Source organism: Salmo salar, chromosome 11 (genome assembly GCF_965601325.2).
Source record: "Salmo salar chromosome 11, fSalSal1, whole genome shotgun sequence".
Classification (NCBI taxonomy): Eukaryota; Metazoa; Chordata; class Actinopteri; order Salmoniformes; family Salmonidae; genus Salmo; species Salmo salar.
The window spans coordinates 92,736,773-92,808,861 of NC_138301.1; positions in this window are offsets into that span (position 1 = coordinate 92,736,773).

Consider the following 72,089-nt stretch of genomic DNA (forward strand, 5'->3'; position numbering starts at 1 on the left):
AATCCAATTTTATTGGTCACATACACATGGTTAGCAGATGTTAATGCGAGTGTAGCGAAATGCTTGTGCTTCTTGTTACAACAGTGCAATAATATCTAACAAGTAACGTCTAACAATTCCCAAGAACTACCTACTACACACAAATCTAACAAGCGATCTAACAATTCCCCACCAACTACCTAATACACACAAATCTAAAGGGGTGAATGAGAATATGAACATATAAATATATGTTCATATCGAGCGGCATAAATATATGTTCATATCGAGCGGCATAGGCAAGGTGCAGTAGATGGTATAAAATACAGTATATACAGGTGATATGAGTAAAGTAATGTATCATGTATTTCATGTACACTGTAACTCTTTCATGACTAATATATCCTATTAGTTCGATTGAGTAAATGCATTCCTCGTTTTACAGAGTAATTATTCGATTGACTATCGGTAAATATTATTTACACTACACATAGCCTATGCTTGGGTTCCACCTCGACATCCCTGATCTACTTGACTCAATAAATGAATGCTAGAACATTGGTCACCATAATAAGCTATTGTAACTAGCCTCTTAACACTTGCATAATGGTGCAATTTAAACACATGTTCATTATAGTCATACTGAGTGGTGATGCAAGGCTCGCCACCTTGACTAGATCCTTGCATTTATTCACATAACAATGGAGTCAGATTGATGAATGTAGTTTGCCGATTGATTTCACCCAGTATCAGTTTTTTTCATGACAACTTAGACTCAATGCCATACATACAGACACAGGTAATGGAATAATTATGTACTGTAACTTTGTAACTCTTGCACAAACCTAACACCGGATCAAAACTTTTCAATCTTTTTTATTTAGCATGCAAATAACCTTGTGGATTTGGTCATTACATTTGTCCTTTATTAATTATTATTGCAGGGGTCTGAGGGGATGAGGCATTGGGGTCATTATGCGGCAATTGCTTAAAGTTTAAGGTCTATTTCACAGTTGAGCGGCCCAGTGAACCCGGCTGTGCCTTCTTTGTTTGTGACTGGGGTGCCAAGTCTGGTGCCGGGAGAGGATTTGTAGAGGGTGAGTGACATGGTACAGTTCTGGGTCCGTTCACTAGGAGAGAAATTACAATGAGCCTGAACTAATAAACTGAAAATGTTGCGCTCAGTTGAGACAAAGTCTGGTGTTCATGGCCTCATTGGGCTGGGTGACTAACCATTATAGATACTGTACTTGCCTGAAGAGAACAATATGAATATCAACATTGTTAATTCAAAGACATTTTGTGGAGTGGAGAAAACCTCTCTCTTTTTGATCGCTTCCAAATGAGCTGAAATGAGTAGAAAGGGATGTAAGTGAATGGAACATGTAAAAGTGAATTAAGTGAAAAGACAAAAGACCACTAACCAAAGGTCATTATCAATTAGAGATCATTTGATGACATCCTGCATGAATGATTCTCTCACAGGCAGAGTGTAAATGGATTGAGTATGAATAGATGAAACAGGGCCTGTCACATTAACTCCTGTGGACAGACATGCTGCAAGCTTCAGCTGATAGCCGGTCATATCTGATAAAAAGCCTCACATCACAGCCAATTACACGCTACACTAACTTTGCTCCTCAACTCAACCTGCACATCGATACAGGTGTGTGTGTGTGATGGGACTCAAACATACCATGTATAACCCATTTAAAAATATATATGTTTTATCATCTCATACCAGATAGGTCAGTGCAGTGAAATGTTGTTTTACAGGGTCAGCCATACAGGAGTTATAGCCAAGGCAGCAGCTACTCTTCCTGGGGTCCAGCAAAATGAAGGCAGCTCATACAATTTTAAAAACATAACAATACATTCACAGATTTCACAACACACTGTGTGCCCTCAGGCCCCTGCTCCACCACATATCTACAGTACAAAATCCATCTGTGCGTGTGTGTATAGTGCGCATGTTATTGTGTGTGTGTGTGTGTGTCGCTTCACAGTCCCCGTTATTCCATAAGGTGTATTTTTATATATTTTTTTAATCAAATTTTACTGCTTGCATCAGTTACTTGATGTGGAATAGAGTTCCATGTAGTCATGGCTCTATGTGGTACTGTGCGCATCCCATAGTCTGTTCTGGACTTGGGGACTGTGAAGAGACCTCGTCTTGTCTTGTGGGGTATGCATGGGTTGTACACTATATATACACACTATATATTTTGGGGGTAAATATATATATATCCATATACATACACGCATGCATACATATACACATAAACATACCTATGTAGATATACATACTTTTTTAAGAATATACCTTTATTATTCCCCGCAAACCCTACCACCCTTCACCCCAATTGGAGTAAACTAATAACACTTAGGCTTCTACCTTCAGTTTATATATCTTATACACATTTTACAGACAATCTGTTTTACAATAGTTATATTTTGTTTGTTTTTAGTCCTTCCTGTATTTCTGATGTCCATCCAGTTTGATTTCTATTTGTAACTGTGCTATTTCACAAAAGTTCTGAACCTATATACATTTTACAGACCCTGTATGTTTTACATTGGTTATCTTGTTCTTAGTCCCACTGTAACGGTCGTCGTACGTAGTGGACCAAGGCACAGCAGGTTGAGTGCTCATAATGACTTTATTTAACACTGAACAAACAAAACAAGAAAACGATTCGAACGAACAGGATTGCAGGCTAAACACACAGCTATGCACAACAAATTCCCACAAAGGGACAGGTGAAACAGGCTACCTAAGTATGACTCTCAATCAGCAACAACGATGTACAGCTGTTCCTGATTGAGAGCCATACCAGGCCAACAAAGAAATACACAAAATAGACAGAGCACAGAAATACGAAATATAGAACATAACCCAAAAACCCGGAATACTCTAACCAAACACCCCTCTACATAAACACATATACTAACAAACCCCGAACCACATAAAACAAATACCCCCCTTCCACGTCCTGATCAAACTACAATAACAAATAACCCCTTTACTGGTCAGAACGTGACAGTACTCCCCCCCCCCCCCCCCCCCCCAAAAGGTGCAGACCCCGGAGGCACCTCACACAAAAAATAAACACAAATAAACCCCCCAAACTAAAGGGAGGGAAGGGAGGATGGCTGCCGTCACCAACGGTTCCCGTGCTACACCCCCCCTTCCCAATACTCCTACTGTGGAGGTGGCTCAGGCTCTGGCCTTAGTCCCCCACCTAACCTGTCCACCCCCACTGAATACCTCTGGCTGAGGCACGTTGCTGTAGACCTTGGGCTGAAGCGCTTCGCTGTAGACCTCGGGCAGAAGGACGACTCTGGGATCTCCGGACTGTAGGGCGACTCTGGGAACTCCGGACTGTAGGGCGACTCACTCGGCTCCGGAATGTAGGGCGACTCACTCGGCTCCGGACTGTAGGGCGACTCACTCGGCTCCGGACTGTAGGGCGACTCACTCGGCTCCGGACTGTAGGGCGACTCACTCGGCTCCGGACTGTAGGCCGTCTCACTCGGCTCCGGACTGTAGGGCGACTCACTCGGCTCCGGACTGTAGGCCGTCTCACTCGGCTCCGGACTGTAGGCCGTCTCACTCGGCTCCGGACTGTAGGCCGTCTCACTCGGCTCCGGACTGTAGGCCGTCTCACTTGGCTCCGGACTGTAGGCCGTCTCACTCGGTTCCGGACTGTAGGCCGTCTCACTCGGTTCCGGGCTGTGGGCCATCTCTAGACGGGGCATTGTCGCCGGACACTCTGCACGGGGCACTGTTGCCGGACACTCTGGACGGGGCATTGTTGCAGGAAGCTCTGGACGAGGCACTATTGCCGGAAGCTCTGGACGAGGCACTATTGCCGGAAGCTCTGGACAAGGCACTATTGCCGGAAGCTCTGGACGGGGTACTGTTCTCGGAAGCTCTGGACTGGGCTGACGCACTGGAAGCCTGATGCGTGGGGCTGGTAGTGGAGGTACCAGACTGGAGACACGCACCCCAAGGCTAGTGCGAGGAGCAGGAACAGGACGAGTTGGACTGGGCTGACGCACTGGAAGCCTGGTGCGTGGGACTGGCTTTGGATACGCCAGACTGGATACACGCACCTCAGGGCTAGTGTGAGGAGCAGGAACAGGACGAGTTGGACTGGGCTGACGCACTGGAGGCCTGGTGCGTGGGACTGGCTTTGGATATGCCAGACTGGATACACGCACCTCAGGGCTAGTGCGAGGAGCAGGAACAGGACGAGTTGAACTGGGCTGACGCACTGGAGGCCTCGTGCGTGGTGCTGGCTTTGATGTGCCAGACTGGAAACACGTACCTCAGGGCTAGTGCGAGGAGCAGGAACAAGATACACTGGGCCGTGAAGGCGCACTGGCGGTCTTGAGCGCAGTACTGGCACCACCCTTACTGGCTGGCAAATGTGTGGTGCCTGCACCGCGCACACCGGCCTGTGAAAGATATAATTTATTTAAAATATGTAGTTCCCAATGATAGGACAATAAATACATTTAATGTATAAATCATTTTAAAACTGTTCCACCATGATAGGACAATAAATAAATAAATAAGACGTATAATTCAATATAAAAGGTATATCCATCATCTGAACAACATTGAAAGCTCTCTCACACCCCCGCTCACAGCAATACATTGGTTCTGGGATATGCAACCATTTAATTTCTCACTCAACGCCACACTTTCCCAAACATAACAAATAAAATAAAAAATAAACACACACCACACCATCCACACATACTGTGCCTTCTGCTTACTGAGTTTTTATCTTTACCATGTTGAATTAGTGCCTGTATGTTCCAATTAGTTATATTAGAAGATATATAGAAAGCTATATTTTTTTATTGTATTGTTACAATCCATAACTGGGCTAAAATTATGTTTCATTTTTTTCCTTGTCTATGAGAACTTTGTAATTTTTCAAATAACCTGTCTGGGCTAGGGGGCAGTATTTTCACGGCCGGATGAAAAATGTACCCAATTTGAACAGGTTACTACTCTGGCCCAGAAACTAGAATATGCATAGTATTAGTAGATTTCGATAGAAAACACTCTGAAGTTTCAAAAACTGTTTGAATCGTGTCTGTAAGTATAACAGAACTCATATGGCAGGCAAAAACCTGAGGAACAATACAAGCAGGAAATTAAAATCTTGTGGCTGTACTATTTTCAAGTCATTGCCAATGGAACACACAGTGACTAAGGATTCATTTTGCACTTCCTAAGGCTTCCACTAGATGTCAACAGTCTTTAGAAAGTTGTTTGAGGCGTCTACGATGAACAGAGACCGAATGAGAAGGCAGGGAAGTTGGTCACCCAGGGAAGGACATCACTTCATTGGTGCGCATTCATGAGGGAGGATCCTCTGTTCCAAAACGTTTTTCAACCCATTGGTCTGACTCTGACAAAACGGCACAGCTCATTGACAAATCAATACTTGTTTTACAGTTTGAAATATTACTGAATCTTCAGGTTCTAAAGGCCCTAAAGATTGATGCTATACAACGTTTGACATGTTTGAACGAACGTAAATAGATTTTTTTTAACTTTTCGTCGTGACATTGTCCGCGCTTCCTACATTCGGAGTAGCTGAACTGAACGCGTAGCTGAACTGGACATAAATTATGAACTTTATCGAACAAAACAACATTTGTTGTGGACCTGGGATACCTGGAAGTGCCTTCTGATGAAGATTATTAAAGGTAAGAAAATGTTTCTAATGCTATTTATGCATTTAGATGACTCCAAAATGGCGGCTATCTGTATTGCGTAGTGTATTTTTCTGAGCACATTACTCAGATTATTTCAAAGTGGGCTTTCCCAGTAAAGCTTTTTTGAAATCTGTCAATGCAGTTGCATTCAGGAGATGTTAATCTATAATTCTTTGAATAACAGTTTAATATTTTATCAACGTTTATAATGAGTATTTTTGTATATTGTAGTGATGATTCACCGGCAGTTTTGGGGGAAATACATTTTCTGAACGTTACGCGCCAATGTAAAATGCTGTTTTTAGATATAAATATGAACTTGATAGAACCAAAAATGCATGTATTGTCTAACATAATGTCCTAGGAGTGTCATCTGATAAAGATTGTCAAAGGTTAGTGCATAATTTTAGCTGGTTTTCTGCTTTTGGTGACGTCTGTCCTTGCATTGAAAATGGCTGTGTGTAATTTTTTGTCTATGTACTCTCCTAACATAATCTAACTTCATGCTTTCGCCGTAAAGCCTTTTTCAAATCGGACAACGTGGTTGGATTAAGGAGATGTTTATCTTTCAAATGGTGTAAAATAGTTGATTGTTTGAGAAATTGAAATTATTAGATTTTTGCTATCTTGTCAAGCAATCCCGTTACCGGGATGAGAACGGGAAGGGGGTCCCCTAGAGGATAACCATGGAGTAGTCTTTGTGTCTCTGAACAACTGGTTATCAATATATAGTTTATCGATGACGAGAGCTACTCGTTTCCCTTTTAATCTATTTTCTTTGAAAATTGGATACAGAACTTTACGCCATTCTGCAATTTCCTTCGGGAACTGATCATTCATGCCAATTTTGGTCCCAGCAAGTCTTTTACCCAGGCCTTTAACCTCTCTAGGGTAGGTGGCACCAAATCGTCCCACCTACGTAACAGCCAGTGTAATCCCGTGGCGCGTTATTCAAAAACCTCAAAAATGCAAAAACTAATTATTTTTCAAACATATTACTATTTTACACCATTTTAAAGACAAGACTCTCATTAATCTAACCACACTGTCCGATTTCAAAAAGGCTTTACAACGAAAGCAAAACATTAGATTATGTCAGCAGAGTACCCAGCCAGAAATAATCAGACACCCATTTTTCAAGCTAGCATATAATGTCACATAAACCCAAACCACAGCTAAATGCAGCACTAACCTTTGATGATCTTCATCAGATGACAACCCTAGGACATTATGTTATACAATACATGCATGTTTTGTTCAATCAAGTTCATATTTATATCAAAAACCAGCTTTTTACATTAGCATGTGACTAGCATGTGACTAGCATTCCCACCGAACACTGCCGGTGAATTTACTAAATTACTCACGATAAACGTTCACAAAAAGCATAACAATTATTTTAAGAATTATAGATACAGAACTCCTCTATGCACTCGATATGTCCGATTTTAAAATAGCTTTTCGGTGAAAGCACATTTTGCAATATTCTCAGTAGATAGCCCGGCATCACAGGGCTAGCTATTTAGACACCCAGCAAATGTAGCACTCACCAAAGTCAGATTTACTATAAGAAAAATGTTATTACCTTTGCTGTCTTCGTCAGAATGCACTCCCAGGACTTCTACTTCAATAACAAATGTTGGTTTGGTTCAAAATAATCCATAGTTATATCCAAACAGCGGCGTTTTGTTCGTGCGTTCAAGACACTATCCGAAAGGGTAAATAAGGGTGACGAGCATGGCGCAATTAGTGACAAAAAAAATCTAAATATTCCATTACCGTACTTCGAAGCATGTCAACCGCTGTTTAAAATCAATTTTTATGCCATTTTTCTCATAAAAAAGCGATAATATTCCGACCGGGAATCTGCGTTTAGGTAAACAGACGAAAGAAAATAAAGCATTCGGTCGACTCAGGCACGCGCCTAAGCCCATAGTACTCTGATCGGCCACTTGCCAAAAGCGATAATGTGTTTAAGCCAGAGGCTGCCTCGATATCGTTCAGCTTTTTCCCGGGCTCTGAGAGCCTATGGGAGCCGTAGGAAGTGTCACGTTAGAGCAAAGATCCTCAGTCTTCAATAAAAAGAGCCAAGATGAAACACTTCTCAGACAGGCCACTTCCTGCATGGAATCTTCTCAGGTTTTGGCCTGCCATTTGAGTTCTGTTATACTCACAGACACCATTCAAACAGTTTTAGAACCTTTAGGGTGTTTTCTATCCAAAGCCAATAATTATATGCATATTCTAGTTACTGGGCAGGAGTAGTAACCAGATTAAATCGGGTACGTTTTTTATCCGGCCGTGTCAATACTGCCCCCTAGCCCTAACAGGTTAACCATTATTTTATCTTTAAAGGAAGCAAATTTGGCAACGATTGGGCATTCATATCTTTGCCCTCTCTGTCCGAAAAGGTGTACACGTTCGAGTTGGATTTTGTCGATAGCTTCTCGTGGAATCTGAAGCGCTGTAAGGAGGAACTCTCTAACTACAGATTCAGGAACTTCTCCTTCTTTCTCTTGGATACCTGTAAGTACCAGATTCTCTCTCATGGATCTAGTCTGTATGTCAAGTAAGCCTTCTCTCAGAACGGTGTTCTCCTTTTTAAGTCCATTCACTTCGGTTTCAATCTTATAGACTGTCCCTTTTAGCTTGTGTGTTTCCTTCTCCATTGTCACAGTTTTTTCATCACTCATCTCGAGGCTTGACTTCAACTCTTTTATATCCTTACTGACTAATTCAAGTATACCCAGTTTGTCATTTATTGATTTTAACAGATCGGTAACGACCTTTTCAATTCCCGGTGGTGAAAATATTAAATTGTCTGTGTCTGTAGAAGAGTCACGTTTTTGTTTAGAAAACAGTTCCCCTGTCTTACTCTCCGTCATGTTTGGTGTTGCTTGTTTTCGTAATATTTGTCGATAAATGTCTCTAGTCTTAAAATGAGTTTTGTGTTATTATCCAGATTGAAGGTTATCACCCACCAGATTGTGTAGTGCTAATATTTTGTCTAACTTGCCGATATTGAATATTACGTTTTTATCTTGAGGTGCTCTACATAACTTTGTTCAGTCTGCCATTACCTTTCTCAGTCCCGCCTCCTCCTTTCTACACATGATTAGCAGATGTTATTGCGGGTGTTTCGAAATGCTTTTGCTTCTAGCTTCGACAGTGCAGTAATATCTAACAAGTAATATCTAACAAATTACACAACATATACCCAATACACACAAATCTAAATAAGAACGAATTAACACTATATACACTACCGTTCAAAAGTTTGGGGTCACTTAAAAATGTCCTTGTTTTTGAAAGAAAATCCGATTTTTTGTCCATTAAAATAACATCAAATTGATCAGAAATACAGTGTAAACATTGTTAATGTTGTAAATGACTATTGCAAGAAACAGAAGATCTCGTACAATGCTGTGCACTACTCCCTTCACAGAACAGCGCAAACTGGCTCTAACCAGAATAGAAAGAGGAGTGGGAGACCCCAGTGCACAACTGAGCAAGAGGACAAGTACGTTAGAGTGTCTAGTTTGAGAAACAGACGCCTCACAAGTCCTCAACTGGCAGCTTCATTAAATAGTACCCGCAAAACACTAGTCTCAATGTCAATAGTGAAGAGTCGACTCCGGGATGCTGGCCATCTAGGCAGAGTTGCAAAGAAAAAACATATTTCAGACTGGCCAATAAAAAGAAAAGATTAAGATGGGCAAAAGAACACAGACTGGACAGAGGAACTCTGCCTAGAAGGCCAGCATCCCAGAGTCGCCTCTTCACTATTGACGTTGAGACTGGTGTTTTGCGGGTACTATTTAATGAAGCTGCCAGTTGTCATGGCCATCCCAATCTCCAGACCTTAACACCCTTGAAAACCTCTGGAATTTGATCAAGAGGAAGATGGATGGTCACAAGCCATCAAACAAAGCCGAGCTGCTTGAATTTCACAGTGGGTGCGAGACCTGGAGAGGCTTACAAGCCACAGTGTCTCGCACCCACTGTGAAATTTGATGGAGGATCGGTGATGATCTGGGGGTGCTTCAGCAAGGCTGGAATTGGGCAGATTTGTCTTTGTGAAGGATGCATGAATCAAGCCACGTACAAGGTTGTCCTTCTGCTCTGACAATGTTCCCCAACTCTGAGTATTGGTTTTTCCAGCAGGACAATGCTTCATGCCATATAGCCAGGTCAATCAAGGTGTGGATGGAGGACCACCAGATCAAGACACTGTCATGGCCATCCCAATCTCCAGACTTTAACACCCTTGAAAACCTCTGGAATTTGATCAAGAGGAAGATGGATGGTCACAAGCCATCAAACAAAGCCGAGCTGCTTGAATTTTTGCTCCAGGAGTGGCATAAAGTCACCCAACATCAATGTGAAAGACTGGTGGAGAGCATGCCAAGATGCATGAAAGTTGTGATTGAAAATCAGGGTTATTCCACCAAATATTGATTTCTGAGCTCTTCCTAAGTTATTCATTTTGAAACAACACAATACTAATGTTATATGAAGATATTTTCTTTGCATTATTCGAGGTCTGACAACACTGCATCTTTTTTTTGTTATTTTGACCAGTTGTCATTTTCTGCAAATAAATGCTCTTAATTACAATATTTTTATTTTGAAATTGGGAGAAATGTTGTCAGTAGTTTATAGAATAAAGAAAATGTTCATTTTACCCAAACACATACCTATAAATAGTAAAACCAGAGAGATCATTTTGCAGTGGTCTCTTAATTTTTTCCAGAGCTGTATATGGACGAATGATGTCAGCTTTATAAACCTATGATCCTTGAACAGCACATGATACAGAGAATATGTTGGTTTCTTTATACTCCTTATAGTGTGCTCTCAAATATGGAGTATGTTTAGATTCTGAAATACAATTTTTCACATTAATTTATTTAACATTAAAAATATTACTATTAATATCTCAAAAGTACACTTTTTGATTGTGTTTATTTTGTGACATATTGTTTGTAACAATATACTCTTCAAGCTCGTGGCTCTCTTTTAATGATATGACACACTTTATGCATAGAAGTTGACATTGTAGGTCATAAACCAATTACAGCACTCCTTCAGGATTGCACATTCAGCAATTCACCAGCAGAAGGAGTTCCCTTTTTCCCATTCACCGTCTTGGTGGTGCTCATAAAATTGATCTGAACTTCACAATTAGCAGCGAGCCCACCAGGAAATGTTATGTACTTGTAGAGAATATTGTTTTAAAAAAATTGTCACAAATTAACCTGTTAGGGCTAGGGGGCAGTATTTGCACGGCTGGATAAAAAAATGTACCCGATTTAATCTGGTTACTAATCCTACCCAGTAACTAGAATATGCATATACTTATTATATATGGATAGAAAACACCCTAAAGTTTCTAAAACTGTTTGAATGGTGTCTGTGAGTATAACAGAACTCATTTGGCAGGCAAAACCCTGAGACATTTTCTGACAGGAAGTGGATACCTGATGTGTTGTATTACCTTTAAACCTATGCCATTGAAAAACACAGGGGCTGAGGAATATTTTGGCACTTCCTATTGCTTCCACTAGATGTCACCAGCCTTTACAAAGTGTTTTGAGTCTTCTGGAGGGAGATCTGACCGAACAAGAGCCATGGAACGATGATGGCCCATTAGACACCTGGCGCGCGAGTTCATGTTGGGTACCCTCGTTCCAATACGTTATAAAAGAGAATGCATTCGTCCACCTTGAATATTATTCATGTTCTGGTTAAAAAAGGCCCTAATGATTTATGCTATACAACGTTTGACATGTTTGAACGAACGTAAATATATTTTTTCCCCTCGTTCATGAAGTGAAGTCCGGCGGGCTTAGATCATGTGCTAACAAGACGGAGATTTTTGGACATAAATGATGAGCTTTTTTGAACAAAACTACATTCGTTATGGACCTGTGATACCTGGAAGTGACATCTGATGAAGAGAATCAAAGGTAATGGATTATTTACATAGTATTTTGAATTGGCACAACATTACACACAACTCTTGTAAATGTACTGTCCTAACATACTCTAAATTTATGCTTTCGCCGTAAAACCTTTTTGAAATCGTAAAACGTGGTTAGATTAAGGAGATGTTTATCTTTCAAAGGGTGTAAAATAGTTGTATCTTTGAAAAATGTGAATTTTGACATTTATTTGGATTCAAATTTGCCGCTCTTGAAATGCACCTGCTGTTGATGGAGTGCACCACGGGTGGGACGCTTGCGTCCCACCTAGCCCATAGAGGTTAACAAAATCAAAAAGGGTACTTTTGAGATATTCATATAAATATGCTTATGTTGAATAGATGAATGTGAAAATGTGTATTTCTGAATCTAGACAAACTCCATACATGAAAGGACACTACAAGGAGTATAATGTCACCAAGATGTTGTCTGTGTCGTGAACGGTTCACAGATCATAGCGTATTACAGCATATACAGTAGGTTTAAACAGAGCATAGAATTATTTTTTTTTAAATGGTTTGTGATAGAAATGTAAAAAGCATGTCAAACATCCTTCCTCCCAATTAAGTTTTTATGTGAGAATTGCCAGAACAATCTGAGATACCAAAATTATTTTGGGGCTGCGCTGGCATGGAATCGCCCCGCTGTCATGTTGGCGTTCCATCATGAGAATTCTCTAACTGGTGAGAGATCAGAGCTCTACGCTACATCAAGTGTGGGATAACGAGAGAGAAAAGAGATGGTAGGATTCACTTCCATTCTGTACAATTTCTATTCAAAGTTCCAGTGATTGACTACTTAGGGCTCTGGTCAAAAGTGATGCACTTTATAGGGAATAGGGTGCCATTTGGGACTCAGCCTGTGTGAGGGGGGGATATCCACCTTAGGAGAGATGGGTACAATAACAGAGTAAGAGAAGCAAACATAGTATCAAGAATCCTGCCTCCAATACAATACAATTGTGTAAGCTTGCCTTGCAATGCAGCTGAAGGAAACACAGCTAGCTAACTATTTACTTGCTTATTGTGTAGTGGAGGATAAAAATAACTTTGTGCCTATGGATGTGTAGCTAGCTACAGTATGTAGCCGATCTGCGTATGGACCCTAAAACGTTAGGTTCTGAACTAATATTCATACCAATCTATGAAAATCAGCTATCATAGTTGTTGTCTCAACTTGAAGTCTAATGGCATTAATAAAGCCTATGGATAGAGTACAATATAACAACTTTATTGTGCCAAGGATGCAAGTCCTATATACACATGTACTGTAGTTATTACCATGCATGAGATTCCCTCATTGTAGCCTGTACATTGAATATATTCACTGATCATGTACTCTTCCTTGGCAAATAAAGGTGAGGTTCAGGTATGAATCTCTGAGACATTCTTTTTCATGCATATCAAACTCCATTATTTGAATGATGCTGTGTCTGCATGTTTGTAAGTATTACAATTATACACTTCAACAGTGTTTACCACTCCTGCTCCTGGGACATCAATGATTACACATTGTAACTATGCAATAGACCAGAAAGATGACTGATTTGTAGTTCATATATACAGAAAAAAATCTATGCATATCTAACTCCCTTTATCTGCATTATTCTGAGGGCACAGGATAATACTTCAATTAGATACATAATTTCAACCAGTGGAGAATGTGAAACGCTTTCTTGAAAAAAGTTCATTATCCAGGTGTTATAAATACATAAATGCATTACAATTGTGATAATTGTAATATTACAAATACATTTCTGTACTTCAATGCACATATGGTGTGCATTATAAAATGAGGAAGAAAGACGCGGTGGGGAGAGAGGTGTAGAAGACAGAAAGAGAAAGAGGTAAGAACAGCGGCAGACAGCATATGATTCATGAATTACAGTGCTACCCTAATATTCTCTCAGTTCATCACAATTGCGATGTCTCCTAACCAGCCTTGGGCCCCCAGTTGGCCCGAAGATTATTTTAAGAGCGGGTGAGGTGGCGATGACGGGACTGGCTTCCTCTTTCACATCAAAACATACCTGCAGACGAGTGACAGATGGATAGAGAGAGAGAGCATGATTAAGCTTTGTTTTTTTTTATTTAACACAGTCAGTTATCTTAAATCAGGAGGTGAAATTTAAAACTGAGCTTGGATCATTAACTCTGGGACTACTACATCTCTGTCTGTATTTAAATGCGAAGCATCTCTTTAATAATACTTCCTGTTGACCCGACCAAGTGACATCTCACCTATGATCATGCCCTGGCCCTTTGTGTCAGCCAAAACAGCTGATATGACCTCGCGCGAGCCCATAGCAAATTAATGGAGTCGAACATTCGCAGAGCCTGTTTTGACTGGAGTGATGCTTAGAATCCATTAAAAATGTATCCTTTTTTATTTTACCACTACAATCTGTTCGTCGGACAAACTGGAAAAAAACAACTTGTGTAGAAAGTAAACATCCGCACCTCGATGGTGTCAACTGTGCTTATGAAAACGTCTGACTTTTTCTGGTCTAGCGATCGAGACTGCCCAGACTCGCTGCCCAGACTTACATAATTACAAAGATGAGATTCTCCTGATTAAAATGGTGCCCGTGTAACAGTTTTGCTTCCATCCCTCTCCTCGCCCTTGCCTGGGCTCGAACCAGGTGCCCGCTGCACACATAGACAGCCACCCTCGAAGCATCATTACCCATCGCTCCACATTAGCCGCGGCCCTTGCAGAGTGAGGGGAACAACTACTTCAAGGTCTCAGAGCGAGTGACATCACAGATTGAAACGCTGTTAGCACACACCCCGCTAACTAGCTAGCCATTTCACACCGGTTACATCCGACTTGAAAAAAATCTAAATATACACATTGCGAGATATTTGCCGAAATAGACAGACATGCCTATATTTCCCCCATAGGAAACAATGGGAAGACCGCAGAGTTCCAATATTATTTTTGTTGTTTACATTTTAACTATAAAACAACATGAGCAGGTCTCAATGCCAACAATAGCGAAGCAGGCATTGTAACGTTGAACAATAAGCTGGGAATAGAACGTTCGGGAAAGCGAGTTGGCGTCACAGTGCTCAGTAGAACTAATAGGAGCTGGCAGGGTGAAAAATGCACTAAAATAAGGCCTGTTTTTTCGCAATTACTTCAAAACGACGGCAAGCAGCTAGGAAATATGGTCATATTATCGATCATGGCTCCACGGCGGATGCAATGAACTAGTTTTCATCAGAAAAGAATGTTGTTAAAAATGTAGTGTGTCCAGCCTACTATCTACATGGATTTCAGAGCACTCTCGTCTGAGTGTACCAGAGCGCAGAATAATTACTTTACGAGCGCTCAACACCCGTTGAATATGGCCAGTGTCAGTAAACGTTGGGAAAAAAGCATAATTAAATTGTTTCCAGCACCATATTTACCGTCACCAACGATCTGGTTAAAACGAAAACTGTCTTACTAGCTCTGCCAGGGTGAGTAAAATGATCAGTGTGGTCTCATGTGTGGCTGGAAGTAGCTAGCCAACATTAGCTTGGGAGCTTGACTGCCGTTGTAAGGCCAGAATGCTCAAATCAACCCTACTCCTCGGCCCGAACGTCCAGTGTGCGCTCCGAGAGCGAAACGGTCAGAATTTTCAAACTGACAATTTACCTCTGAATGGAAACTCCATAATATTAATCTAATTAATTAAGCCACATTTCTTCAAATCAATCCCATATACTATGTAATTTCAAAAAAGGTTTTAAATTCTCTAGTAATGCCAATACGGAATACTTTCAAATGCTTCTCAAGATGCCCTCTGGTGGTCAAACTAGCAATAACTTGAAGTAACAGAAGAAATGGTTGAGAATTAAATGATGTGCCACAGAATTCTGCAGCAGCACGCAGGGTGTGCCGCAGTATGACACAACTTTTAAAGGAGGAACCACTGTACTTGTCCACAGGTAGATCTACTACTAGATAGAGCAAAAATGTCTCTAATTTCTACGGAAAGAAGACACATCTTCATGACAAGAACAATAGATGGCTATGCTATGCTATGCCCATACAAGTATATTTGTTTGTAATGGCCACTTGGTTAACAATATCTAAACCGGACATGGCTAAGAGCAGGCCTAAAGGCATTTCTGTGTGGCTCGATAGAGTGACTCTTATGAATAGAGTTACTTACTCAATCACACCAAGAATGTCCAATTAAATCAAATGTCAAAAGAAGTCAAAACAACATATCAACTTAAAGCTCACCCTGCCTGAGGACACTCAACCATGAATTGAATTAGTGTTGCCTCATAACATTATTTATATTAGCAACCCACAGGACTGTCTGAAAGGATGAGTTTGATTAGGCATTTGTCCTCACCTTCATCACTTCTTAGTCGGCTAGTCAGAGGATGCATCCTAAATTGAACCATATTCCCTATATAGTGGACTACTTTAACCAAAGCTCTATGGGCCCTAGTCAAAAGTAGTGCACTATAAAGGGAATAGGGTGCCATTTAGGACAGAGCCAGAGTGTGTTCAACCATTTAGATGAATGCTGATTCAAGCCCTATAGCAGACTTTCTCTTGCTACATGCGCTCTCACACCATCCATCCATCCCACGCACAAACACACACAAACAAAAACTTACGCATCTGGGGTGAAAGTTGACTGAGCTAGAGCGGTGTTTGTCAGACCATAGCTATGTTTGAATACCCATACTAACATATTGTATACTAAATACTTAATGAGTATATACTACATACTATTAGTTAATTTTACTATACTGTAAAATAAAGGTATCCTTTCAGTTGAGTGTACTAGCGCTTCGCCTGTTTACCGGAAGTTGATGTTGTTGCTATGCAACTTCTTGCTCGCTTGTTAGCATAACAAATTACTAGCTAGCCATCTTATGACTTCATTAACAATGTCCATTGAGAACGCACAACGACAATACCACTTAGCTAAGCTAAGAATCACCTGAATAATCAAGTCAATAAATGTTTTCCTGCATTTGGCGTTTCATTATTTGTGTCCATTGCTCAATTAAACCCTACGGCTCAACTCGGCATGTGATGCACTGTGTGCGGCTCGAGAGAGACATACCACACGCAACTTAACATTACCTGCGTTGGCAACTCACCACAACTTGTATTCTGCACTGTCTCGCTGTAATTGTTAGCCATGTATTTTGTATTCATGGCTGGTGTATTTGTTGTGCTGGTGATAATGATCAACTGCCATCAATTGGTCGTTCAGAAGACTGATGCTGGAAGGAGGAGGAGAAGACAGGTGGCTGGTCAAAAGAGGGCGCTGTATTGTCTTTGAACAACATGTAAGTAAGCCACCTTAAATCAATTATTACTCTGTACTGCTCTGTATGTAGCCAAATTCAATCACAAATGTATACATCCACTTGAACTATAATATTAGAACATGTATGCCTGTCATAGCAAATGTAATTTAGTGTAGCCTATAGCTTACATTCATGAACACACACACACACACACAAATAATAATGTGAAAGCTATTTATTTGGTAAAGCTGCCTTTTCCCATCACAGACTGGTGGCAGAGGTCCCTACTGTGTGCTACAACCAAAATGTAGACCTCAATCCCCACTTCCGAATGACCCAACCCTCTTTTGACAGCCTGGTAGAGGTCTTGCAGCAAGAACACCAGGACTATAGTTGGGGCAAGACCTTGGAAAGCCTCATGTTAAAAAATATATATATATTTGTCAATAAAAACCTCTAACACCCTCAACAGTCTATCCTCCCTCTGTCTATTTTCCTCAACTCTCCGTCTATTCTCTGTAACGGTCGTCGTACGTAGTGGACCAAGGCACAGCGGGTTGAGTGCTCATAATGACTTTTATTGAACACAAACGAAACAAAACAAGAAAACGATCGACCGAACAGTATTGCAGGCTAACACACAGCAGTGCAACAACAACTTCCCACAAAGGGACAGGTGAAACAGGGCTACCTAAGTATGACTCTCAATCAGCAACAACGATGTACAGCTGTTCCTGATTGAGCGCCATACCAGGCCAACACAAAGAAATACACAACATAGAAAACCATAGAAATACAAAACAAGAACATTAGCCAAAAACCCCGGAACACATAAATCAAACACCCCTCTTACATAAATACATATACCATTAAACCCCGAACCACATAAAACAAATACCCCCTGCCACGTCCTGACCAAACTACAATAAACAATAACCTCTTATACTGGTCAGGACGTGACATTCTCGTGTTTTCTCTTTGTCTATTCTCGTCTTTTGTCTTAGTCTATTTTCGTCTTTTCTCTTTGTCTATTCTCATCTTTTCTCTTTGTCTATTTTCGTCTTTTCTCTTTGTCTATTCTCGTTGTCCATACATCTATTGTCCTCATCCTCCTGTACCCCTCCTCTTTCTTCTTCTCCCTCTTGTGGTTCACATCTCTCTTTCTGTTTTCTTCATCTCACTTCTCCTCTCTTTTTATTGCATCTTCCTCTCTTCTCATCGTGAGCACTGGCCTGCCTCTCTCTCTCTCTCCTCATCTCTCTGAATAGTGTGACCCACTCTGGCTCTCTCCTCCTCTTGGAAGTTATCTCTTATTTCTCCCACTCTCTCTCTCTCTCTGATCCTGTACTTTTCTGGAAAATGACAACAGGCGGTGTAATTGCAGGACTGCTGTCAATTGCCTCATCCATGGCACTGTACCTTTTCCAGGTGGCATCAGTCCTCACCCCAGTTTGGGGGCACTTCAAATCCTAAAAGAAACAAGTTGGGGCACAAACAGCTAAGAAATGCTGCACTCACCATACAACCTGGACATTACATTGTGTAGATATTGAGACATTTTAGATGGCTATACAAAAATTCTTACTTTATACTTTTGTTTGAGGTTCTCCCATTTTTTCTTTATCCAGACTGCAGTCACCTTCCTTTCCAGACAGTACTCCTGCACAAATGCCCTAGGCAAAGCACAATCATAAATTATCATTACCAACTAGTCTTTGGCAAATACAGATACAATCGTCATTAGTAATCATTTGGAAGTTGCATTGATGCCAGCACAAAACTGTTGTCTTTTTTGTCCCCCAAAATGTCCTTCCAACCTGTAATGTTACCAGTCGTTACCAAGGATGTATTGGTTCATGAATGTTAAGGAGCCAGATCATATAAGCTGCAGTACTTTAACTGTCTTGACATAACCACCAGTCTGTTTGCTTGTGATTGTTTATGTTAGGTAACATTCCCAGCAATTCAGCTACTTGCTCAAACCCCTTCCTGTGAACCGGAAATTGTTTCTGGCCCGCCAGGTTATCAGCTTTGCTGTGTTGTCATCAGTTCCTACGATGTATTTAGACACCCTTTTTAGATAAACCTGTGTCAAGTTAACCTTACATAAATCAGGTTTAAAACGATTAACTATCGACCGCATATAAGCCTAACGTTGGGTAGTCAGAAAGCATATAGTTAATATACCTGCAAGCAGTCCTTCTTATCCGCACAACCATCTTTTGTAGTGTGTTTGTGTTGACGTTCTCTGTTTGTCTGAGCATTAAATAATTCCCCGGCACGTTCCCTGGGGCGTGGGGAGTGGAACGAGAAGGAGCGAGAGAAAAGAGGGGGAATGTTATTGTAAATAGAAATAGATTTGAAAAAAGAGACATAGACTTTAAGAGCTGATGATGCCTCAGGAGAATGCTCCTTAGGCAGTCACGGATTACAGGGCAGAAAGCCATAGGATGTTGCTGAGTGGGCATGTGAATGATTAGTCTGTCAAATCTCATTTACAGTTTGTGTGTCTGTGTGTCTGTGTGCGTGTGTGATAGAGTAAAAGGCTTACTGTACCAGCGGGGGTACCAGCGGTCCATCATACACAGAAATCTGAGTGTGCTGATTTAATTGTCTACTTGAATAGAGCCGTGGAGGATTGAGAGCAGGGTGACAGGGACAAACAGCGGTAAACATCACACACACACACACACACACACACACACACACACACACACACACACACACACACACACACACACACACACACACACACACACACACACACACACACACACACACACACACGCACGAACACCCACCTACAGAGGGTCAAGTAGAACCAACAACAGCCATTCCATTAGCAAGCCACAAGACCAAATCCGACAAATGGGCAGTTAGATTGATCGGTGGGCAGACTGACAGAGGGGAGGGGGAGGGGGTATCCAGAAACAACCAGCACACAAGACTGATAGAAATATACAGAGACTGACAGAGCAGCAAGGCAGAGCCTAGTAGAGACAAACAGATACAAACGTACAGACAGTTTTCATAGAACAAACTCAATAGTTCTGAACCCATTCAACAAGAAATTTCTAGTTATCGATGGGTAAAGTAGTTTGAGTTGTTCTTCTGCTGACTCCTCAGATTGAGACAGTTTCTCAAACGCCCAATCTCCATCCCACAGTTGCCACCACGGTCGCAGACGACACTGGTTGCATATTTATTTTTAGGTGTGTTGAGAATGCTTCTTGTGAAGGTTGTGGGGTGTTTTTGTCGTTGTTTAGAGTCATTAGTGTGGGGGTGGCTGGCAATTACATGTCCCTGGTTCTGGTTTAAGTGCTCCAGAGAACGACACAGAGACCAGACCGTGACACCTCTCACCCGGGAACAGCACCTTCACTACTGACTCTCATTATCCTCTTATCTGTCAGACACACACAGAATAGGATAGATAGATAGATAGATAGATAGATAGATAGATAGATAGATAGATAGATAGATAGATAGATAGATAGATAGATAGATAGATAGATAGATAGATAGATAGATAGATAGATAGATAGATAGATAGATAGATAGATAGATAGATAGATAGATAGATAGATAGATAGATAGATAGATAGATAGATGATAGAGAGAGAGAGACCAAAAAAGATGAGAGAGAGAGAGGATGGAGAGACCAAAAAAGATGAGGGAGAGAGAGAGAGAGAGATAGGATGGAGAGACCAAAAAAGATGAGAGGATGGAGAGACCAAAAAAGATGAGGGAGAGAGGGAGAGAGGAGAGATAGTGAGATAAATAGAGAAAGAGAGGGGAGAGAGAGAAAGCTAGAGAGAGAGAATGACGAGAGGGGGAGAGAGAGAAAGAAGGGGAGAAAGAAGGAACACAGACACTACTCCCGAGAGAGGTGCTAAAGTAACAGACAAGCAATCTTACAGTCTTAATGATCACACTGTAACGATGCATAAATCTTCTGTCTTCCTCCTGATCACAGCCACAATCACCACATCATTTATCACCCACCATTACCACCACTCTTATTATATTTCATCTGCCTCACTTTAGAATAATGAGGCCCAATCACAGTACTTCCATTTCCATGTCATAAGACTACAATAATCAATAGCAATGTCTCCCTCCTTATTACTGCTGTAAGTTACAGTCAGTGCGTCACAGCTCACAAAGGACAAGGTTCAGAGATCTGTTGCTCAGGTCTGTTTTTGGGTCACATCCCATTCCACTGTTACCAAGAACATACTAGCTATTTCACCAGCTTGCCAAATCCTCTATGTAGTCAGGGGAAAACATACAGTGGGATAGGCTGTGTGTTTCTTGCCATCTAAGCAGGGTGGAGAATGCGGTTCCTCCGTGTCTTTAATAATAATGGTGTTTATCTCAGCTACTTACATTAGAGAGCTCTTCACGCCGCAGTTAAAGAACCCTGGGGGCCATGCGGCGCCACATCTCTGGAGCTAGGTGCTTCAATAGTTGGTGTTGCACGAGTCCCACTGCTCTCTGTCTTTCTTTCTTTCCTCTCACACACTCTCGTTCTCTCTCCTCCGTGTCCTACTGTGAGTATAGTTTTTTTGTGTCTTGTCACTTGAGTATGCCGAACCTGTTCATGTTTGGAGAACATAAAAGAGAGGGAGGAGGAGAAAAGGAAAGAGTGTTCCCCACAAGGCCTAATCATCACCGCCTCCTGAATATAGTAGCTTTCCAAAAGCAAATGACATAATATTACGCCATGTGGAAGTGACAGAATGAGACAGTGAGTGGCAACACATGCTCTAGGGCCCCTGTATAAATCCCTGTAGAAGTGACACCACTACATCCATGACAGAGGCAGGGGGAAGGGTACAAAATACAGTCGTGGCCAAAAGTTTTTAAAATGACACAAATATTAATTTTCACAAAGTCTGCTGCCTCAGTTTGTATGATGGCATTTTGCATATACTCCAGAATGTCATGAAGAGCGATCAGATGAATTGCAATTAATTGCAAAAGTCCCTCTTTGCCATGCAAATGAACTGAAAACATTTCCACTGCATTTCAGCCCTGCCACAATAGGACCAGCTGACATCATGTCAGTGATTTTCTCGTTAACACAGGTGTGAGTGTTGACGAGGACAAGGCTGGAGATCACTGTCATGCTTATTGAGTTCGAATAACAGACTGAATGCTTCATAAGGAGGGTGGTTCCTGGAATCATTGTTCTTCCTCTGTCAATCATGGTTACCTGCAAGGAAACACGTGCCGTCATCATTGCTTTGCACAAAAAGGGCTTCACAGGCAAGGATATTGCTGCCAGTAAGATTGCACCTAAATCAACCATTTATCGGATCATCAAGAACTTCAAGGAGAGCGGTTCAATTGTTATGAAGAAGGCTTCAGGGCGCCCAAGAAAGTCCAGCAAGCGCCAGGACCATCTCCTAAAGTTGATTCAGCTGCGGGATCGTACAGAGCTTGCTCAGGAATGGCAGCAGGCAGGTGTGAGTGCATCTGCACGCACAGTGAGGCAAAGTCTTTTGGAGGATGGTCTGGTGTCAAGAAGGGCAGCAAAGAAGCCACTTCTCTCCAGGAAAAACATCAGGGACAGACTGATTTTCTGCAAAAGGTACAGGGATTGGACTGCTGAGGACTGGGGTAGTTTGGGGCATCCGTAAAAAAGCTTGTCCAGAGAAGACAAGGTGAGTGCTACCATCAGTCCTGTGTCATGCCAACAGTAAAGCATCCTGAGACCATTCATGTGTGGGGTTGCTTCTCAGCCAAGGGAGTGGGCTCACTCACAATTTTGCCTAAGAACACAGCCATGAATAAAGAATTGTTCCAACACATCCCCCGAGAGCAACTTCTCCCAACCATCCAGGAACAGTTTGGTGACGAACAATGCCTTTTACAGCATGATGGAGCACCTTGCCATAAGGCAAAAGTGATAACTAAGTGGCTCGGGGAACAAAACATAGATATTTTGGGTCCATGGCCAGGAAACTCCCCAGACCTTAATCCCATTAAGAACTTGTGGTCAATCCTCAAGAGGTGGGTGGACAAACAAAAACCCACAAATTCTGACAAACTCCAAGCATTGATGTTTGGCAATGTGTCTCATTGCCCATGGCCACAACCAGCTGTGGCACTGAGACAGCTAACAGGTGTGTCTGCCCACCTTAGCCTGTCTGCATCGCTGCCTGATCGCTCCTCCTTAGTGTGCCTGCACTCTCAATGAGCCACAGAAATGGAGATTACAAAAGTTCAATCAGGAAGGCTGGTCTGAATGGCTTGTCACTTTTAATGAATCTATTAAACACATAATTCACATCACTTCCTAACTCACTCATCAGCATAGCAGGTATTTACATTGTAGGTAGGTTAAGATGTTACTGCATCAGCATAGCAAATATTTATAGTTTATGGTCATGTTTATATCGTTACCTTATAAGCATAGCAGGTATCCTTATGGTAGTGTTTAGCATGGCAGGTACAGTATTGACATGGTAGTGTCATAATGTTACCTCATCAGCATAGCGTCATGTCTCTCCTCCTCCTTTGCTATTAGCAAGCATGCACAATGTCATTCACCTATTCACTTCAGCCTATGAGCATGTCATACTAGTGCAATTCCACCATTCTTGCTGATTAGCCTATGGGCTCACTCGTGCAATAATCACTTCCCTTTCTTTCAACCAATGGGACTAAATCTATGGGAGAATGTATATGTCAACTCAAACCTTGTGTCTCGCATTTGCTGTCTTGCAGCAACAGTCTTCCAACGACAATCTATGCTTTCCATGTAATTTAAGTCATACCAGATGCCGTAATCTCCCCTGAGGGAGAGGACACGTCCTGTGTTCCAGCGATCAATCTACATCCACTCTCAGGTTCCAGGTGATTTCTCATGACTATGATTTCCCAGAGAAGAAGTTCAAATCACCATTAGGCAAGTGGGCCATTTTCCGACGCTCAACTTTCGTGTATTCCGGCTGAAAGAGAGTCACAGTGGTTCCAGGCATTTCCAGCCACGAGCTCCTCTCTTCTGGCTACAGATGTACTCGGCTTATATCTGCAACTCCCAGACAACGGCATCCCTTTTCCGGAAGAAGAGGTTGTCTTCCCAGGGGGAAGGAAAGACTCCAGATTCTGCTTCACCGGCGAGCCGTAGATTAGAACGTTGTTATTCAATTTCAGTTATCAGATCTGGTCGGATTTATCATAAATGCTTAATTTACGGATAGTCTCCTGAGGATATTCATGGGGAACACCTAAGCATACAGGCTTTATTTACATCCAGGTTTCATATTCATTAACATAATTTTAGATTGTGAAATAATCGCAACTGGATATTATTCAGAATATCTTATTACAACTTCGGTAGAAGTTTTGTTGTGTTTTCCGCATTCCCACCACTAGAACCACTTCCTGTTCATGCTGCTGTAAATGCCATTATCAATTATCTTCTGTCAAGGCCGGCAACATTAACAACATTAAAATGAATATGCTGCTATGGCAGGTTTGCTAAACAACATGTTGTCTTGTGTCCCTCTACTGGGACAAGGGCGTATCTATGCTGATCTACACAGGCCGATTGCTGTCATGCTATTTAGAGTTACATGGTTGCATAGGAGTGGACCCGAACTAAGGTGAACTCAAGAAAGCTTGTTGAACGGCCTCGCCAACAATCCATCGCAGCAATCTATGATAATCAGAAACAACATACAGTACTTCATGAAGTCTAAGGTAGTCATTCATATTTGACATTAAGTTGGCTTACATAATTGTAGCCTTTCACAAGTTGTGCTTTGCAACATTAGTCATTCTTTATCAATTGATTTGTCAGCGACTCAAATGGAATACTTCATCCATGGTTTATGAGCTCAGTAGATCTACCACTGCCTTCAACTGTCATCACTATTGGCATTGTAATTTCATTTGTATTTCATCTCATCATAAACATAATGTCTTCCGTATACTTGATATGTCGTGTCATTCCCTGCAATTAGTTGTATCTCGACTTATGGCGATATTCTCCAGTCTCCCAGCAGCAAACCACGTGGAAGGGTGGCTATCGACAGTAATATATCAATCAAGAACTGTGGCTTTTATGACTCCCGAGTGGTGCAGCTGTCTAAGGCACTGCATCACAGTGCATCACAGTGCAGGGATGCTACTAATGCATGTGGGCCGTGACCGGGAGCCCTCCCGGTTAGGGGAGCGTTTGGTCGGGGGGCTTTTCTTGGCTCATCGCGCTCTAGCCAGCTGCTCAGCATAGGGCAATCTGTCATCAGCATCTGGCTCTGAGGAGCATTCCTCAGAGATGAGGCCTACCCCAAACTATTCAATAAAGCAACATATTGTATTCTGTCTCTGTCATTCAGTTAATAAGCCTGTACTCAATTGAACTACCTTGGACAAGACAGTGCCTCTGCTCAGATGATCAGGTTCTGAACAGGCACAGGCTAAAGGAATCGTCTCCTGTTCCTCTGGGATACAACAGTGTCTCCTGTCCTCTGGGATACAACAGGTGTGTTGTGGTGTCTGATCCTTGGACACCTGACTAAGTACGTCCCCTGGGTGCTGCCAGCCGGGCTCCAATCTGATGGGACTATCTGGCCTGGTGCACTAAGGATGCTCCCTGGGATTCCACTACAGCCAGCGTTCATTAGTAGAGGCAAACATTGTAGTTCACTCACTCACACAAATACACACACATGCACCACATACACAAGCCTGTTCCACATAGGCACACATGCAAGTGCTCATAAACACACACGCATGCCCGGACGCCCGCAGGCACACTCAGACACACACTCTTCTAAACCCAAACTTTCCATGCCTTCTGATCCACTATCTATTTCTCTCTCTCTCTCTCTTCGTCACACTCTTACAGTGAGGGAAAAAAGTATTTGATCCCCTGCTGATTTTGTACGTTTGCCCACTGACAAAGAAATGATCAGTCAATAATTTTAATGGTAGGTTCATTTGAACAGTGAGAGACAGAATAACAACAAAAAAATCCATACAAACGCATGTCAAAAATGTTATAAATTGATTTGCATTTTAATGAGGGAAATAAGTATTTGACCCCTCTGCAAAACATGACTTAGTACTTGGTGGCAAAACCCTTGTTGGCAATCACAGAGGTCAGACGTTTCTTGACTGATCATTTCTTTGTCAGTGGGCAAATGTACAAAATAAGCAGGGGATCAAATACTTTTTCCCCCTCACTGTATATGTATGGAAAGAGACAAAACAAATGGAATGGAGTTCACACTGTTATTGTGCACCGTTAAAATTATAATTGGCATGCCTATTGTCACTTCTTTTTTTACAGCTGCAGAGCCAAAGAATTCTGGCATGCATGCTCTCATCTCATCTAGACAGAACAGAGACAGACGGACGGGCATGCGAAGGTGATATGAAAGCAGGCCTGTCATGTTCAGCAGTATGTGGTGAGAGATGGCCCTCCTGTTGTGGCTCTACTCTCCTCTCCATGGGACTCAGCAGGCAGTGTCTACCAGCGTAGCTCATATACTGTATAGTCTATCTAAAGACTAGCTTGGAATAGAGGTGTGTGTGGGTGTGTGTGTTTTACAATCCTCAAAAGGATAGTAAACAAGGAACATTTTCACAAGTGGGGACATTTTGCCAGTCCCCATGAGGAAAAATGCTATTTTAGGGTTAGGGTTAGAATTAGGGTTAGAATTAGGCTTAAGTTTAGGTTTAGGGTTAGGTTAAGGGTTAAGGTTTGATTCAGGCTTAGGCAAAATAGGATTTTTGATGAGAATCAATTATTTGATCCCCACAAGGATAGCAATACAAAACTGTGTGTGTGTTTGTGCGCCTCACTGATTTTATATGTGCCTTAATTCATACCAAACATGGGGCGGCAGGTAGCCTAGTGGTTAGAGCGTTAGAGCGTTGGGCCAGTAACCAAATCCCCGAGCTGACAAGGTAAAAATCTGTTGTTCTGCCCCTGAACAAGGCAGTTAACCCACTGTTCCTAAGCCATCATTGTAAATAATTATTTGTTCTTAACTGACTAGCCTAGTTAAATAAAGGATAAAAAACATCTGTAGAGAGAAAACAGAAAATCTATTTAATCTTAGAGAGTCGTTTCAGAGACCATATAGTATTCCTCAGCAGCAATTCCTCTACCAAAGTTATAGATATTCTGTACTATTTCAATAGAAATCTCGAGAGAATAGACACTACAGTACAGTACCATATTGGATTCCAGAGGAAAACTGGACTCTGGGGACCCACGTGATAAAAGCACTTTCAAAAATACATTTCAGATTCCGTTTTACACTGCCAAGTAGGGAGGAGTGGGGTAAGTTAAGCCATTTTTTTTTCAGCATCACTCTGTCAAGGGAAATAGAGAATTCTTTCTAACAAAGATATATTGTAACAATGACACTGGGAGTCAGGAAGCAGGCACAGTTTGCGAGTTTAATAATAAAGAACATAGAGCGATACAAAACAAGAGCCGCGTCTGGATATGAATACAGAAACAATACTGCCTGAAGAGTAATGCTAGGGAGTGCTAGATAAAGGGGAAGTAATCAGGGTAGTGATGAAGTCCAGGTGTGCCTAACGATGAGGCGCAGATGTGCGTAATGATGGGCTGCCAGGACCGGTGGTTAGTAAACCGGCGACGTTGAGTGCTGGAGCGGGAGTAGACGTGACATATCTAGATATATTTCAGGATGTTGTGTATCCCTGGAAATAATCTGAATAAATGTTTCACAACATTACAGTTGTGAAAATAGCTTGTCCCAAAAAAGCGGTCTGTTAGCATAACTTATCCAAGGTATGAGGTAAGTTGAGTAGTGGAACAAGGTAAGTTCAGCCACCTACTAACTTCTGTACTACCATTTTAAAACCATATCTATCTTAATTTCAATTCAAATTGTATTTGTGACATGCGCCGAATACAACAGTGAAATGCTTACTGGTAGCCCTTAACCAACAATGCTTTTGGAAGTGTTAAGTAAAAAATAGATAAGTAAAAAATTGAAAATAAAAGAAACAAATAATTAAACAGAAGAAGTAAAATAACACCAGCGAGGCTATATACAGGGGATAACGGTACAATGTGCGGGGGCACCAGTTAGTTGAAGTAATTGAGGTAATATGTACACTACCGTTCAAGAGTTTGGGGTCACTTAGAAATGTCCTTGTTTTTGAAAGAAAAGCACATTTTTGGTACAGTAAAATAACTTAAAATTGATCATAAATATAGTGTAGACATTGTTAATTTTCGAAATGACTATTGTAGCTGGAAACTGCAGATTTTTTTATGGAATATCTACATAGGTGTACAGAGGCCCACTATCAGCAACCATCGCTCCTGTGTTCCAATGGCACGTTGTGCTAGCTAATCCAAGTTTATCATTTTAAAAGGTTAATTTATCATTAGAAAACCCTTTTGCAATTATGTTAGCACAGATGAAAACTGTTGTTCTGATTTAAGAAGCAATAAAACTGGCCTTCTTTAGACTAGTTGAGCATCAACATTTGTGGGTTCGATTACAGGCTCAAAAAGACCAAGAAACTGAAGATCTCGTACAACGCTGTGTACTACTCCCTTCAGAGAACAGCAGAAACTGGCCCTAACCAGAATAGAAAGAGGAGTGGGAGGCCCCAGTGCATCTCAGACTGGCCAATTAAAAGAAAAGATTAAGATGGGCAAAAGAACACAGACACTGGACAGAGGAACTCTGCCTAGAAGGCCAGCATCCCGGAGTTGGCTCTTCACTTTTGACGTTGAGACTGGTGTTTTGCGGGTACTATTTAATGAAGCTGCCAGTTGAGGACTTTGTTTCTCAAACTAGACACTCTAAAGTACTGGCCATCTTGCTCACTTGTGCACCGGGGCCTCCCACTCCTCTTCCTATTCTGGTTAGAGCCAGTTTGCGCTGTTCTGTGAAGGGAATAGTACACAGCGTTGTACGAGATCTTCTGTTTCTTGGCATTTTCTTGCATGGAAAAGCCATAATTTCTCAGAACAAGAATAGACTGATGAGTTTCAGAAGAAATTTTTCTTTCTAGCCATTTTGAGCCTGTAGTCAAACCCACAAATGCTGATGCTCCAGACACTCAACGAGTCTATAGAAGGCCAGTTTTATTGCTTCTTAAATCAGAACAACAGTTTATTGCTATGCTAACATAATTGCAAAATGGTTTTCTAATGATCAATTAACCTTTTAAAATGATAAACTTGGATTAGCTAACACAATGTGCCATTGGAAAACAGGAGTGATGGTTGCTGATAGTGGGCCTCTGTACGCCTAAGTAGATATTCCATATAAAAATCAGCTATTTCCAGCTACAATAGTTATTTACAACATTAACAATGTCCACACTGTATTTATGATCATTTTGAAGTTATTTTGATGGACCAAAAATGCGCTTTTCTTCCAAAAACAAGGACATTTCTAAGTGGCCCCAAACTTTTGAATGGTAGTGTACATGTAGGTAGAGTTAATGTGACCATGCATAGATAATAAACAGAGAGTAGCAGCAGCGTAAAAGAGGGGTCTGTGTAGCCCTTTGATTAGCTGTTCAGGAGTCTTATGGCTTGGGGGTAGAAGCTGTTAAGAAGCCTTTTGGAACTAGACTTGGTGCTCTGATACCGCTTGCCGTGCGGTAGCAGAGAGAACAGTCCATGACTAGGGTGGCTGGAGTCTTTGACAAATTTTAGAGCCTTCCTCTGACATCGCCTGGTATAGAGGTCCTGGTTGGCAGGAAGATTGGTCCCAGTGATGTACCGGGCTGTACGCACTACCCTCTGTAGTGCCTTGCGTCGGAGGCTGAGCAGTTGCCATACCAGGCAGTGAGGCAACCAGTCAGGATGCTCTCGATGGTGCAGCTGTAGAACCTTTTGAGGATCTGAGGACCCATGCCAAATCTTTTCAGTCTCCTGAGGGGGAATAGGCTTTGTCATGCCCTCTTCACGACTGCCTTAGTGTGTTTGGACCATGATCGTTTGTTGGTGATGTGGACACCAAGGAACTTGAAGTTCTCAACCTGCTCAACTGCAGCCCAGTCTATGAGAATGGGGGCATGCTTGGTCCTTCTTTCCTGTAGTCTACAATCATCTACTTTGTCTTGATCACGTTAAGGGAGATGTTGTTGTGCTGGCACCACACGGCCAGGTCTCTGATCTCCTCTCTTTAGGATGTCTCATCTTTGTTGGTGATCAGGGCTACCGCTGTTGTGTCATCGGCAAACTTGATGATGGTGTTGGAGTCGTGCCTGGCCATGCAGTCATGAGTGAACAGAAAATACAGGAGGGGACTGAGCACGCACCCCTGAGGGGCCCCCGTGTTGAGGATCAGCTGGCGGATGTTTTGTTACATACCCTTCCCACCTGGGGGCAGCCCGTCAGGAAGTCCAGGATCCAGTTGCAGAGGGAGGTGTTTTGTCCCAGGGTCCTTCTATTCAGTGTTATGTTGTTTAATTGTTCATCATTACTGATCATTATTACTGATCATTATTACTGATCATTATTACTGATCATTATTGCTGTTCATTATTGCTGTTCATTATTGCTGTTCATTATTACTGTTCATTATTACTGATCATCATTACTGATCATTATTACTGATCATCATTAAGGCGGCTTTGTGTGGTGACGCCATTTACAAGACTTTGCAGTTAGTACCAGTCTCTCTACTTAACACAGTTTGCAGACAAAACTCAGTGACCCTTTGTCAAAAACGTACTGTTCTAACACATTACCTCCAAAATCCAATCCACTTCATTTCGTTTGAACTAATTTCATACTTAAGAGTTTGCCCAGTTTCAGGGTGCAGTAGCTAGATTAAGTTTTTATGGAGTTTCAGAACACTTGTCATGCAAGCAGCTTGGGGGAAATTGCAGAGACTGGAAATGGAATGGTACTAATGACATGGAGGGAGGTGAACCTGTGTGAATACAGAGACCTGAGAGAATACACAGTCCTGATCCTAGGGAGAGGGGGGGGGGGGGGGGGGGGGGGGGGGGGGGGGGGGGTGTGTGTGTGTGTGTGTGTGTGTGTGTGTGTGTGAGACGGCTTAGCCCACTGGCGAGCCCAACGACTGCATTATCGTCTAATTTCCACACTGCCAGGGGCTGGCGCTGTGTAAACCTCTACCACACCAGGAGCACTGAAGCGTGAACCATCAGATAGTTACAGCCTGTGTCACTCAACTGGTTAGGGAGAGAGATAAACATACAGCGAGGGAAAAAAGTATTTGATCCCCTGCTGATTTTGTATGTTTGCCCACTGACAAAGAAATGATCAGTCTATAATTTTAATGGTAGGTTTATTTGAACAGTGAGAGACAGAATAACAACCAAAAAATCCAGAAAAACGCATGTCAAAAATGTTATAAATTGATTTGCATTTTAATGAGGGAAATAAGTATTTGACCCCTCTGCAAAACATGACTTAGTACTTGGTGGCAAAACCCTTGTTGGCAATCACAGAGGTCAGACGTTTCTTGTAGTTGGCCACCAGGTTTGCACACATCTCAGGAGGGATTTTGTCCCACTCCTCTTGCAGATCTTCTCCAAGTCACTAAGGTTTCGAGGCTGAAGTTTGGCAACTTGAACCTTCAGCTCCCATCCACAGATTTTCTATGGGATTAAGGTCTGGAGACTGGCTAGGCCACTCCAGGACCTTAATGTGCTTCTTCTTGAGTCACTCCTTTGTTGCCTTGGCCGTGTGTTTTGGGTCATTGTCATGCTGGAATACCCATCCACGACACATTTTCAATGCCCTGGCTGAGGGAAGGAGGTTCTCACCCAAGATTTGACTGTACATGGCCCCGTCCATCGTCCCTTTGATGCGGTGAAGTTGTCCTGTCCCCTTAGCAGAAAAACACCCCCAAAGCATAATGTTTACACCTCCATGTTTGATGGTGGGGATGGTGTTCTTGGAGTCATAGGCAGCATTCCTCCTCCTCCAAACACGGAGAGTTGAGCTGATGCCAAAGAGCTCCATTTTGGTCTCATCTGACCACAACACTTTCACCCAGTTGTCCTCTGAATCATTCAGATGTTCATTGGCAAACTTCAGACGAGCATGTATATGTGCTTTCTTGAGCAGGGGGACCTTGCAGGCGCTGCAGGATTTCAGTCCTTCACGGTGTAGTGTGTTACCAATTGTTTTCTTGGTGACTATGGTCCCAGCTGCCTTGAAATCATTGACAAGATCCTCCCATGTAGTTCTGGGCTGATTCCTCACCGTTCTCATGATCATTGCAACTCCACGAGGTGAGATCTTGCATGGAGCCCAAGGCTGAGGGAGTTTGACAGTTCTTTTGTGTTTCTTCCATTTGCGAATAATCGCACCAACTGTTGTCACCTTCTCACCAAGCTGCTTGGCGATGGTCTTGTAGCCCATTCCAGCCTTGTGTAGGTCTACAATCTTGTCCCTGACATCCTTGGAGAGCTCTTTGGTCTTGGCCATGGTGGAGAGTTTGGAATCTGATTGATTGATTGATTGCTTCTGTGGACATGTGTCTTTTATACAGGTAACAAACTGAGATTAGGAGCACTCTCTTTAAGAGTGTGCTCCTAATCTCAGCTCGTTACCTGTATAAAAGACACCTGGGAGCCAGAAATCTTTCTGATTGAGAGGGGTTCAAATACTTATTTCCCTCATTAAAATGCAAATCAATTTATAACATTTTTGACATGTATTTTTCTGGATTTTTTGTTGTTATTCTGTCTCTCACTGTTCAAATAAACCTACCATTAAAATTATAGACTGATCATTTCTTTGTCAGTGGGCAAACGTACAAAATCAGCAGGGGATCAAATACTTTTTTCCCTCACTGTACAGTATGTGCGGACACACATGTGCTCCCAGGCACGCGCACATGCACACACACATAAGTGTCACACACACACACACCCTTCCACTATGTGTCAAGTCAACAACAATCCATTTTGAGGCAATGATTTCACATTTCTAAGGAGGGTGAGGGCACACAATGATACAGTGAAAAATGAAGACGGGAATCTTGACAGTAAAAACCATTTGAGAGAAATAAGCTTTTTGTGCCTATGGAAAATGATTTTATTTCAGCTCATGGAACATGGGACCAACACTTTACATGTTGCGTTTATATTATTGTTCAGTATATGATGTTCTTGTCATTCCCAGTTGAATGCTTTCCGGAATATTTGTTGCTTAGTTGTTTTTTCAGTTCTCTGTAGGTGTGGTATTCAACTGTCAGTTATGAAATATTATTTTTCCTAAAGGCTCCCTGCATACCATTTAAATACTGTGAGAATAATAAACCATAACATAGATATTCATAGACCATTAAAACAAATAAAATGAACAAAAAAAGAAAATATACCAGACTGTGTTTTGTCCTGCTACATTTTATGAGCTCATTAGGACTATAATAAAAAACAGTAAGCTATTAGCCTTGTATAGAGTATATTACCATTGATTTTCTTGTTGAATTTAGACACAGATCTTAGAAATATATTAAGTGTGTGTGTGTTTGTCCTTGTGTGGGTGTGTGTGAAATAGTGCGAGACTTCACCCATTCCTTTGAGTTGAAGGGAAGTGCTGCACTGAATGCACATGCTATGCGAAACGCTAAGCATGAGCCCACTTGTGTTTAACTTATTTTTCCTGTTGATCCAATGGGTTGTATGTTTCCTGTTGATCCAATGGGTCGTATGTTTCCTGCTGATCCAATGGGTCATATTTTTCCTGTTTCAAGGGTTAAGCCTTGCCCTCAGGCACCCATCAAATACATAAAAACCAAATCAAGTTTTAAAGAATGATAACAATGAAAAGGAAAAATAAAATGCGAAGCAGAGTAATCTCGTGCACTAAGGAATACAAAGAGCAAAACACTGTTTGTCGACCAAGGTCGTTAGAATAGTTGAATTTTCCTGCATTAGAATGATGACCAGAGCCTGTATTCTAATAGTGTTTACATACTAGTTTAGCCTGCGGCCAGGCATTTACTTAGGCTGCATTACCGTTTCTGTTGTGCTCTTCATATACGGGCTAACAATTACAGTTGATACAAAGGTGACACTGCCTCTGTCTATTAGGGAGGGAGCCAGGCACTTTTATTGAAGCTTCACTTCTGCCAGGAAATCCCAATTTTGAGACTGAGGGCTCAATGATAATACACATCCCATCTGCAGCTTTTTACAGTTATAACCACTTGTCTTGCGGACATTAAGACATGGTTATGTTGCATGCAACTTTCTCCAGCCTTCATTTGTAATAGATAAATCAGCTTTTGTCATCTTATGGGAAAATCTATGACAAGGCAATTATTATGATGGACATTAAGAGTTAGTGTCAGACATTTCATTTGTTGGTGATTTGTGTGATGTAACAGGATGTAAGCCACACTGTTGGGGCTGAGATCAACATAGGAACATATGAACAGCACTCCTATCCTCATCCTCCTGTTTACTAGTCATATACGGCACGTGTACTGTATTGTGAAGACAGAACCATAAAAACCAGAGCCTAGGGGAGAATCTCAATTGCATACTCCTTGCTTCCTCTCTCCTCACCTCCTTCTCAAAACCCATTGGGGGAGAAGGTCAGAAGGGAAAGGCACCTCTAGCTTTCTCATACAATGGATCATGAGGAGGCGAAGAGAGACGATACGAGGAAAATGCAATTGAGTCTCTCCCAAGGGCTCCACGGGGACTTAGAAGGGTACACACTGCCACCAACAGGTCATTAGAGGTAACACCTCAGTGACATCACAAAGTCCCCAGACTTCTTTTTGCTCTTCAAATGTCAAAAGACGGCTAACCAAACGGCCAATTGAAGTGGCTGTCATTGCTCTCTACCCCCTCTAATTCAAGAGTGGACCCCTCCATTCTGCCTGCTATGAAAATGCATCTATCATCCTGTCATTTCATTTGGGCCCCTCAGGAGTGGGACACAAAGGAGATAGCTAAAGGCAAAATGAATAATAGATGTGAGAGGTGAGAGGACAATTAGACATAATTAAAGATAGAGATGAAATTAGAATAGCAGAGAAAGGAGATGGAAAGAGATGGAAGGAAGAGGATCTCTGGGATCTGTACACATTTCTGTCTGGTTCTTATCACTGTCTGATGAGAGGGGGGGGGGGGGGGGGTAGAGAGAGAGAGAGGGGGGGAGAGACAGGGAGGTCTGGTCTCAATCACTCTCTGAGAGAGAGGGTGGATAAAGGGATCGGGGAGAGAAAGAGAGAGAGACAGAGAAGAAGAGGTGGGGACGAAATAGATCTAAGGTCACTGGTTGCTGGGGCTGCATAACTGATATGGAGGATATGTAACCATAGTGACATACTCTACAAATCTGCAGTTATCTCTAAGTGCTAGAAACCCATTACTGAGTAAAACAGATATGTTCTTTCCTTGTACGCCAAATACCTTTGATCTGCTTTCTTTTGTTTCATGTCATGATCCAGGTTGTATGCTCATGTGTGGAAACGTGTATAAAAACATGGTATGGCAAGTGATCCACATTTGTTGTTGTTATTTGAGGGAGGCAGATGGAGAACAACGTCATCTGTCTTCAACCAGAACAGAGAGGATCAGAGGAGAAGAGAGGAGGGGAGAGCAGAGGAGAGCAGAATAGAGGCGGGGTGAGCAGAGGAGAGGAGGGGAGAGCAGAGGAGAGGAGGGGAGAGCAGAAGAGAGGAGGGGAGAGCAGAAGAGAGGAGGGGAGAGCAGATGGTTGTCTTCTAGCGGCCAAGCCATCTCTACTGCATCAGTGCCCTCAGAGTCAATCTGACACTCAGAGCTATGGGGGCACACAGCTAAGGGGGCACACAGCTGCTGCTACATCACAGCAGTTCTACAGTACATGCAGTAGGCCTAACTAAGATTGGTGGTCCACAGCTTACTGGCAAAAGACTGTTCGTGATTCTGATGTGTCACCATACGTCTACAACAAAACATATAAATATTCTACAACAGCTCTGTAATAAACAATTTGGTATTGTCCTCTACGGCAGGTATTCCCAAACTGAGGTACCTGTATACGTGCAATGCCATCAGGGGTACACCAAATAAAAATGTGATTCACCCCAAAAAAGATATATATATATACATACAAATAAAATGTTTTAATTCTTCACATTTTCAAACAGTCCATTTAGTAAGGCCCAATTCCATAGAGACACATACACGCTCTACTGGTAGTACTGCTACTACCAGCAGTACTACACCTGCACCTGTCGACGACACAAGTTGTTCTGCTTCCACGAGCATATCCAATGATTGCATCAGTAATTCTACATTTGTTGTTAGCCCAGCTAGCATGGACACTGACAGTTGTGAATCTGATGCAGCCGAAGAGCTACTGCCCCCTTACCCGGGAAAGCACCGAACAACAGACAGGGACGTTGGACCATCGAAGAGGTGCAAATATGAGAACTACATTGATTTGGGGTTCACTTATATTGGAAGTAGTGCCTTTCCTCAGCCACAGTGTGTTATATGTGCAAATGTCCTATCTCACAACTCAATGAAACCTTCACTGAACCTTCACTCTTGCGCAGACATTTAGAAGCAAAACATGCCAATTTGAAAAATAAGCCACAGGAGTTTTTTAGAGCGAGAATTAAGATGAGTTTCAAGTAGTAAGACATGTATAAAAGCAACAGATATCATTAGTAAGAAGGGGCTAGAAGCATCTTTTATGGTGAGCTACCAAGTGGCTAGGACAGGCAAGCCCCATACTATTGTGGAGGACTTAATTCTTCCTGCTGCTGCGGATATGGCTGGAACAATAAGGGTAGTACACCGACATGGCATGCTTTACTTTTAAGAAGGATTCAGCTTTTTCAGGACAAAACAACTGTACAGACAATGCCTTCATAAAACAACACTGTTTCACGACGCATCAGTGATATGGCAGGAGATGTTTTGAAACAATTACTGCTTTGCATACAAGCCAGTGAATTCTGTGTTGCAGCTGGATGACTCAACAGATGTGGCGGGCCTGGCACAGCTCCTGGTGTATGTCCGTTACGTTTATGGGGGGTCAATTAAGGAAGACATCCTCTTCTGCAAACCCCTGGAAACCAGGACAAAACGAAAGGAAATTTTTAAAGTACTGGACAGCTTTGTGACATCAAATGGACTTTGGTGGTCAAGATGTGTTGGTATCTGTACTGATGGCGCAAAAGCCACGACAGGGAGACATAGTGGAGTGGTAACGCGCGTACAAGCAGTTGCTCCCTACGCCACTTGGTTACACTGCAGCATCCACCAAGAGGCTCTTGCTGCCAAGGGAATGCCTGACAGCTTGAAATACATTTTGGACACTACAGTGAAAATGGTTAACTTTGTTAAAGCAAGGCCTTTGAACACTCGTATTTTCTGCACTATGCAACGATATGGGCAGCAACCATGTAACGCTTTTACAACATACAGTAGTCCGCTGGTTATCAAGGGGCAAAGTATTGACACATTTGTTTTGAATTGAGAGATGAGCTTAAAGTTTTCTTTAGTGACCGTATTTTTCACTTGCATGATGAGTTTCTCACGACTGGCCTATCTGGGTGATGTTTTTCCTTGCCTGAATGATCTGAATCTAGGATTGCATGGAGTCTCCGCAACTATATTCAATGTGCGGGACAAAATTGAGGCTATGAGTAAGAAGTTGGTGCTCTTCTCTGTCTGCATTAACAAGGACAACATACAGGTCTATCCATCCTTGTATGATTTTTGTGTGCAAATTAACTCAAGCTTCGGACAATGTCAAATGTGATGTAGCGAAAGCACCTGAGTGAGTTGGGTGCGCAATTACGCAGGTACTTCCCCGAAATGGATGACACAAACGACTGGATTCGTTATCCATTTCATGCCCTGCCTACACTTGCCGATATCTGAACAAGAGATCTTCATTGAAATTACAACAAGCAGTTCTGTGAACATTTTATTTAATCAGAAGCCAATGCCAGATTTCTGGATAGGGCTGGACTCAGAGTTTCATGCCTTGCCAAATCGCGCTGTTAAGACACCGATGCCCTTTACAACAACATACCCATGTGAAAGTGGATTCTCGGTCCCTCACTAGCATGAAACTAAATACTGGCACAAACTGTGTGTGGAAAATGATTTAAGATTGAGACTCTCTCCAATACAATCCAACATTGCAGAGTTATGAGCATCCTTTCAAGCACACCCTTCTCATTAACCTGTGGTGAGTTATTGACAATTTTCGATTAACAAATACGTTTTATATGTAAGATGGTTAAATAAAGAGCAAAATTATTGATTATTATTATTTGTGCCCTGGTCCTATAATAGCTCTTTGTCACTTCCCATGAGCTGGGTTGGCACTAAAACTCACACTCATTCTTATGTTTAATAAATGTATTGTATAGTGTGCGTGTGTGGCAGGCTTACAATGAAGGCAAAAAACAACATTTGAGAGTGCGCTGGCCCTTGCTGCTAGGAGTACTCAGTTGGAGGTTGAATGTTTGAAGGGTACGAGACTATAAAAAGTTTGGGAACCTCTGGTCTAGACAGAAATTAAAGTAGGGAGGTTGATCGGGGAGGATGGGTATGTCACGGTTGTCGTGGGATGAAGGAGCGGACCAAAGCGCAGCTTGTGTATCGTTCCACATTTTCTTTATTAAACTGTGAAACTATGCAATACATACAAAATAAACGAATGAACAAAAACAACAAACCGTGACGAAGAGTTACAACATACACTTACTCGAAAACAATCTCCCACAAACCCAGGTGGGAAAAACAACTACTTAAGTATGATCTCCAATTAGAGACAACGATGACCAGCTGCCTCTAATTGGAGATCATCCCAAACAAAGCCCAACATAGAAATACAAAACTTGAACATAACAACATAGAAAATCTAAACTAGAAAAAAACCCTGTCATGCCCTGACCTACTCTACCATAGAAAATAACAGCTTTCTATGGTCAGGACATGACAGGGTGTCACGTCCTGACCAGCAGAGGGTGTAGTGGTGTAGTATTTTGGTCAGGATGTGGCAGAAGAAGTCTGTATGTGTTGTCTAGTATGTCTGTTTCTGTGTTAGTCTTGTGACTCCTGATCAGGAACAGCTGGGGATCGTTGTTCCTGATTGGGAGTCATATATTTAGGAGTATGTTTGTCACTTGGGTTTGTGGGTGGTTGTGCTAACACTGCTAGTCCTTTTGTTTGTAGTAAGCCTGTCGGGAGTTTCGTGTTTATTGTTTTCCTGTGTATACTTTGCTTTAATTTATTATTCTTTACATTAAAAGATGAGTATCCACATTCCGCCTGCAGTTTGGTCCATTCAACACGGCTGTATTTATGACAGAACAACCCACCGTAAAAGGACCAAGCAGCAGACGAAATGTTGTGAGGACCGGGGAACACGGCTGGTAAGGGAGCCCGAGAGGCAGCCCCAATAATTTTTTGGGGGGGGCACAAGGGTAGTTTGGCTGGGCGTGGATGGAGCCCCAGGCCAGCTCCCCGTACCCTTTTTGGGCAGAGACATACTGGACAGGTCCCGTGTTTTGGGGTGATGGGTGCTGTGGCGAGGCCGGGTATTTTCAGGCTGGTACACGCAGTACCAGCGCCCCGCATGTGTCAGGGAAAAGTGGGCACCCAGCCAGTAGGGGTGATGCCAGTCCTGCGCTCGAGACCGCCAGTGCGCCTCTACGGTCCAGTGTTTCCCGCTACACGCACTAGCCTTGAGGTGCGCGTCTCCAGACTGGCATGTCCAGTACCAGCCCCAGGCATCAGGCTTCTAGTGCGTCAGCCCAGCCTCACCAGTCTGGAGCCGCCAGAGCCGCCCACCAGTCTGGAGCCGCCAGGGACGCCCGCCAGCCGTGCGCAGCCAGGGACGCCCGCCAGCCGTGCGCAGCCAGGGACGCCCGCCAGCCGTGCGCAGCCAGGGACGCCCGCCAGCCGTGCGCAGCCAGGGACGCCCGCCAGCCGGGCGCAGCCAGGGTCGCCCACCAGTCCTCCGGCGCAGCTAGGGGTGCCACCTAAGTGGGCGAAGCCGAGGGTGGAGCGGAGGCCACGTCCCGCACCTGAGCCTCCGCCGTAGGAAGGCCCACCCGGACCGTCCCCTTCGGCCGCAAAACCTGACTCTGGAGTCCGCACCTTTGGGGTGCGGACGTCGCCCAGAGTCATAGAGAGGGGTTTTTTGTTCTTTATTTTGGTTTGGCCAGCGTGTTACATTGGGTGGGCGTTCTGTTTATTTTTCAATGTTGGTTTGTTTCTTTGGTTTGGCCGTGTGTGGCTCCCAATCAGGCACAGCTGTAGTTCATTGTTGCTGATTGGGAGTCACACATAAGTAGCCTGTTTTTCCTTTGGGTTTTGTGGGTGATTGTTTTCCGTGTAGAGTTAATCCTGACAGGGCTGTTTTGCTGTCGTCTTTTGTTTATTTTTTGTAGTGTTCTCTTTTCCAATTAAAATTCTAATGATGAACACATCCTCTGCTGCACCTTGGTCTAATTCCGACGACGGCCGTTACAACTTTCTATTTTTAGTATTTATAAATAGATAAAAGAGAGGATCATTATTGAAATTATACATCTTCAAATATTAAGAACTGGAACACAAAAGTATTCAAAAGTCTGAAATTAGGTAGGAATCAACATGGTAAGGATATAAACACAGCAAACAGAGGACATAAAAGGCACAGTATGTGCAGGTGTTTTGTGATGGAAGGTGTGGTGTGTATTTTTGTACTGTTAAGTGAGTGAAAGTAAAATGGTTACAAATGCCAGAGCCCATGTGTGTCTGCAAGCAGGAGTTGTGACAGAGAGACCTTTCAATTTTGTGCGGATATGGGATATACATTTTAAAATAAATTATAAATGTGACTCACCACCTGGATTTGGTCTCATGTAGCAACATTTGACTTTTTTTATTTATTTTTTTCTTGGATAAAAGTAGAGACTCAGAGCTACAAACTGCTATATCATACACTGCATTGTTGGGAAAGTAATGGGATATTAATTCTGCTTTGAAAGTTGATAAACTTGTAAGCTCACTAATTCTACTGATTTCAAAACTTGATCCTCCAGAAAGTGGAGAGCAACACTTAGCTATGCAGCTCCACTACACAATAAAAAAATGTAAAAGGCGCATTCGACAGGATTACCAATACAGACTGACCAATTAAATTAGACAGAAGCCTTCTATACCAATCCAAACTCCTCTCTCAGCATGTCTAGCCCATGTATTATCTCAGCCAATCATGGCTAGTGGGAAGGTTGCTGACTTTTTCTGTGGCTTAACCAACAAGGCTCGTAATTTAACATTTTTATTCATATTTACAGATGGCGTACAATTTTGTTATAAAGGCACATGAAAGTTCACATGTTCCAGAAGGCATTTCTGCCCAAAAAAATGCATTTTGATAAAAATAAAACATAACGTTAAAATGGCTCTCCTGTAAAGTCGTGACTTGCGAGATACGCCTAGTTTCCTGAAACGGGTCACAAATATAGTTTATTTATTGTCCAATCATGATGGAACGTTCCCCAACGCTATACCCAAGACACCCAGCAGAGCGACCCACACACTAAGGAGAAGTCCTTATCTGTTTCATAGGCGTACTGCAAGTAGCCTATATGCGGCCAAGACAGAAAGATGAATGCGGTCAGAGACCCACTAAAGCAGCACCGTCCCCTCAAGAGGCTTAGCCTGCCTGGCAGGGTTGGTCCAACAAAGACAAAGCCCCCGGATGGGTGAGGATAATATGAAAAATTGTGACCCTGGTGGCACAAAATAATCAAAAGGTCTGACTGCACAGAGATGCTTGGGAAAATGGTCACAATGGGGGACCAGCGTGTATGTTTTTCAGGGGAAAGGGGTGCATCTGAGCTCCATCAGCTAGGACTTGACATTGGTTAATCAAATCTCCCCATTCTTGCTAAATTTTGCATACCTTCTTAAACAACTACAACTGTATATGCATTCTCACATCAAGTCTTCTCTTGAGTTGGATTAGGGGATGGAACAACTGTTCAACATCTGAGCTTGTGGTTGTTTGTGGAGGAAGGGTGTGTGTGTGTGTGTGTGTGTGTGTGTGTATCCCACATCTGTTGCTATGGGGTAATGATGTTAGGGACAATATAAGATGAATCACAATCATTTCTTGCCAAAAATGTAATTTTTGTCACGTCAATCCCGTATACAGTGGTTATTCTTTTAAAAAGTTGTGGCGTCAGCCATTGTTGCCAGAATTACGCAATTGACCAAAGTCTGCCACCATCTACCGCAAATAGTCGCAGCATAAGCTCAAACCTTTTAAAGGAAGAACCACTGTAGGTAACAGTCCTTTGTATGAACTGCCTACATTATTACGCATATTATTCATTCATTGTGGGAAAATTAAGATATAATAGAATATTTTAATATATACAGTACCAGTCAAAAGTTTGGACACCTACTCATTCAATGATTTCTTTATTTTAACTTTTTTCAACATTGTAGAATAATAAGGAAGACAACTTTTAAATAACACATAGTGTATGGAATCTTGTAATCTTTCTACAATGTAGGAAATAGTAAAAATAAAGAAAAACCCTTGAATGAGTAGGTGTTTTCAAACTTTTGACTGGTACTGTATGTATTTTTTTAATATGTATTCAATACAACCAAGCTGAGGGTGTTGGAAATGCTTTTGGCAGTTCATCTGCTTCTGTTCTGTTGGTGGCAGTCTGTGCTATTCTTAAAGGATGGGTCGCAATCTCTCAAACGCCCTAAGACACAGGGGTGGTCTGCCAGTCACTGAGACGACAACCCAACTTGGATGGGGGCGGGTTTTATTGAGTGAAATAGTGGAGAACAATTGGAGGTTTACTCAGTAGCAGTGCAAATATCATGGTACAGCTATATGGACAGTCAATCATTACGGTACTTTTTAATGGTAAGTTTACAAAAATATACAGTACTATGATGAATATAATTGAAACGTGTATCTCATTATGGTGAAATACGTATAGCCAGTTATAATTGTGATGCCTTAGCATATAATAGAAAAGACTATCAGCATTTACATGGCTATTATTTCCTGGAAAATCATTTAAGCAAATCCCCTTATTGCATGGGACACTTTTAAATGTGCCTTTAGAGGGCAAGCAATTCAATACTCATCTTTAAAACAAAAGTAGTTCAGGTCAAGAGAGTTCATACTAACAAAGGAAATAGAGGGACTAAAAGTACACATAGATAGCAATAAAAACTGTACCTTAGAGGCACAGAACAAGTTAGAGGAAAAGCGAAAATAAATGGAGGAACTTATTTAAGAAAGATGAAGTGTAATATTGTTGTGATAATAAAGCGTTACTGGATGGACTATGGAGGAAAAGGCATCAAATTATTTTAAATATTCAATACAGAAATGCTACCAAAAATAATTTACAGAAATTTGTTACAAATGAAGGAGTCACCAAACAATATTTTCAAAGAGGAAGCAAAGTACTTTAAGCATATGTTCTCATTTCAGTCTCCTCCATCTCCACTAACCAAAGTTAATTGTAAGGATTATTTTCTATTAATAATGTACAGAAAGACTCATGTGAAGACCAAATTACAGAGGACTAACATTGATGAAAATTAAGCCTATAACCCTGGGAAAACTCCAGGGCGGATGGCATACCAGTGGAGGTACACCAAACCTTTTTGACGAACTTACAGGACCATTATTAGCATGTTTTAACCACTCCTGTAAAAATGTTAGATTTTTTACATGGACGATACATTGAGACAATATAAGACAATTACTGGAAACAGAACACTATGCAAAATCTGTGAAACCAGGGCTGGTATTCATAGCTGACTTTGAAAAGGCTTTTGATGAAGTACATCTGGAATGTACAGTCGTGGCCAAAAGTTTTGAGAATGACACAAATATTAATTTTCGCAAAGATTGCTGCTTCAGTGTCTTTAGATATTTTTGTCAGATGTTACTATGGAATACTGAAGTATAATTATAAGCATTTAATAAGAATCACAGGCTTTTATTGACAATTACATGAAGTTGATGCAGAGTCAATATTTGCAGTGTTGACCCTTCTTTTTCAAGACCTCTGCAATCCGCCCTGGCATGCTGTCAATTAACTTCTGGGCCACATCCTGACTGATGGCAGCCCATTCTTGCATAATCAATGCTTGGAGTTTGTGGGTTTTTGTTTGTCCACCCACCTCTTGAGGATTGACCACAAGTTCTCAATGGGACAAAGGAGTTTCCTGACCATGGACCCAAAATATCGATGTTTTGTTCCCCGAGCCACTTAGTTATCACTTTTGCCTCATGGCAAGGTGCTCCACCATGCTGGAGAAGGCATTGTGCATCACCAAACTGTTCCTGGATGATTGGGAGAAGTTGCTCTTGGAGGATGTGTTGGTACCATTCTTTATTCATGGCTGAGTTTGTTGACTAAATTGTGAGTGAGCCCACTCCCTTGGCTGAGAAGCAACCTCATATGGATGGTTTCAGGATGCTTTACTGTTTGCATGACACAAGACTGATGGTAGCGCTCACCTTGTCTTCTCCGGACAAGTTTTTTTTCCGGATGCCCCAAACAATCGGAAGGGTATTCATCAGAGAAAGTGACTTTACCCCAGTCCTCAGCAGTCCAATCCCTGTACCTTTTTGCAGAATATCAGTCTGTCTGATGTTTTTCCTGGAGAGAAGTGGCTTCTTTGCTGCCCTTCTTGACAGCAGGCCATCCTCCAAAAGTCTTCGCCTCACTGTGCGTGCAGATAGCACTCACACCTGCCTGCTGCCATTCCTGAGCAAGCTCTGTACTGGTGGTGCCCCAATCACACAGCTGAATCAACTTTAGGAGACGGTCCTGGCGCTTGCTGGACTTTCTTGTGCGCCCTGAAGCCTTCTTCACAACAATTGAACCACTCTCCTTGAAGTTCTTGATGATCCGATAAATGGTTGAGTTAGGTGCAATCTTACTGGCAGCAATGTCCTTGCCTGTGAAGACCTTTTTGTGCAAAGCAATGATGACGGCATGTGTTTCCTTGCAGGTAACCATGGTTGACAGAGGAAGAACAATGATTCCAAGCATCACCCTCCTTTAGAGACTTCCAGTCTGTTATTCGAACTCAATCAGCATGACAGAGTGATCTCCAGACTTGTCCTCGTCAACACCCACACCTGTGTTAACGAGAGAATCACTGACATGTCAGCTGGTCCTTTTGTGGCAGGGCTGAAATGCCGTGGAAATGTTTTATGGGGATTCAGTTCATTTGTATGGCAAAGAGGGACTTTGGAATTCATCTGATCACTCTTCATAACATTCTGGAGTATATGCAAATTGTCATCATACAAACTGAGGCAGCAGACTTTGTGAAAATGTATATTTGTTTCATTCTCAAAACCTTTGGCCACAACTGTATATATAAATGCCTGGAATATTTCAATTTTGTAGAATATCTGATACAATGGGTTAAAAAGTTATATATAGTAACCCTAGGTGTAAAACACTAAATTATGTACTATATTACGTACTGAATCACAAAACAAATACATTATTGTGTAGTTTACCAATAAAATGGTCTGATGATGAAGTGGACATACTCGGTATTCATATCCCGAAAGAAAGAAATGATCTTACTACCATCAATTTTAATAGAAAGTTCATAAAAATGAGATCTTGCTTCCATGGAAAGGAAAATACTTGTCTATTTGTGGAAAATTCCCCCTGATTAATACGTTAGTCATATTGTAACGTTGTAACGGCTGTCGTAGAGAGGGGACCAAAGCACAGCGTGTTGATTGCTCATGATGAATATTTATTTTAACTCAAAACACTAAAGAAAAAATAACAAAGAGAAAACGAAAGCGCACAGTTCTGTCAGGTACATAAACTAAACAGAAGACAACTACCCACAAACCTAGGTGGGAAAAAAAAACTACTTAAGTATGATCTCCAATTAGAGACAACGAGGACCAGCTGCCTCTAATTGGAGATCACCCCCCCCAAAAAACAACATAGAAATAGAAAACTAGATCCTAAACATAGATATACAAATCATAGAAAAACACAAAACACCCCCTGTCATGCCCTGACCTACTCTACCATAGAAAATAACATCTTACTATGGTCAGGACGTGACAGTACCCCCCCCCCCCCCAAAGGTGTAGACTCCGAATGCCACTAAAAAACAAAAGGGAAGGTAGGGTGGGTAACTCCTGTCTATGGCGGCTCTAGTGCAGTCCACATAACCTTATCCTCCAGCGGATCCTCCAGCAGAGGAGGCGGCTCTGGTTCGGGGCATAACCCCCGCTCCACACGCTGATCCCTCTGCTTTAGTACCACCGGACCGTGGATTGTCGGAGGAACCGGACTGCAGGCCGTCGCTGAAGACTCCGGGCTGCAGGCCGTCGCTGAAGACTCCGGACTGGGGAGCGTCGCTGGAGGCTCCGGACTGGGGAGCGTCGCAGCAGGTTCCACGCCATGGATCATCACTATAGGTTCCGCGCCATGGATCATCACTGGAGGCTCTGTGCCATGGATCATCTCTACAGGCTCCGAGCCATGGATCATCCCTACAGGCTTCTTGCCATGGATCATCCCTACAGGCTTCTTGCCATGGATTATCCCTACAGGCTCCGGGTCATGGATTTTCTCTGGAGGCTTCGTGCCATGGATCATCCCTACAGGCTCCGGGCCATGGATCATCACTGGAGGCTTCGTGCCATGGATCATCACTGGAGGTTTCGGACCATAGATCATCACTGGAGGCTTCTTTCGTGCAGCTGGAAATAGTTCTCACCGGACTAGGTAACGTCACTGAGAGTTCTGGACTAGGGAACGTCGCTGGAGGCCGGGTGCGCAGAGCAGGCACAGGGTATACTGTGCCGTGGAGGCACACTGGAGGTCTGGAGCTTATGGCTGGCACAACCCGTCCTGGCTGGATAACCCCCGTAGCCCGGCAAGCGCGGGGCGTTGTAACAGGTAGAGCTGAGAGCTGGCACAGGATAACCTGGGCTGAAGCGATGCACCGGAGACCAGGAACGCTGAGCAGGCACAATCCTTCCTGGATGAATGCTAACTTTAGCACGGCAACTGTGGGAAGCTCGCACCGAGCGCACCAGGCTGTAGCTGCGCACTGGCGACACAGTGCGCATCCCCGCATAACACGGTGCTTACTCGGTCACTCGCCCCCCACGGTAAGCACGGGGAGGTGGCTCAGATCTCCAACCTGACTCTGCCAATCTCCCCGTGTGCCCCCCCAAAATAAATTTGCGGGGCTGTCTCTCGCACTTGCCTCGTGGTTTGTATAGCGCCTCATAATAACGCTGCTCTGCTTTTGCTAACTCAATCTTCTCCCTCGGGCGGCAATACTCCCCAGCCTGACTCCCGGGTCCTTTCCCGTCCAGAATGTCTTCCCAGGTCCATTCCTGATCACGCTGCTTGGTCCTTTGGTGGTGGGTAGTTCTGTAACGGCTGTCGTAGAGAGGGGACCAAAGCGCAGCATGCTGATTGCTCATGATGAATATATATTTTAACTCAAAACACTAAAGAAAAAATAACAAAGAGAAAATGAAAGCGCACAGTTCTGTCAGGTACATAAACTAAACAGAAGACAACTACCCACAAGCCCAGGTGGGAAAAAAAAACCTACTTAAGTATGATCTCCAATTAGAGACAACGAGGACCAGTTGCCTCTAATTGGAGATCATCCCAAAAAACAACAACATAGAAATAGAAAACTAGATCCTAAACATAGATATACAAAACATAGAAAACACAAAACACGCCCTGTCACGCCTTGACCTACTCTACCATAGAAAATAACATCTTACTATGGTCAGGACGTGACAAACGTAGACACAGGGAATCAGGAAGCAGGTGCAGTTAGTGAGTTTAATAACAACGAATGATACATAAGAGTCTGACATGGAAACAAACAATACTACCTGATGACTAACAAAGGAGTGCTATATGAAGGACCGAGCACACCTCCATTCTCATCGACGGGGCAGTAGTGGAGCAGTTTGAGAGCTTCAAGATCCTTGGTGTCCACATCACCAACAAACTAACATGGTCCAAGCACACCAAAACAGTCGTGTAGAGGACACGACAAAACCTATTCTCCCTCAGGAGACTGAAAAAACTTGGCATGGGTCCTCAGATCCTCAAAAGGTTTTACAGCTGCACCATTGAGAGCATCCTGATGGGTTGCATCACTGTCTGGTATGACAGCTGCTCGGCCTCCGACCGCAAGGCATTACAGAGGGTAGTGTGTATGGCCCAATACATCGCTGGGGCCAAGTGTAACGGTCGTCGTACGTAGTGGACCAAGGCACAGCGGGTTGAGTGCTCATAGTGACTTTATTTAACACTGAACAAACAAAACAAGAAAACGATCGAACGAACAGGATTGCAGGCTAAACACACAGCTATGCAACAACAACTTCCCACAAAGGGACAGGTGAAAACAGGCTACCTAAGTATGACTCTCAATCAGCAACAACGATGTACAGATGTTCCTGATTGAGAGCCATACCAGGCCAACAAAGAAATACACAACATAGACATATATGTCGTGTCTTTGGGGTACCATTAACTGAAGACATGTTTATCAATTAACTCCCTGTAATTATTATCACGCGATTAAACTGATTAATTGTTTAATTGTAATTAACTAGGAGATCAGGGCATCAAGGAAAATATTCTGATTACAAAGCTATAATTTTCCTAATATAACTTTCCAATATTATAACATTACATATTATATTCTGTTATAGTATAGGCCGATTATCTTCTGGTTTAAATGGTGCATTTTACCTCGCGTCCAGTCTCATTCCAAACGTCGTAAATTGTTGTATCTGCACGAACCCAGTCTTTACTAAAATCATCCATATATCAATTGTCTTAAAATCATTTATTTACTAAACTAAGTAATTCACATAAAGTATACAAACAGTAATTATCATCACAAAGAATTGGTAGATCAATGTGCCCTAGTGGCTAACAGGCATGGCTGGTGTCTTGTGGAAACAATGGGTCATAAAATGTTCAGCTGAGGAGGTACACAGAGTTCATTAAATTTCTCTCTCTCTCTCTCTCTCTCTCTCTCTCTCTCTCTCTCTCTCTCTCTCTCTCTCTCTCTCTCTCTCTCTCTCTCTCTCTCTCTCTCTCTCTCTCTCTCTCTCTCTCTCTCTCTCTCTCTCTCTCTCTCTCTCTCTCTCTCTCTCTCTCTCTCTCTCTCTCTCTCTCTCTCTCTCTCTCTCTCTCTCTCTCTCTCTCTCTCTCTCTCTCTCTCTCTCTCTCTCTCTCTCTCTCTCTCTCTCTCTCTCTCTCTCTCTCTCTCTCTCTCTCTCTCTCTCTCTCTCTCTCTCTCTCTCTCTCTCTCTCTCTCTCTCTCTCTCTCTCTCTCTCTCTCTCTCTCTCTCTCTCTCTCTCTCTCTCTCTCTCTCTCTCTCTCTCTCTCTCTCTCTCTCTCTCTCTCTCTCTCTCTCTCTCTCTCTCTCTCTCTCTCTCTCTCTCTCTCCTCTCTCTCTCTCTCTCTCTCTCTCTCTCTCTCTCTGCATGCTGGGAGTTTTTTTGGAGATTGAGTGTTTGGTGCGGAGGACTCTGGCCTAACTAACTTTCTAGACTCTTTTCTTGATCTTTTTCTTACATTTTTTTTCTATGGTGGAGGGTTAATGCAATATTTGTTTTAGCGGTATCCACCGTTTTTTTTCAGAGTTAGGGTGGAAGAAGACAGAGTAAGGTTTCTGGGGTTTGCAAGGTGTGGTATGCGCGATGGCTTCTCAGCCTAGCGCGGAGGAGACGCTGTCGATACGTCATGGATTCAGGTGTGTTCCTGAGAATGGAGTTAAGGTGGAGGAGGTTCTGCTCGCGGTCAGCGAACAGGTAGGAGCTGAATTTATACATTCTGCTTCTAGAATGAACAAAGCGGTGGTGGTGTTCATGAAAAGAGAAAATTTGGTTGGTAGGCTAATTGCTAGCGGAATATTTGTAAGGGATGTGTTGGTGCCAGTTTTACCTCTTTCTACCCCTTCGACAAGAGTAGTTGTTGCAAATTTACCTCCGTTTATTACGGACGATCAAATCAGGAAAGAGCTGAGTCGTTTTGGTAAGTTTGCTAGCGGGTTTCGTGTACTGTCGGCAGGTTTTCAGGCAGCTGCTGTTAAGCACGTTGTTTCGTTCCGGAGGCAAGTGTTTATGTTTCTGAACAACAATGAGCAACAGCTAAATGTGCATTTTAAAGTGAGGCATGGGGAGGGGCTCTATGCAGGGTTTGCCAGCACAGACAGTCTACGGTGTTTTGAGTGTGGGGATTTGGGGCATAAGAGCTTTGCGTGCCCACATAAAGGCCGTAGACAAAGTGAGGGTACAAGCGCCGGTGGGGGAAATCGAGGTCAAAGTGCAGGGGGGAAATGAGATTGCAGACAGCAGAGGCTGGGCCTAGTCATACCAGGGATGGTGGGGTAGCTGAGGCTGGGTCTAGTAAGGCAAGAGATGGTGGGGTAGAGGAGGCTGGGTCTAGTCAGGACTAGAGATGGTGGTGTAGTGGAGGCTGGGTCTAGTCAGGCTAGAGATGGTGGTGTAGCGGAGGCTGGGTCTAGTCAGGCTTAGGAGATGGTGGGGGTAGTGGAGGCTAAGCCTAGTCAGGCTAGAGATGGTGGGGTAGCTGAGGCTGGGCTTAGCTATGATATGGAGGATGGTGTAAATGATGCTGGGCCTAGTCATGCTATGGAGGGTGGTGTAGAGGATGCTAGGTCTAGTCAGGTTATGCTAGTGGATGAGGGGGTATACTGGGAGAGTATACTGGGGAAGTGTAAGAGACTAGGGGGGGAGGAGGAGGGTGCCAAGCGGAAAAGGAAAAAGGGTGTGGTTAAAGGCACAATGGACATTTTGCCTGTTGCTGTGGGAGATGCCATGACCAGAGAGGAAGAGCAGGTGGTCAGGGTGGGAGATAGAGATGAGGAGGAAAGTGAGTCTGAGGAAGAGGATGAGGAGATATTTTTTTCAGACTCCTCTTCAATAGGCCCGGAGCTGACAGCCAGTCAAGCAGAGGGGTCTAAGTACACATTGAGAGAACTGACAAGGTTCCTGAATGAGACCAAGGGAAAAAAAGTTAATCTTGAGGCTTTTTTCCCTGATTCAAGAAAGTTTGTACGATCAGTACAACATGCTGTGAAAAATGAGGGGCATGGTGTCCTCTCACCCAGGAAACGGTTTAGGTTGAGGAAGTGGGTCACAACAGTGCGTAAGGGTTTACCTTCGGACACTGTTTAGATGTATACGTTTCTTTCTGACACTGGACTTTTGAGCTTTGCTATTGGTCTTTTTTCTCTGCTGGCTTTTCTCCCCACTTCTTATGGAGACTCTACGGGTAGGCTCGCTCAATATAAATGGCGCCAGAGATGCGGGAAAGATGAGTGTGTTGGGTGAATATGTAAAACAAAAAAAAGTACAGGTGTTGTTTCTGCAGGAGACACATAGTGATGTGTTGAATGAAGTCGATTGGGGCTCTGGTGGAAAGGGCAAGTGTGTTGAGCCATGGGACAAATCTTAGTGCAGGAGTGGCAGTCCTTTTTGCACCGGGTCTGTCTGTAAAAATGTGCTCCTCAAAGGAGGTGTGTAGGGGTAGGCTCCTTGTTGTTAAAGCAGAAATTAACAACATGGGTTTTGTCTTTAAAAATGTGTATGCGCCTAACACAGGGAGAGAAAGAGGGGTTTCTATTTGGGAGTCTTAGACAGGAACTCTCACAGGTAGCGCCTGAGGAGACACTGGTGGTCGGAGGGGACTGGAACTGCACAATGGATTTTACAAAAGACAGAAATGGGGAAGAGCCTCATTCAGTGTCCAGTGGGAGTGTTAAGGGACATTATTAATCAGTTCGACTTAGTGGGTGTTTGGAGAACTAAACATCCGAACACAAGACAGTACACATGGGTGAAGGGTTTTGGGGCTAGGGTGAGTGCAGCCCGACATGATCGGTTTTATATGTCTAGGAATCGGAGCAATAGGCTGTTGGGCGCTACCCATTCTCCCGGTGGGGTTTTCCGATCACCACATAACCATGGCTCGGCTGTCTATTTCACCAGGGCCCCGGCAGGCATCCTATTGGAAATTCAATGTAAAGCTCTTACAAGATGCCACTTTTTGCGCAGGTTTCCAGACCTTCTGGGAAAGGTGGAGGCAGCAAATAGAGGAGTATGAGCTCTCTGAGCCAATGGTGGGATGTGGGGAAAGTCCAAATTCGGCTTTTCTGTCAACAATACACAGCTCTCTCATCCTCAGAGGCTAGGAGAGTATTGGGGGGAGCGAGAGCGGTGTATTAGTGAGATGGAGGTAGAGATGGTGGGGCCAAGCAATGTAGGCCTCCAGGCTAATTTAGCTGAATTACGCAGGGACCTGGGCAGTTTTTTCCAGGTTAAAGCAAAGGGAGCACTTGTAAGAGCTAGATTCTCCATGCTCAAGGAGATGGATGCTCCCAGCTCCTTCTTCTTTGGTTTGGAAAGACAGAGCAGTGAAGCCAAGGGTATGCATTGTCTACGGCTGTCTGATGGGCGGGTGACCTCTGTGGTGGGTGAGATGCGGGAGCGGACTGTGGAGTTTTATACTGAATTGTATAGGGCAGAAGAGTGTGATCCTTTGTGTGCTCAGGTCTTGTTCACAGAACTCCCTAAACTCTCTCTGGCACAGAGGGACGATTTGGACGTTCCTCTGTTGTCCATGAACTGGCAGAGGCCGTAACCCAGATGTCCCCCGGTCGTGCACCGGGGGTCGATGGACTCCCAGTGGAGTTTTATAAAAAATTCTGGGGAATAATTGGACAGGACTTCTTTTGCGTGTTGCGTGAATGCGTCGGGGTAGGAGAGTTGCCGATGAGCTGCCGTCGGGCGGCTCTGACTCTCCTGCCCAAAAAAAGGGGACTTGTGTGAACTTAAGAACTGGAGGCCTGTGGCATTGCTCTGTGCGGACTACAAGATATTTGCCAAGGTCCTCTCTAACAGACTGAAGTCCCACTTGGACTCGATAGTACATAAGGACCAAACATATTGTGTACCGGGACGCTCAATCACGGACAACCTGTTCTTAATTAGGGACATGTTGGACTTGTCGAGAGGTTCTAATGTGAACTTTGGACTGGTCTCTTTAGATCAAGAGAAGGCTTTTGACAGAGTGGACCATGAATATCTGTTTAATGTGATGTCTGTGTTTGGGTTTGGGAGGAGTTTTTTGACCTGTGTGAAGCTGTTGTATGCTGGGGCATCATGTATGGTTAAGGTGGGAGGGGGGCTCAGTAGGCCAGTCTGGGTGAGACGGGGCATTAGACAAGGATGCCCTCTATCTGGGCAGTTATACACATTAGCCATTGAGCCTTTTTTAGGCCTGCTACGCAGGAGACTGCAGGGAGTGTGCTGGACAGGTATGGGTGTGGTGACAGGCATAGCAGTGTCAGCATATGCAGATGATGTCTCTGTGATGGTCAGGGATGGTCAAGATATGCAGGCACTGGAGACCAGTCTGAAGGTGTACGAGGGAGCTTCATCAGCTAAGGTAAACTGGGGCAAGAGCAAAGCTCTGTTATGTGGGGCATGGGGGGATAGGGCTCCTCCTCTGCTTCCAGGGGGTTTGCAGTGGGGTTGTGAAGGGCTTAAAGTGTTGGGGGTGTACCTGGGCTCGGAGAGGTGGGTCAGGAAGAACTGGGAGGGGCTGTCACAGGCAGTGGTGTCAAGACTGGCCAGGTGGAGGTGGCTCCTGTCCCAAGTGTCATATAGAGGGAGGGTGCTGATAATTAACAACCTGGTGGCATCTTCCCTGTGGCATAAACTGGCTGTCCTCAACCCCCCGCCGGTCTGCTCGCAGACCTGCAACGCAAGCTGGTGGACTTCTTCTGGTCGGGCCATCACTGGCTGAGGGCGGCGGTGTTGTATATGACCGTCCACGAAGGAGGACAGGGCCTGGTGGAACTGGAGAGCAGGATGGCTGCTTTCCGGCTAAAGGCGGCACAGAGACTGCTGTACCATACTGATGTTGGCTGGAGGGAACCAGCATGCGCGCTGCTGAGGAGAGCTGGAGATTTAGGGTTGGACCGGCAGCTGTTCCTCATGAAGCTGGAGAGGCTGAGTACAGCAGGTCTCTCCGATTTTTACTCTGCGGTGCTGAGGGCCTGGCAGCTGCTAAGGCACACACGAGAAGGGGGTGTGGAGCCTGGGCTGTGGGTGTGGGAGGAGCCTATCTTCCACAACCCAGCCATCCCTTTGAGATCGGTCCAGTCGGCCACCCTGCAGAGGCAACTGATGGCAGGGGGTGTAAAAAGGCTGGGTGACTTGAGACTCCTGGGAGAGGAGGGGTGGAAAAGCCCGGAAGTCTTGGCACAGCAAACAGGAATAACGTCTCTTAGGCTGCTGGAGAGATTCCTGGAGGAGGTCCAGGAGGCACTGTCTGAGCCGGTAAGGGGGATGTTTGAGCAGCCAAAGGGAGAGGGGCCACCAATGTTTCCGCCACTGCAAGTGACGGCAGAGACTGGAGACTGGCAAGGGGGTCTGGAGGACTTGTTAGATTTTAACACTCCGAGCCTGGGGGAGTTTGAAGGGGTGGGAGGTAAAGCCCTCTACAACCTCTGTGTTAAGGTGAGGAACATTAGGAGCCTAACAGGAGTGAAGGCACATCAGTGGCAGGGGGTATGTGGGGTGGAGAGTATGGTGGGTTTTAGATGGAGGGGGCTCTACAAACCCCCAGTACCAAAGAGGTCAGGGGACCTCCAGTGGAGGGTTCTACATGGAGCCCTGGCCACTAACAGCTGGTTGGCACGGGTTGAACCGGGAGTCGGGCAGGAGTGTCATTTCTGTAAAATGAAAGAAACTGTGATTCATGTGTTTTCTGTGTGCACCAGATTAATGCCATTAATGTCTCTGTTGGAATGTCTGTGTGAGAGGTTGGGGGTGGTCTTTACTGTTGGGGTGTTCATAATGGGATACAGGTATTCAAGTAAGGAGAAGGAAAAATGTGTTTTGTTGAATTTTCTGTTTGCTCAGGCAAAGTTAGCTATTTGGCTAACAAGGAGGAACAGGGTCAAAGGTGGGGGGATAACAGACCCTTTATTATTGTTTAATGGGATGGTCTCTGCGCGCCTTAGGGTTGAGTTTGAGTTCTATAAAATGATAAAAAGTGTGGAGATGTTTCAGGAGATATGGTGTGTTGGGGGGGCTGTCTGTATAGCTGGGGAAGATGTTTTGGATATACGGTTGTAGGAGTGGGTATTGTCTTGAGTATTGTGATGTTGGCTTGTATCATGTGGTTGCTGGAAAGGCGAGTATGGTACATGTATGCATTACAGGATGTATTTTTGGTTTTATTTTTAAGGGGGAGGTTGGGTGGTGAGTTTTAAATGAAATGAGAATGTTTCAGTAAAGAAAGACAAATCTCTCTCTCTCTCTCTCTCTCTCTCTCCTCTCTCTCTCTCTCTCTCTCTCTCTCTCTCTCTCTCTCTCTCTCTCTCTCTCTCTCTCTCTCTCTCTCTCTCTCTCTCTCTCTCTCTCTCTCTCTCTCTCTCTCTCTCTCTCTCTCTCTCTCTCTCTCTCTCTCTCTCTCTCTCTCTCTCTCTCTCTCTCTCTCTCTCTCTCTCTCTCTCTCTCTCTCTCTCTCTCTCTCTCTCTCTCTCTCTCTCTCTCTCTCTCTCTCTCTCTCTCTCGCTCTCTCTCGCTCTCTCTCGCTCTCTCTCGCTCTCTCTCGCTCTCTCTCTCTCTCTCCTCTCTCTCTCTCTCTCTCTCTCGCTCTCTCGCTCTCTCGCTCTCTCTCGCTCTCTCGCTCTCTCTCTCGCTCTCTCTCTCTCTCAAAGCGACATTCATTAATGTCGTTATAGAATGGATGTTTCGTTGGTCTTCGCGTTCAATGATATAATTTACTTAGCTGCAGACTAATAATTAATATCAAAGACTTGTTCTTATTCTGTCGGTATCGATAGTCTAAAAGTTAACCACGTGGTATAGTTCACTTTCAGTAGAGTACTTGGATGGTCAAACCTATTGGCCAACTCGCAATGGAGTGGAGGCCGGGTCTAGAGAAATGTAAATCAGAGTATAGTTTTATAGTGAACATGTCACATGACGCCTGGTCCTGTCTGTGTCCCTGGGGGCGTGCCGATGACTGAGTTAAGCTTGGTACAGAAATATAATTCTATCACATTAACATCAGTACATAGCATCTCAATGTATTACAAATAGCTTTATCCTTATTAATACATTTTATACAACCATGTGGATGCAAGTCCCATCGCTGAGGCTATTATATAAACAGTTTTATGGTAATATGGCTATATTGTCTCTTCTGAGTATCACAAAATTGTACCAAGCGGACCAGTTCGTAGCTGGATTCTTCACCAATCTTCCATACCTTCTCCAGAACACAAATGTCATTCGGTTCCCCAATTCTGTGAGTTGGAAGAATTTCCTGTGTCTCTCTATGGGACCCCTCTGTGTCTCAACTGGGCCATGTTGTTGTAAGATTCTCCTCTGGAATTTTACAACCCTTTCACACAGGGCCTGGGTGGGGGGAGGTAGGTTGGGGGATGGTGCAAGGGGGGAGGGGGTCAACTGTCCTCCCTGTTCTCAGAGGCCAACGTCATGACAGAGCATAGAAATACGAAATATAGAACATAACCCCAAAACCCCAGAATACTCTAACCAAACAAACCCCGAACCACATAAAACAAATACCCCCTTGCCACGTCCTGACCAAACTACAATAACAAATAACCCCTTTACTGGTCAGAACGTGACACCAAGCTTTCTTCCGTCCAGGACCTCTATACCAGGCAGTGTCAGAGGAAGGCCCTAAAAATTGTCGAAGACTCCAGCCCCTCCGGAACGATGCTGCTACTACTCTCTGTTATTATCTATGCATAGTCACTCTACCTACATGTACATATTACTTCAATTACCTCGACACCGGTGCCCCCTGTACATTGACTCTGTACCGGTACCCCCTGTATATAGCCTCGCTATTGTTATTTACTGCTGCTCTTTAATCATTTGTTATTCTTATCTCTTACTTTTTTTTAGGTATTTTCTTAACTGCATTGTTGGTTAACCTGTTATGGCTAGGGGGCAGTATTTTCACGGCTGGATAAAAAACGTACCCGATTTAATCTGGTTACTACTCCTGCCCAGTAACTAGAATATGCATATAATTATTGGCTTTGGATAGAAAACACTCCAAAGTTTCTAAAACTGTTTGAATGGTGTCTGTGAGTATAACAGAACTCAAATGGCAGGTCAAAACCTGAGAGATTCCTTTACAGGAAGTGGCCTGTCTGACCATTTCTTGAACTTCTTTGCCATCTCTATCTTTTACAAAGGATCTCTGCTCTAACGTGACACTTCCTACGTCTTCCATGGGAACTCAGAGCCCGGGAAAAAACAGAATGTCGTCATCCCAGCCCCAGGCTGAAACACATTATCGCCTTTCTCAAGTGGCCGATCAAGGGACTGTGGGCTTAGGCGCGTGCCCTGGCCGCCCCCGTCTTTGTGATTTTTCCTCTGTTTGCCGAAAAGGAGATTCACGGTCGGAATATTATCGCTTTTTTACGAGATAAATTGCATAAAAATTGATTTTAAACAGCGGTTGACATGCTCCGAAGTACGGTAATGGAATATTTGGAAATGTTTTGTCACGAATTGCGCCATGCGCACGACCCTTCTTTACCATTCGGATAGTGTCTGGGACGCACGAACAAAACGCCGCTATTCGGATATAACGATGGATTATTTTGGACCAAACCAACATTTGTTATTGAAGTAGCAGTCCTGGGAGTGCATTCTGACGAAGACAACAAAAGGTAATCAAACTTTTATAATAGTAAATCTGATATTGGTGAGTGCTAAACTTGCCGGGTGTCTAAATAGCTAGCCCGTGATGGGTGGGCTATGTACTTAGAATATTGCAAAATGTGCTTTCACCAAAAAGCTATTTTAAAATCGGACATATCGAGTGCATAGAGGAGTTCTGTATCTATAATTCTTTAAATGATTGTTATGCTTTTTGTGAACGTTTATCGTGAGTAATTTGGTAAATTGTTAGCTAGGGTATGCTAGTTCTGAACGTCACATGCTAATGTAAAAAGCTGTTTTTTGATATAATATGAACTTGATTGAACAAAACATGCATGTATTGTATAACATAATGTCCTAGGTGTGTCATCTGATGAAGATCATCAAAGGTTAGTGCTGCATTTAGCTGTCTTCTGGGTTTTTGTGACATTATATGCTAGCTTGAAAAATGGGTGTCTGATTATTTCTGGCTGGGTACTCTGCTGACATAATCTAATGTTTTGCTTTCGCTGTAAAGCCTTTTTGAAATCGGACAGTGTGGTTAGATAAAGGAGAGTCTTGTCTTTAAAATGCTGTGAAATAGTCATATGTTTGAAAAATTGAAGTTTTTGTATTTTTGAGGAATTTGTCATTCGCGCCACGCCTATCATTGGATATTGGAGCAGGTGTTCCGCTAGCGGAACGTCTAGATGTAAGAGGTTAAACATTTAAATTGAACAACAATTCCACGTGAATCTGATAACTATAATGTGTAGACTTTCCAAGATAGAATTTATGTCATCCTATCACCAGATATAATGTCCCAGACACCAACTGAGCTGTCATCATATTCCTTAAGTACCAATGGACACTTTCAACTGGTTGGATTACAGAAATATTGTTATTTTCCCCAACCTTTTTATGTTACCATACTCTCTCTATGTTAACAAAGGGCTTTCCAAGAGTCTATTCTGTAGAGTTGTGAGAGAAGGGGGAAAGGTTGTTGAGGACAGACGTTCCGCTAGCGGAACCCCGTTCCACCTGCGGAACCCCTAGCCAACAGCCAATGGCATCGCACGGCGCAAAATACAAAACCAACTAAAATACCACAATTCAATTTTCTCAAACAATCAACTATTTTACACCATTTTAAAGATAAGACTCGAGTTAATCTAACCACATTGTCCGATTTCAAAAAGGCTTTACAGCGAAAGCAAAACATTAGATTATGTTAGGAGAGTACATAGACACAAATAATCACACAGCCATTTTCCAAGCAAGCATATATGTCACATAAACCCAAACCACAGCTAAATGCAGCACTAACCGTTGATGATCTTCATCAGATGACACTTCTAGGACATTATGTTATACATTACATGCATGTTTTGTTCAATCAAGTTCAAATTTATATAAAAAAACAGCTTTTTACATTAGCATGTGATGTTCAGAACTAGCATACCCACCGAAAACTTCCGATGAATTTACTAAATTACTCATGATAAACGTTCACAAAATACATAACAATTATTTTAAGAATTATAGATACAGAACTCCTTTATGCAATCGCGGTGTCAGATTTTAAAATAGCTTTTCGGCGAAAGCACATTTTGCAATATTCTGAGTACATAGCTCGGCCATCACGGCTAGCTATTTTGACACCCACCAAGTTTGGGACAACCTAAACTCAGAATTACTATTAGAAAAATTGGATTACCTTTGCTGTTCTTCATCAGAATGCACTCCCAGGACTTCTACTTCAACAACAAATGTTGTTTTGTTTCCAAATAATCCATAGTTATATTCAAATAGCTCCGTTTTGTTCGTACATTCAGGTCACTATCCGAAGGGTGAAGCGTGAGCGCATTTCGTGACAAAACATTTCAAAATATTCCATTACCGTACTTAGAAGCATATCAAACGCTGTTTAAAATCAATTTTTATGCTTTTTTTCTCGTAAAATAGCGATAATATTCCAACCGGGCAATGTTGTATTCATTCAAAGGCTGAAAGAAAAAAATGGGCAGGAGTAGTAACCAGATTAAATCGGGTACGTTTTTTTATCAGGCCGTGAAAATACTGCCACCTATCCCAAAGAAGTTATGGGGGTCATAAACCTCATACAACAGGGAAACGTCATGACATCAGGGAGTAAGGAAGTCCAGGTGTTCGTAATGGTGGTTGACAGGTGTGCGTGAAGATGGGTTGTCAGGACCGGTGGTTAGTAGACTGATGACGTCGAACGCCGGAGGGAAGGAGAGGGAGTAGACGTGACACATATCCCAGATTACCTATTTGCACAAAATGACTCCGGATTCAAAACTTGGAGTTTTTATATTTAAATTACTATACAAAATTCTTGCAACCAATAGAATGTTATAAACATGGGGGATACAACCATCCCAGCCGTGCAGATTTTGCTGCGAAGAGACAGAATCATTAGATAATTTGTTTTGGTACTGTCCATATGTAGCTTGTTTTTGGTTACAGGTTCAGGAATAGCTGAAGAATTTACCTGGAGCTAACTCTGCAAACAGGGGTAGGAGGGGTTGAGTGGAGCTGAAGGGTAGGACTAAAAATAACAAGTTAACTCATATAAAATATACTGTGTCTGTAAATTGTATATAGTATGTATAAGCTGGAAGTAGAAGCGTTGTTGTCCATTAGTTTTCTCCAATTAAGGTTAGGGTGAAAACAAAGGAAAATATATTTTCAAAAAAAGTTATATACAGTTGAAGTCGGAAGTTCACATACACTGAGGTTGGAGTTACTAAAACTCGTTTTTCAACCACTCCACAAATTTCTTGTTAACAAACTATAGTTTTGGCAAGTCGGTTAGGACATCTACTTTGTGCATGACACAAGTCATTTTTCCAAAAATTGTTTAAAGACAGATTATTTTACTTATAATTCACTGTATCACAATTCCAGTGGGTCAGAAGTTTACATACACTAAGTTGACTGTGCCTTTAAACAGCTTGGAAATTCCAGAAAATTATGTCATGGCTTTAGAAGCTTCTGATAGGCTAATTGACATAATTTGACTCAATTGGAGGTGTACCTGTGGATGTATTTCAAGGCCTCCCTTCAAACTCAGTGCCTCTTTGCTTGACATCATGGAAAAATCAAAAGAAATCAGCCAAGACCTCAGAAAAAATATATAGACCTCCACAAGTCTGGTTCATTCATTGTGGAGTGGTTGAAAAACAAGTTTTAGTGACTCCAACCTAAGTTTATGTGAACTTCCGACTGACTTCAACTGTACACACAACCGATCAAAAGATTTAGAACACCTGCTCATTCAATGGTTTTCTTTATTTTGACTATTTTCTACATTGTAGAATAATAGTGAAGACATCAAAACTATGAAATAACACATATGGAATCACGTAGTAACCAAAAAACTGTTAAACAAATCAAAATATATTTTATATTTGAGATTTGTCAAATAGCCACCCTTTGCCTTGATGACAGCATTGCACACTCTTGGCATTCTCTCAACTAGCTTCATCTGGAATGCTTATCCAAAAGTCTTGAAGAAGTTCCTACATATGCTGAGCACTTGTTGGCTGCTTTTCCTTCACTCTGCGGTCCGACTCATCCCAAACCATCTCAACTAGGTTGAGATCGGGGGATTGTGTAGACCAGGTCATCTGATGCAGCACTCCATCACTCTCCTTCTTGGTCAAATAGCCCTTACACAGCCTGGAGGTGTGTTGTGTCATTGTCCTGTTGAAAAACAAATGATAGACAAACTAAGCGCAAACCAGAATGGATAGCGTATCGCTGTAGAATGCTGTGGTAGACATGCTGGTTAAGTGTTCCTTGAATTCTAAATAAATCACAGACAGTGTCACCAGCATGATTCCATATGTGTTATTTCATAGTTTTGATGTCTTCACTATTATTCTACATTGTAGAAAATAGTAAAAATAAAGAAAAACCCTTGAATGAGTAGTTGTGTCCAAACTTTTGACTGGAACTTTGTGTGAAATTTGTTTTGATTTAGAATGGACCATTATCATGCACCTGCATGTAAAAAAATACATGTCTTCTATGCAAATTCAAAAAATGAATGGATGACGCTTTTCCCATGGTTCATTTTCATGCCAGCCAGATAGGCTTTACTCCTGCAATGTGCTTAATTGTAGGAAAGTTGAGAAATAAATATAGTAGGCCTAGCCTATGTAAAGCTGATGGGATCATCCTCTTTTAATAGAGGTCATCACTCTGTTTTCTCACACAATTGTGAAATTATGTGCAACACAATTGTGAAATTATGTGCAACAGGAGCCCATGGGCTCTCATGAAGTGTTTGATTAGATTTTCGAATACATTTGCATTGATGTCAGAGTGATTAGAGGGACAATAGAGTGCTGAGTACCAGGCTATTTGCAAGTTTGGTAGGCTACTAATGACCATCAGCAGCATCAGAGCTTGTAGAAGACTAATTACCATGACTAAATGGTCACTTGGAATTTGACTGCCGTCATGACTCGTGACCGCCGGTGTGGCAGTAATAGAGTCACCATAACAACCTTATACAATACCGCAGTACTGTCCTCAGAGACCACCAGAAAATGTATACAAATATTGGTCAATTGGTCACAGAGGAGAGAGTTGGGAAACCCTGCATTAGGGTTATGTTTGACATGCACACAGCTAAAGGAGGATTACAATTTAGTTGATTTCATGACGCATTCATTATGACTTGTCTGTGTTCTTTTTTTTTTGGGGGGGGGGGGGGATCAATAGCCGATCTTGAGTTCTACCAGAACCATACTCTGATGTACGCCAGCAAGTGTTTTTCCTTTTCACCACCAGCCTATGAGGACAGAACACTGCTGGCAGCACTAGATTACAACTTGCACAAGGACAGACCAGCCAGTCATTACGCAGATGGAACCAATATGCAAGTCCCCACTCTATTTGAAGTCACTAGGTTAGAGAAGGAAGTTTTGAACATCATAACTTTTCAAGTCTTCCCCACGCACCTGCTCACACTCACACATTGGCCAAACACAGGGTCTTTGTAAATTCATATTTCCTGAATTGCTTACATCCTTTATACTTTCCTCCTTCTCGAAGCCTATTTGAGAAGATGATCGGAGGGGTGTGACCATGGACCTTCTTCTACCATACAATTGAAAAGTAGACAGAACGTAGTCATTGAATATGAACAGGAACTTCTAAGTGTATTTGCAATGTATTGTAAACCATCCCATTTCCTTTTACTAAAACATTGAGGGATGCACAACCTTATTTGTTCTCTTGTACTCAGATTGCAAGATCTGTGACCTTACTAATTGTTGTTGAAAGTACCTTTTTTATATTTTATAACACAAAGCATAATCTCAAAATATGATGGTTTATAGCTACAGAAGACTTTGTATAAAAAAATAGCAAAACGTTGGAATGTCTACTCACTAAAGACATATGGATACATTCCAGACCTCCAATGCAAGATTTTGAGGAAGCGGTTGGAATCTGGTGGCGGGATCCCAAGGAGTAGAACCCTAAGGCCCAAAGACCCTAGAAGGCTTGGACTCCTACCCCCTATTCCTCCACCAGCAACCGAGGAACTTGTGTAATCACAAGTGAGAAGAGGCCTAAAAAACTGAAGGCAGGAATATCACGTAGAATTGCATCAGACCTCAGAGTGAGTTATAACAAAGTCTGTTGGAGATGATTCCTATGCATTCAATGAATAGTTGTCTTTTCATAATTTCACATTATCAGTCCACTAAACCTCCACATGTCTCATTCTTTACAACCCCCCAGTGTTAGGTGAACCTCAAGCATGCAGGAGCTCTAAAAACCTCCTCCAGCTCAGCAACACTGAGAAACCCAGGCAACGACCCATACAAACTGTTTTACACCAAGTACATTACAATGACAGAATTTGAAAATGTTGTTTTTGATTAAATTTTTTATTTTATTTGATTTTATTTCACCTTTATTTAACCAGGTAAGCTAGTTGAAAACAAGTTCTCATTTACAACTGCGACCTGGCCAAGATAAAGCAAAGCAGTGTGACACAGACAACAACAGAGTTACACATGGAGTAAACAATAAACAAGCCAATAACACAATAAACAAGTCAATGACACAGTAGAAAAGTTTTTGCACTATAGAAATCTTTGCCCCTCATAGGAACAATTATATTTTTTCTGACTTATCTGTTGGAATACTTCTCAAGATTGATAGTAAAGGTCCTGATGGACCAAGACCCCTGCTGCTGGACCTCTCTAAAGACACATCTGAAGCCTCCACTATCAAGCAACTAGGGGGAGACCTCCCTGCCTGTCTCCCAGTTCCAACTCCAAAACTGATTCAGCACTTTCTCCATGTACCAGGCCACACACACACAGACTGATGACAGGAACGTACTTAATGACAGTTTAAGCTCTATGGCTGACTGGCATAGAGAAGGAAAGGGATGAAATGAGCATTAATATAAATATCCTTATGCTGTGCAGAGGGCCTACAGTACCAGACTACGTAGGATAACTTTACTCTGTAAACATGGCCTTACATTTGAGAGTACATTACTTCATTAAAGGCCCACTGTCATCACGTGATCACCCCATTAAATTTGCCAAGCGGCTCCTCCTAAAAGGCTCTTTGCAAGTTGGGACGTGTGATGTCACTTTTTGTGAAGATCAAATCAAATTGTATTTGTCACAAGCGCCGAATACAACAGGTGTAGACCTTACCATGAAATGCTTAAGAGCTTGTAAGTTGTATTCGGCGCATGTGACAAATACAATATGATTTGATTCGATCTTCACAAAAAGTGACATCACACATCCCAACTTGCAAACTAATCATGGGCTTAGAAGACAATAAGTGTGACAACGTGATTCTAGCCTATTGAAACACACAGAGCAGACCATCCCCATCCCCCAACCCACTGCTGCACACTTGAACCTTATTTTGATTTAGATTGTGATCGGTGGTGTACACATGAGGTCGTGAGGTGAGGTTATCAATTGACCATTTTTCTTGGTAGCTAAGGGTTAACTTGACTTTTTTATTTATTTATTTAACCTTTATTTAACCAGGTAGGCTAGTTGAGAACAAGTTCTCATTTACAACTGCGACCTGGCCAAGATAAAGCAAAGCAGTTCGACAACATACAACAACACAGAGTTACCGTATATTCCGGACTATAAGCCGCAACTTTTTTCACACGCTTTGAACATCGCGGCTTAAACAATGATGTGGCTAATATATGGATTTTTCCCGCTTTCAATTTTTTTTCTCTCCAAAAAAACACATTCTGTGACGTGCTCAGTTTTTTGGCGGCATGAAGCTTTCATTAGACCAATGAAATTGCCGAACGGGTTAAGGTCAAACAACTTTTTTGTTTACTGTTTAGATTAAATCGAGCGCTCTCAAACTTCCCATCATTCTGATTACGGTAGTCATTTTGTCACCCTCATCATGGCAAAGACACGGAGAAATGCATATGATGCAGCTTTCAAATTGAAGGCGATTGATCTGGCTGTTGGAAAAGGAAATAGAGCTGCTGCACGGGAGCTTGGTCTTAATGAGTCGATGATAAGACGTTGGAAACAGCAGCGTGAGGAATTGACTCAGTGCAAAAAGACAACCAAAGCTTACTGCTATTTTTTTATTTTTTGTTACAAGCCGTGTTTCGTTAAAGCCTGTGTAAAGTTCATTTGTTTCAATGTACCGGTAGGCACCTGCGGCTTATAGACATGTGCGGCTTATTTATGTTCAAGATAATATATATTTATTAAATTCAGTGGGTGCGGCTTATATTCAGGTGCGCTTAATAGTCCGGAAATTACGGTACACATGGAGTAAAACAAACAGACTTATTTTTCTACTGTATTATTGACTATGTACAATGTGAGCAAATGAAGTGAGATAAGGGAGGCAAAGGCAAAAAGGCCATGGTGGCAAAGTAAATACAATATAGCAAGTAAAACACTGGAATGGTATATTTGTAGTGGAAGAAAGTGCAGAGTAGAAATAGAAATAATGGGGTGCAAAGGAGCAAAATAAATAAATAAATAAATACAGTAGGGGAAGAGGTAGTTCTTTGGGCTAAATTATAGATGGGCTATGTACAGGTGCAGTGATCTGTGAGCTGCTCTGACAGTTGGTGCTTAAAGCTAGTAAGGGAGATAAGTGTTTCCAGTTTCAGAAATTTTTGTAGTTCGTTCCAGTCATTGGCAGCAGAGAACTGGAAGGAGAGACGGCCAAAGGAGGAATTGGCTTTGGGGGTGACTAGAGAGATATACCTGCTGGAGCGCGTGCTACAGGTGGGTGCTGCTACGGTGACCAGTGAGCTGAGATAAGGGGGAACTTTACCTAGCAGGGTCTTGTAGATGACCTGGAGCCAGTGGGTTTGGCGACGAGTATGAAGCGAGGGCCAGCCAACGAGAGCGTACAGGTCGCAGTGGTGGGTAGTATATGGGGCTTTGGTGACAAATCGGATGGCACTGTGATAGACTGCATCCAGTTTAGAGGCTATTTTGTAAATGACATCGCTGAAGTCGAGGATCGGTAGGATGGTCAGTTTTACGAGGGTATGTTTGGCAGCATGAGTGAAGGATGCTTTGTTGCGAAATAGGAAGCCAATTCTAGATTTAACTTTGGATTGGAGATGTTTGATGTGAGTCTGAAAGGAGAGCTTACAGTCTAACCAGACACCTAGGTATTTGTAGTTGTCCACATATTTTAAGTAAGAATGCTGGACGGGCGGGCAGGTGCGGGTAGCGATCGGTTGAAGAGCATGCATTTAGTTTTACTTGTATTTAAGAGCAGTTGGAGGCAACTCCCAAGATTAGGCTGGTGTAACCGATGTGAAATGGCAAGCTAGTTAGTGGGGTGGGCGCTAATAGCGTTTCAAAAGTCACTCACTCTGAGACTTGGAGTAGTTGTTCCCCTTGCTCTACATGGGTAACGCTGCTTCGAGGGTGGCTTTTGTCGATGTGTTCCTGGTTCGAGCCCAGGTAGGAGCGAGGAGAGGGACGGACGCTATACTGTTACACTGGCAATACTAAAGTGCCTATAAGAACATCCAATAGTCAAAGGTATATGAAATACAAATCGTATAGAGAGAAATAGTCCTACAATTCCTATAATAACTACAACCTAAAACTTCTTACCTGGGAATATTGAAGACTCATGTTAAAAGGAACCACCAGCTTTCATATGTTCTCATGTTCTGAGCAAGGAACTTAAACGTTAGCTTTCTTACATGGCACATATTGCACTTTTACTTTCTTCTCCAACACTTCGTTTTTGCATTATTTAAACCTAATTGAATATGTTTCATTATTTATTTGAGGCTAAATAGATTTTATTGATGTAATATATTAAGTTAAAATAAGTGTTCATTCAGTATTGTTGTAATTGTCATTATTACAAATAAATAAATTGGCCGATAAATCGGTATCGGCTTTTTGTTGGCCCTCCAATAATTGGTCTCGGCGTTGAAAAGAATCATAATCGGCCAACCTCTACTAGGTCGAAATTGAGCTCAGGTGCATCCTGTTTCTACTGTTCATCCTTGAGATGCTTCTACAACTTGATTGGAGTCCACCTGTGGTAAATTCAATTGATTGGACATGATTTGGAAAGGCGCACACCTGTCTATATAAGGTCCCACAGTTGACAGTGCATGTCAAAGCAAAAACCAAGCCTTGAGGTCGAAGGAATTGTCCATAGAGCTCTGAGACAGGATTGTGTCGGGGCATAGGGTACCAAAGCATTTCTGCAGCATTGAATGTCCCTAAGAACACAGTGGCCTTCATCATTCTTAAATGAAAGAAGATTGCAAACACCAAGAATTATCCTAGAGCTGGCCGCCCAGCCAAACTGAATAATCGGGGGAGAAGGGCCTTGGTCAGGGAAGTGACCAAGAACCCGATGATCACTCTGACAGAGCTCTAGAGTTTCTCTGTGGAGATGGGAGAACCTTCCAGAAGGACAAATATCTCTGCTGCACTCCTCCAATCAGACCTTCATGGTAGAGTAGCCAGACGGAGGCCACTCCTCAGTAAAAGGCACATGACAGCCCGCTTGGAGTTTTCCAAAAGGCACCTAAAGACTCTCAGACCATGAGAAAAAAGACTATCTGGCCCAATGACAGATTGAACTCTTTGGCCTGAATGCCAAGCATCACGTCTGGAGGAAACCTGGCACCATCCCTAGTAAAGAGATCCTTAATGAAGTACAGAGAGATCCTTAATGAAAAACCTGCTCCAGGCGAAGGTTTACCTTCCAACAGGACAACAACCCTAAACACACAGCCAAGACAACGCAGGAGTGGCTTCAGGACATGCCTCCGAATGTCCTTGAGTGGCACAACCAGAGCCTGGACTTGAACCCGATCGAACATCTCTGGAGAGACCTGAAAGTAGCTGTGCAGCAACGCTCCCCATCCAACCTGACAGAGCTTGAGAGGATCTGCAGAGAAGAATGGGAGAAACTCCCCAAATACAGGTGTGCCAAGCTTGTAGCATCATACCCAAGAAGACTCTAGGCTGTAATAGCTGCCAAAAGTGCTTCAACAAAGTACTGAGTAAAGGGTCTGAATACTTATGTACAGTGGGGGGAAAAAGTATTTGATCCCCTGCTGATTTTTTACGTTTGCCCATTATCAGTCTATCATTTTAATAGTACGTTTATTTGAACAGTGAGAGACAGAATAACAACAACAAAATCTAGAACAATGCATGTCAAAAATGTTATAAAATGATTTGCATTTTAATGAGGGAAATAAGTATTTGACCCCTCTGCAAAACATGACTTAGTACTTGGTGGCAAAACCCTTGTTGGCAATCACAGAGGTCAGATGTTTCTTGTAGTTGGCCACCAGGTTTGCACACATCTCAGGAGGGATTTTGTCCCACTCCTCTTTGCAGATCTTCTCCAAGTCATTAAGGTTTCGAGGCTGACGTTTGGCAACTCGAACCTTCAGCTCCCTCCACAGATTTTCTATGGGAATAAGGTCTGGAGACTGGCTAGGCCACTCCAGGACCTTAATGTGCTTCTTCTTGAGCCACTCCTTTGTTGCCTTGGCCGTGTGTTTTGGGTCACTGTCATACTGGAATACCCATCCACGACCCATTTTCAATTCCCTGGCTGAGGGAAGGAGGTTCTCTCCCAAGATTTGATGGTAAATGGCCTCGTCCGTCGTCCTTTTGATGCGGTGAAGTTGTCCTGTCCCCTTAGCAGAAAAACACCCCCAAAGCATAATGTTTCCACCTCCATGTTTGACGGTGGGGATAGTGTTCTTGGGGTCATACGCAGCATTCCTCCTCCAAACACGGCGAGTTGAGTTGACGTCAAAGAGCTCCATTTTGGTCTCATCTGACCACAACACTTTCACCAATTGTCCTCTGAGTCATTCAGATGTTCATTGGCAAACTTCAGACGTACATGTATATGTATTCTTGAGCAGGGGGACCTTGCGGGCGCTGCAAGATTTCAGTCCTTTACGGCGTAGTGTGTTACCAATTGTTTTCTTGGTGACTATGGTCTCAGCTGCCTTGAGATCATTGACAAGATCCTCCCGTGTAGTTCTGGGCTGATTCCTCACCGTTCTCATGATCATTGCAACTCCACGTGGTGAGATCTTGCATGGAGCCCCAGGCCGAGCGATATTGACAGTTCTTTTGTGTTTCTTCCATTTGCGAATAATCGTACCAAATGTTGTCACCTTCTCACCAAGCTGCTTGGCGATGGTCTTGTAGCCCATTCCAGCCTTGTGTAGGTCTACAATCTTGTCCCTGACATCCTTGGAGAGCTCTTTGGTCTTGGCCATGGTGGAGAGATTGGAATCTGATTGATTGCTTCTGTGGACAGGTGTCTTTTTTACAGGTAAGAAGCTGCAGTTAGGAGCACTCCCTTTAAGAGTGTGCTCCTAATCTCAGCTCATTACCTGTATAAAAGACACCTGGGAGCCGGAAATCTTTCTGATTGAGAGGGGGTCAAATACTTATATCCCTCATTAAAATGCTAATAAATTTGTAACATTTTTGATATGCGTTTTTCTGGATACTTTTGTTGTTATTCTGTCTCTCACTGTTCAAATAAACCTACCATTAAAATTATAGACTGATCCTTTCTTTGTCAGTGGGCAAACTTACAAAATCAGCAGGGGATCAAATACTTTTTCCCCCCACTATATATGTGATATTTCTGTTTATTATATATATATAAATGTAAAAAAATAAAATGTATTTGTCATTATGGTGTTTTTGTGTGTAGATTGATGGGGGGAAAACTATTTAATACATTTTAGAATAAGGCTGTAATCTAACAAAATGTGGAAAAAGTCAAGGGGTCTGAATACTTTCCGAAGGCACTGTATAAACAACACAAGAAGTGGGGGGAAGCCTGGGGTTATGGACGACTTGCTGATTTCCACTTTAAATATGTCATTGAGTAAATTTGTCCAGGGGATGTTATGTGTTTTATATCCTAAACTCCTGTGTAATATCGGTACCCTAACCTAATAATTTCACACCTCTGTCTTATGTCTTATTTCACTGGACATCCCATGACACCATGAATAGCAAGGCTTGGAGTAAGTATAACTTCCTGCATAGACCTGGCACAAGTCATTGGCGTTAACTGTTATTTTGAGGGTGACACTTGAACCGTACGATTATGTCAATGGTAACCAATTTTCAATATAGAACATAAACATTGTCTAAAAATGTGTCAAATGTTACCTTTGAAACTTTATATCCATAACAAAACAAATACGCAAACCAACTAATGTAAAAATATTATTTATTCAAGCTTACTTTCAGATTTATAAATAAAATCGGACATTTTCCCATTTAAACATTGTTGTGCCGGGAGAAAGTGCAGTGATGACACAACCTTTCGAATCTTTGATATAACATGGTGTCCAGTAAGAAAGTTTTTGATATCCTGAAGATGCACCTGGCAGGTGTTTGTGTGTTGAAAATGCAAACTGAGAGAGCAGCAAGTGACATGTTGCCATACTAATATCATGCCAATAAGTGTCTGGCAACGGACACTCTGGGAATAACACTAGTATGGTATCATGCCATACGCTTTGAGAATCCTAGTGCCCAGTGTAGAACCCAGTGTACTGTGAATGGGGATCAGGGAAAGTGTCCCTGATTCTCCAAACACAGTAACTGGGGATGACAACTTGGTTGCCTGCACCAAGGGCACCATGCAGACACATCACAAACTCTGTGTGGGCAGCATGCCGGTGCTGCTGGGCGTCATGTCCAGGCTCTGCTGCATCTGCCACTGCCAACACGTGAACCCTATACCGCTTGTGCAAACATAAATATCCGTCGTCTAGGCAGTAATGGGCAAAATGTGGCAGCTGGCTTACACAGAGGTCTGGTCCCTGACCGCAACACTTCCTCTCTCTGTCTGTAGGCATCTTCCTGCAGTTGCCACAGGTGCACCAGGTACATGTGCAGGTGGTGGCTCAACATTCTGCCGCCGGTAAACCTGTAGGACATCAAAAACTATCCCTGGTTCTCACTGAAACATCAGCCTCACCACCTCCCTGTTGTCTGCATTATCCAGCTTCATGAGGAGGAATTCCTGAATGAACAGATGCACACATCTTTTTTTAATCTCCTGATTCTCCTGTAGGTCTCCTGATTTAAACCAGATCGAACTTGTTTGGCATCAACTGAAAACATTCATCCGTAACTCTGTGTCATGTCCTGACCAGTGAAAAGGGGTCATTTTGCCACAGTAGTATGGTCAGGGCGTGGCAGGGGGGTTGTTTTGTGTGTTTTGGGGTTGGTTTGTTTCTAGGGGAATTTGTTCTAGTTTTCTGTTTCTAGGTTTAATTTTCCATGTGTGGCCGAGTATGGTTTCCAATCAGAGGCAGGTGTCTTTCGTTGTCTCTGATTGGAAGCCATACTTAGGCAGCCTGTTTTCCTTTGGGTTTTGTGGGTGGTTATTTTCCGTTTAGTTATTGTACCTGACGGAACTGTTGGTCGTTTGTTATTTTCTAAAGTGCTACTCTTTAAAAAATAAAGAATGAGCACTATTCACGCTGCGCCTTGGTCTCTTCAATACGACGCCTGTGACACTCTGCCAAGCCTACAGTCCAAGCAAAGATGAACTGGTGAAGGCCATCAAGATGTCTTGGCTTGAGAAATTTACCATACTATTCTCCCCCTTTCCCTCCTTCCAGGCAAGAGTCTATTGTCCTGCTAATAGTGAATGGATGGCTTCTTTTGTATTCCAATGTATTAATTACAGTCATTTACCATTCTCATTCTAGGACTGTAAACATTGTTTGCACAGTTCACAATCTCATTTTCAAGTCCTTGTTTAAAAAATAATTATATTTTGGAGATGATTTTATTTCAAATAACCGAAAGTGAGCGGTTGTAATCTGA